Here is a 52,787-nt window from a genome sequence, read left to right as displayed (position 1 = left end):
AGCCACATTGGTTTCCTTTTAGTTGAGTTTCTTTTATTTTTAAAGGGAATGAACTGCTCACATGAGGGGATTAGGATCCTTTTAAACTTTTCCCATTTGTCCTCTGTACCGTCATTTTTGAGGATGTTGTCCCAATTAATGGTACCGATAGTAATTCTGAGCTGATCAAATTTTGCTTTACTAAAGTTTAGTTTCTTTGTCGCTCCTTGATAAGGCTTCTTATTGAATGACAGCTGGAAGTTGATTATATTGTGGTCACTGTTCCCCAAGTGTCCCTCAACCTGCACCCCCTTTATACGTTCCGGTTTGTTAGTTAGTACTAGGTCCAGAATGGCCCTCCCTCTTGTTGGTTCCTGCACAAGTTGGTTCAGGTAATTATCTTTAATTACTCTCAAGAACTCATCATCCCTGTGTGATTTGCAGGTTTCGTTTTCCCATGTTATATCTGGATAATTAAAGTCCCCCATGATAATTACTTCGTTGCGGTTTGACACCTCTTCTATCTGCCTTAATAGTAAGTTATCAGTTTCTTCTGTTGCTTTTGGTGGTCTATAGAAGACCCCTATCAGGATTTTGTTATTTTTTCCTCACTGTATTTCTACCCACAGAGATTCCACCTGTTCTTCTCCTACCCCTATATCCTCCCGTAGCCTCGGCTTCAAGTTCGAATTGACGTACAGACATACCCCTCCCCTTTCTGGTTCCTTCGGTCCCTTCTGAAGAGATTGTACCCCTGCAAATTCACCGCCCAATCGCACTTATCATCAAGCCATGTTTCCGTAATTCCGACTATATCATAATTTTCATCAGTCATTCTCGCTTCAAGCTCACCCACTTTACCAATCAGACTTCTTGCATTCGTGGTCATACAATTTATATCGTTTTTTTTGTTATTTAAATTTGTTTTGTTGCTATTCGTACTAATGGCTGATCTATCACTTCTAACTGTGCTAACCCCACTCCCTGCTCGACCCCCATTACCTTTGCTTGGACCCGGGTCGCTAGTTACACTGGCTACCCCACTATTTCTCTTTTTGCCCTCCCCCCAGTCCCTAGTTTAAACACTCCTCCAGCCTTCTAGCCATTAGGCTCACTCGTTTCTACTTGTAGAGCTAGTTCCCAGTTCAGAGGGAGAGGGCTAGAGACCAGCACCGCAATCTGTTTCTCCTCACCAAGGCGTCATACTTCCTATGTGCCCACCCAACTTCCACTCTTACTCTAGAGGCCATACACCGCAAGCCCTGGCCCTTAAAGTAACATATACCTGATGGTATAAGAGGGCAGAGAAAAACAAATGTAAGAGGGATTGACGGCTCCCTCTTTACATTGTCTCACTGTATCTCATGGGGTAAAATGTTATACTGAATTTCTTTAGGGAGACAATCAGCATAAATGCAATTAAAGGGATGGCCCACCTTCACAAGCAACTTTTTTTAAGTTGTCATTGCGTCTTAAAGGAAAACATAAGCACTATGCAATTTTATTTGAGATGTCTTGCAACAATGACATTTTTTTTGCAAGGCTGAGCCTTTTGTGTAAATATATGCCTGGGACAAATCTTACTTCCTCATGACATCAAAAGGGTTTGTCACTTTTTAGCTATGACATATTTTAAAGCCAGTGGTGCTATAATGATTCCCCAGCTTCTACTAACAGAATACTTCCTTTCTTAATAAATCACTCAATTGATTTTAGCATACTGATATCTGAAAATAGCTACCAAAAACAAAAACCCATTCAAACTTGGGGGTTTTGGGATAGACTGACAAATCTTCATTGAGGGGCAATGTACTGCAAAGTTTCTTCTACAATCAACCAGTGAGCATTTATGTCTACAGAAGGGAAGAGAATAGAGATGAGCGAGCACCAAAATGCTCGGGTGCTCGTTACTCGGGCCGAAAATTTTGCGATGCTCGAGGGTTCGTTTCGAGTAACGAACCCCATTGAAGTCAATGGGCGACTCGAGCATTTTTGTATTTCGCCGATGCTCGCTAAGGTTTCCATTTGTGAAAATCTGGGCAATTCAAGAAAGTGATGGGAACGACACAGCAACGGATAGGGCAGGCGAGGGGCTACATGTTGGGCTGCATCTCAAGTTCCCAGGTCCTACTATTAAGCCACAATAGCGGCAAGAGTGCCCCCCCCCCCTCCCAACAATTTTTACTTCTGAAAAGCCCTCATTAGCAATGCATACCTTAGCTAAGCACCACACTACCTCCAACAAAGCACAATCACTGCCTGCATGACACTCCGCTGCCACTTCTCCTGGGTTACATGCTGCCCAACCCCCCCCCCCCCCTGCACGACCCAGTGTCCACAGCGCACACCAAATTGTCCCTGCGCAGCCTTCAGCTGCCCTCATGCCACACGCTGGCCTCATAGCCACACCACCCTCATGTCTATTTATAAGTGCGTCTGCCATGAGGAGGAACCGCAGGCACACACTGCAGAGGGTTGGCATGGCTAGGCAGCGATCCTCTTTAAAAGGGGCGGGGCGATAGCCCACAATGCTGTACAGAAGCAATGAGAAATCCAATCCTGTGCCACCTCCATCAGGAGCTGCACATGTGGGCATAGCAATGGGGAACCTATGTGCCACACACTATTCATTCTGTCATGGTGTCTGCATGCCCCAGTCAGACCGCGTTTTTTTATAAATAGTCACAGGCAGGTACAACTCCGCAATGGGAATTCCGTGTGCACCCACAGCATGGGTGGCTGCCTGGAACCCACCGGCTGTACATAAATGTATCCCATTGCAGTGCCCTGGACAGCAGAGCTAACGTCAGATTAAATGCAGGTGGGCTTCGGCCCACACTGCATGCCACAACCTGACCGGGGTTTTTAATTCATAGGCACAGGCAGGTACAACTCCCTATTGTGAAGTCCCTGTGGACCGACAGCATGGGTGGGTGCCAGGAAGCCACCAGCGGTACATAAATATATCCCATTGCAGTGCCCAGCACAGTTGAGGTAATGTCATGTTTAATGCAGGTGCGCCTCGGCCCACACTGCATGCCCCAGTCAGACTGGGGTTCTTTAGAAGTGGACACATGTAGTTACAACTCCGTGTGGACCGACAGCATGGGTGGCTCCCTGGAACCCACCGGCGGTACATAAATATATCCCATTGCAGTGCCCAGCACAGCTGAGGTAATGTCATGTTTAATGCAGGTGGGCTTCGGCCCACACTGCATGCCCCAGTCAGACTGGGGTTCTTTAGAAGTGGACACATGCAGTGACAACTCCGTGTGGACCGACAGCATGGGTGGGTGCCAGGAAGCCACCGGCGGTACATAAATATATCCCATTGCATTGCCCTGCACAGCTGAGGTAACGTCAGATAAAATACAGGTGGGCTTTGGCCCACAATGCATGCCCTAGTCAGACTGGGGTTTTTAATACATAGACACAGGCAGGTACAACTCCCTAATGTAAAGTCCGTGTGGACCGATACCATGGGTGGCTCCCTAGAACCCACTGGCGGTACAAAAATATATCCTATTGCAGTGCCCTGGACAGCAGAGCTAACGTCTGATTAAATACAGGTGGGCTTCGGCCCAAACTGCATGCCCCAGTCAGGCTCGAGTTATTTATAAGTATACACAGCCAGGTACATCTCCCTAATGGGAAGTCCATGTGGACCGACAGCATGGGTGGGTGCCAGGAAGCCACCGGCGGTAAATAAATATATCCCATTGCAGTGCCCAGCACAGCTGATGTAACGTCAGCTTTAATGCAGGTGGGCAAAAAATTAATTGGATTACACTGTAGGCGAGGGCCCCAAAAAATTGGTGTACCAACAGTACTAATGTACCTCAGAAAAATTGCCCATGCCCAACCAAGAGCGCAGGTGAAACCCATTAATCGCTTTGGTTAATGTGGCTTAATTTGTAACTACGCCTGGAGGCAGCCCAGTTAAAATAAAAATTGGTTCAAGTGCAAGTTTCAACGCTTTAATGAGCATTGAAACGTATAAAAATTGTTTACAAAAATTATATGACTGAGCCTTGTGGGCCTAAGAAAAATTGCCCGTTCGGCGTGATTACGTGAGGTTTCAGGAGGAGGAGCAGGAGGAGGAGGATGAATATAATACACAGATTGATGAAGCTAAAAGGTCCCCGTTTTTTAGGGTGATAGAGAACGATGCTTCCATCCGCGGGTGCAGCCTACGTATTGTTTAGGTATCGCTGCTGTCCACTGGTGGAGAAGAGAAGTCTGGGGAAATCCAGGCTTTGTTCATCTTTATAAGTGTAAGCCTGTCGGCACTGTCGGTTGACAGGCGGGTACGCTTATCTGTGATGATTCCCCCAGCCGCACTAAACACCCTCTCTGACAAGACGCTAGCCGCAGGACAAGCAAGTACCTCCAGGGCATACAGCGCGAGTTCAGGCCACGTGTCCAGCTTCAACACCCAGTAGTTGTAGGGGGCAGAGGCATCACGGAGGACGGTCGTGCGATCGGCTACGTACTCCCTCACCATCCTTTTACAGTGCTCCCGCCGACTCAGCCTTGACTGGGGAGCGGTGACACAGTCTTGCTGGGGAGCCATAAAGCTGTCAAAGGCCTTAGAAAGTGTTCCCCTGCCTGTGCTGTACAAGCTGCCTGATCTCCGCGCCTCCCCTGCTACCTGGCCCTCGGAACTGCGCCTTCTGCCACTAGCGCTGTTGGATGGGAATTTTACCATCAGTTTGTCCGCCAGGGTCCTGTGGTATAGCATCACTCTCGAACCCCTTTCCTCTTCGGGTATGAGAGTGGAAAGGTTCTCCTTATACCGTGGGTCGAGCAGTGTGTACACCCAGTAATCCGTAGTGGCCAGAATGCGTGTAACGCGAGGGTCACGAGAAAGGCATCCTAACATGAAGTCAGCCATGTGTGCCAGGGTACCTGTACGCAACACATGGCTGTCCGCACTAGGAAGATCACTTTTAGGATCCTCCTCCTCCTCCTCCTCCGGCCATACACGCTGAAAGGATGACAGGCAAGCAGCATGGGTACCCTCAGCAGTGGGCCAAGCTGTCTCTTCCCCCTCCTCCTCATGCTCCTCCACCTCCTCCTCCTCAACGCGCTGAGATATAGACAGGAGGGTGCTCTGACTATCCAGCGACATACTGTCTTCCCCCGCCTCCGTTTCCGAGCGCAAAGCGTCTGCCTTTATGCTTTGCAGGGAACTTCTCAAGAGGCATAGCAAAGGAATGGTGACGCTAATGATTGCAGCATCGCCGCTCACCATCTGGGTAGACTCCTCAAAGTTTCCAAGGACCTGGCAGATGTCTGCCAACCAGGCCCACTCTTCTGTAAAGAATTGAGGAGGCTGACTCCCACTGCGCCGCCCATGTTGGAGTTGGTATTCCACTATAGCTCTACGCTGCTCATAGAGCCGGGCCAACATGTGGAGCGTAGAGTTCCACCGTGTGGGCACGTCGCACAGCAGTCGGTGCACTGGCAGATTAAACGCCGGCGCACCTTTCCCAGCAGGTCTGACAAGCGTGGGTAGCTTTTCAGAAAGCGCTGAACCACCAAATTAAAGACGTGGGCCAGGCATGGCACGTACGTGAGGCTGCCGAGCTGCAGAGCCGCCACCAGGCTACGGCCGTTGTCACACACGACCATGCCCGGTTGGAGGCTCAGCGGCGCAAGCCAGCGATCGGTCTGCTCTGTCAGACCCTGCAGCAGTTCGTGGGCCATGTGCCTCTTCTCTCCTAAGCTGAGTAGTTTCAGAACGGCCTGCTGACGCTTGCCCACCGCTGTGCTGCCACGCCGCGTGACACCGACTGCTGGCGACGTGCTGCTGCTTACACATCTTGATTGCGAGACAGAGGTTGCGTAGGAGGAGGAGGGTGGTTTAGTGGAGGAAGCATACACCGCCGCAGATACCACCACCGAGCTGGGGCCCGCAATTCTGGGGGTGGGTAGTACGTGAGCGGTCCCAGGCTCTGACTCTGTCCCAGCCTCCACTAAATTCACCCAATGTGCCGTCAGGGAGATATAGTGGCCCTGCCCGCCTGTGCTTCTCCACGTGTCCGTTGTTAAGTGGACCTTGGCAGTAACCGCGTTGGTGAGGGCGCGTACAATGTTGCGGGAGACGTGGTCGTGCAGGGCTGGGATGGCAGATCGGGAAAAGTAGTGGCGACTGGGAACCGAGTAGCGCGGGGCCGCCGCCGCCAACATGCTTTTGAAAGCCTCCGTTTCCACAAGCCTATACGGCAGCATCTCCAGGCTGATCAATTTGGCTATGTGGACGTTTAACGCTTGAGCGTGCGGGTGCGTGGCGGCGTAGTTGCGCTTGCGCTCCAACACTTGTGCTAGCGACGGCTGGACGGTGCGCTGAGAGACATTGGTGGATGGGGCCGAGGACAGCGGAGGTGAGGGTGTGGGTGCAGGCCAGGAGATGGTAGTGCCTGTGTCCTGAGAGGGAGGTTGGATCTCAGTGGCAGGTTGGGGCACAGGGGGAGAGGCAGTGGTGCAAACCGGAGGCGGTGAACGGCCTTCGTCCCACCTTGTGGGGTGCTTGGCCATCATATGTCTGCGCATGCTGGTGGTGGTGAGGCTGGTGGTGGTGGCTCCCCGGCTGATCTTGGCGCGACAAAGGTTGCACACCACTGTTCTTCGGTCGTCTGCACTCTCAGTGAAAAACTGCCAGACCTTTGAGCACCTCGGCCTCTGCAGGATGGCATGGTGCGAGGGGGCGCTTTGGGAAACAGTTGGTGGATTATTCGTCTGGCCCTGCCTCTACCCCTGGCCACCGCACTGGCTCTTCCAACCTGTCCTGCTGCTGCACTTGCCTCCCCCTCTGAAGACCTGTCCTCAGTAGGCTTAGCAAACCAGGTGGGGTCAGTCACCTCATCGTCCTGCTGCTCTTCCTCCGAATCCTCTGTGCGCTCCTCCCTCGGACTCACTCCAATTACTACTACCTGAGTGATAGACAACTGTGTCTCATCGTCATCGTCCTCCTCACCCACTGAAAGGTCTTGAGACAGTTGCCGGAAGTCCCCAGCCTCATCCCCCGGACCCCGGGAACTTTCCAAAGGTTGGGCATCGGTCACGACAAACTCCTCCGGTGGGAGAGGAACCATTGCTGCCCATTCTGGGCAGGGGCCCGAGAACAGTTCCTAGGAGTCTGCCTGCTCCTCAGAATGTGTCATTGTAATGGAGTGAGGAGGCTGGGAGGAAGGAGGAGCAGCAGCCAGAGGATTCAGAGTTGCAGCAGTGGACGGCGTAGAAGTCTGGGTGGTCGATAGATTGCTGGATGCACTTTCTGCCATCCACGACAGCACCTGCTCACACTGCTCATTTTCTAATAAAGGTCTACCGCGTGGACCCATTAATTGTGAGATGAATGTGGGGACGCCAGAAACGTGCCTCTCTCCTAATCCCGCAGCAGTCGGCTGCGATACACCTGGATCAGGAGCTCGGCCTGTGCCCACACCCTGACTTGGGCCTCCGCGTCCTCGCCGGCGTCCACGTCCTCTAGGCCTACCCCTACCCCTCAGCATGGTGTATTACCAGTAGTGCAGAAACAGAACGCTGTAATTAAATGTGCCGCTTATTGGCCTGTTGTTGGAGGCTGACTTCGCTTACGGAACGCACAGCAGAGCCAGGAAAGAATTTTGCGCAAGCCTGCTGTAACACTTAGCTGGCTGCGTATTAATTAGGACTACTACCCCCAGCAGAGACGTAGTACACTGAGGACGGTCACAGGCAGCCCAAATAGATATTTTTTCCCAAATTTTTTTGCAAAAGGCCACTGCCTGTATAGACAGTATATCTCTTTCACCTTTCCCACTGTCCCTGCCTCACCACTACTGGCCCTATACTATGTAACATTACTGCAGACTGTTTCACTCTGGACAGGATGACAGCGGTGATGTAACGGGCAACGCAGAGCCAGGAAAGAATTTTGCGCAAGCCTGCTGTAACACTTAGCTGGCTGCGTAATAATTAGGACTACTACCCCCAGCAGAGACGCAGTACACTGAGGACGTTCACAGGCAGCCCAAATAGATTTTTTTTTCCCAAATTTTTTGGAAAAAGCCCACTGGCTATATAGACAGTATATCTCTTTCACCTTTTTCACTGTCCCTGCCTCACCACTACTGGCCCTATACTATGTAAAATTACTGCAGACTGAGGACGCAATGCTCTGCACGGCCAATATACAAAAAAAAAAAAAAGTGCAACACTGCTAAAAGCAGCCTCAACAGTACTGCACACGGTCAGATGTGGCCCTAAGAAGGACCGTTGGGGTTCTCGAAGCCTAAAATCACTCCTAACACTCTCCCTATAGCAGCTCCAGCATCAGCAGCACTTTCCCTGAGCTATGTCAGAATGCATCTGTGGCGAGCCGCGGGAGGGGCCGATTTTTATACTCGGGTGACACCTGATCTCGCCAGCCACTCACTGCAGGGGGGTGGTATAGGGCTTGAACGTCGCAGGGGGAAGTTGTAATGCCTTCCCTGTCTTTCTATTGGCCAGAAAAGCGCGCTAACGTCTCAGAGATTAAAGTGAAAGTAACTCGAACATCGCGTGGTGCTCCGCCCCATGATGTGTGCCGGTTCCAGCCTCCTGATTGGCTGGAATTGGCACGTGATGGGGGCGGAGCTACGCGATGATGCGTACAAGGGGGCGGAGCCAAATCGCCGATGCTGCCGAGCGGAGCCGAAGGGAGAAGACGGATCTGCGCAAGCGCGTCTAAAGAAGCAAGAAGACCCCGAAATTAGACGGAACCATGGCGACGAGGACGCTAGCAACGGAGCAGGTAAGTGAATAACTTCTGTATGGCTCATATTTAATGCACGATGTATATTACAAAGTGCATTAATATGGCCATACAGAAGTGTATAACCCCACTTGCTACCGCGAGACAACCCCTTTAAGAGAACCATGAGGGTGGTGCCTGTCATGGGTTGGAGAACAGTGGGCCCACTCACAGTTTTTGCCCTCTGCTGCTCATGCTGCCTCCTAGAAGGAATTGCAATTGTTTTAGAAGTGTCTGATATAGGGAATGGGCAGATAAGTGGCATAACTATAAGGGACGCAGAGCATGCAGTTGCACCCAGGCCCAGGAGCCGTAGGGGGCCTATAAGGCCTCTTTTCTCCATATAGGGAGCCCAGTACTATGAATAAAGCATTATAGTTGGGAGCCCTGTTACAGAATTTGCATTGGGCCCCAGAAGCTTCAAGTTACGCCTCTGGGGCAGATGCATTTAATGTTTTTTCAGTATGTGACATGAGTTTTGGAAGAGACTGTCCAGATGTAGTGCTAACAGTTACTGGTATTTTAACAGTGAAGCAAATGATAAAAAAATGTTCTCTTTTGCCCATGTTGCGTTGAAGAACAAATGAGAACATAAAGGATGAAACAGCTTCCAGTCAGATAAATTTAGTAGTGCTTACTACTTCATGAAAGGGAAGCTCGCCATTGCCTGTTCAACCTAACAGAAGAGGCCGTTCCAAAAATGATTTGAATGAAACAAGTATGGAAACAATCTATCATAGTGTAAATGGCCCTTCTGGAACATTGGGGTGTTGTGGTGGCTTAGTGTAAAGTCTTATAAACATTATTTCTGCCAGCCTAATGTAAATAAACTTATTCAATAAACTTAGTTTATAGAACTTTTAAGCCTTATTTCCTGGTGATGTGTTCATTGTTTTATGGATGCCACACCTTATATAAAATAGATATGTGACAAAGTAATTCAATCCTACGTATAATTTACGATAGTCAGTGTGTGATGTGTTTATGGCTGGAAGCCATAAGTGATTTGTGGGTTCTGCGTCCAGTGTGCCACACGGTAACGTCTAGCGATGTCTGTTAGATGTGTACAATGCATATATCCAAACATGTCAACCTACTCAGAGGTTATTCAAAAAGCAATTACCACATATCAAGTAATCGATCTATTATATTTTTACTGCTAATAATGGAGATCTACTTTTTTTATTCCTAAGGTACAAGTACCAGCGGGAGTTCTAATTCCTTTTAATGTAATGTAATTCATTCTTAATTTATTTTCTAATTAATTTATATAAATTTATTGCCATTTGGTATATGAATTGCGCAAAATACACGTGCAAGAAAAATTGCAGCTAGAGATGAGCGAGCATACTCGCTGAGAAGGTACAGGTTCATAAAATGTAAGAATCTGTCTCAAAATGGCCGCTAGATACAAAATGGAGCATTATAATATGTGAATAAAGCTTGTGCGTAGTAAAACAGTAAACAAAGCAGAAATAACTTTAGAGCAGAAGGTGCGGTGCAATGTGTAATGATTTGCCTCTGTTCTTTTTCATGAGAACCAAGTCTGGACGCAGTTGTTATCAGAAGAAGCCCTCCCACACCTCCATTCGGAGACTTGGACAAGGGAACTGACTGTACTACAGCCACCTGAATCACAGGGTGAATACGGGGGAGGACCAGGGAGGACCAAGATAACGCTGGGAGAAACAGACATTTGAAGAAAATTAAAGATATATTCTCACTACGCTGATTGCTGAACTATGCATGATTCTTAATGTTTTTTCTAACCCAATGAGATTAACGCCCTGACTAATGACGTATTCCTTTCCTGTATTAGAACTATACCAAGTCAATAAACGCTCAGTGTACGCACGCCTTAAGCAGAGTGAGCTGTATACTTGCCGGGGCTCTCTCTATGTATCTGAGGAGAACTGGAAACCGACTCTTTGTGTGGTTCTTGGCCTCCGTGGTGCACCGGATACGAATTGATTTGGAACCCAAGGCTTGAAAGGTTAATGTGACCGTATAGCGGTCCTTAACACTCGCTAAGGACAATTACTCGATCGACCATTGTCCTTAGCGAGTACCTGCCCGCTTGAAGAAAAGGTTCGGCTGCCGGCGCGGGTGACAGGTGAGTTGCGGCAGTGAGCAGGGGGGAGCGGGGGGAGAGTGAGAGAGAGATCTCCCCTCCGTTCCTCCCCGCTCTCCCCCGCCGCCGGCAGCTGAACCTTTTCTTCCGAGCAGGCAGGTGCTCGCTAACGGCAATGCTCATCTCTAATCGCAGCATGTTCTATCATATTACGCGCACGCATGCATGAGGATTGGTGGCACACAACAAGTATGTAATGTCATTGTGTACTTGCTGTGTGCTGCACGCGTGTCTTTTGCGGGCGGCATGCTGTGAGAATTCGCTAGTGTGAGCTCAGCCTTCTGCAATTAAGGAATCATGAGTGGTATCTTATTGTGATTTTAAAGTGAACTTGTCACATCCCCGCAGTACTATAAACTATGTTATGGTGCTGTTAGGAAATGCGATGGAGCGCCAGTGATTTATTTTTTTTACTCACCCGCTCCCACGATCCAGTGGTGTCCTCCTCTAAAGTCGGCACACCGCATGGAAATCCAACTTTTTTCTGAATCTCATGCACGCACTCTTCCATAGACTTGTATAGGAGAGTGTGCACAGAGGACAAAGAAGTGGATTTTCATGCTGCATGCTGACTTCTGAAGAAGACACTGTTCGTTTGTGTAAGCAGGTAAGTATAAAAAATACATCACTCGGCTACCTGTCATGTCCCTTACAGCACCATAACTTAGTTTATGGTGTTGTGGGGACATAACGGGTTCCATGTTCCCTTTAAAGTTATTGGTATTCAAGGCCGCTCTAAGGCCGCCTGCACACGAGCGGAAATTCCGCTGCGGGAATTTCTGCCGCTGGAAGCCTGCATTGGATTGCGTTAACAAACGCAATCCTATGCAGATGGACGCAGTTTGGCTGCGCGAAATATCGCGCGGCAAACAAATTGCGGCATGCCCCGCACAGAAATGTCACTCACCCGCCGCCGGCTCCGGTCTGCGCATGCGCCGACTGCGCGGCAAGCCGGCACATCAAACAGCCGGAGCTGGTGGGCACGGATGAGTACGCGCTGGTCCCTGCAGGCGCTCGGGTCGGGTCCCACGGCGAGAATCCTCGCCGCCGGATCCGACCCGCCCATCTGCAGGCGGTCTTGCACAGGAGCTTTGTCATTGCGCATCGCGTGCAACACATGATACGAATATACCATTGATTTCTATTGGGCCACTCACACCAGTGTTATTTTTTGTGTTTTTTATTATGCGTGCATACAAGGTGAGATATTGCATGGGGATTGGCAGCACACAGCAAATACACAATGTCATTAGAAGCTCGGCCTTAATGGGATTACAACAGCTCTGCACAAAATTCTGTTATCTCTTTGAATGGGATAGTTGTGACAGATTAAATCATTACAAGAAGAAGGATCGGCCTGGTCGATCATTGATTACAACAGGGCAGAAGAATGTAGTGTATCAGTACCAATCAGAGGCTGCAGCATCACATTCCTAAACTCCTGGCATCATGGCGCTCAGGATGTGAGTGCCGATCCCTAGAGAACAAGCAGTGAAACTGCAGCCTGTGATTGGCTGCAGCAGTCACCTGGCTTCCATTGATGTCAGCTGTTTCAACAAATGCCGGGACCACAGTGGGGCTGCAGTGATGGATCCTGATGGAGTGGTAAGTATAACCCTGTTTGTTATTTTACTACAGGGATGTTGACTGGTACCAGACAATCACTTCAAACTCAGTGTTCTTTCCTTTTTTCCTTTGTAACTTCCAAACAAGAATTAATCTCGCATTTTCAATGTCTTTTTTTATGTTCACCATCTAAAAATTATGTAAGATTAGTTAAACATGTCTCTGTTACAAAACCTGTGTTGAGCAGTGTAATCTTTATATAGCGCCAACGTAATACACAGTGCACTACAAATCATAAAACACTATATAAATACAGTTTTATTGTAACCATACTAACTCAAAGTTATGGAAATTGATGGCCTATTCTCATGGTAGGCAATCAATATTTGATATGTGCTTCCCTCCCCTCAGATCCCCATCGATTAGCTGATCAAAGAAGTTCCAGAACTTATCCGAGTATGATCCTGTTTGTACTCAGACTGCCATACTTTTCATAGTGGCCATTCTGAGTACTGTAGGCTTATCCCATTAAGTGAATGGGACCAGTCTGCAGTACTCAAAACAACAGCTATGAAAAACGTTGAAGTGGCTGCAGTGTTCGGACAAGCACTGTCACCCTTTCAATCAATTGATTGGCATTGTCCTAGGCAGGGTACTCCCTCCCCCATGATTAGAAATTCATGGTCTAACGTAAAGCTAGGCCATCAATTTCTACAACCCTGATAAACCCTTTAGCATGGTAGTCCTAGTCCCTAAATGTTGCTCTGATTGTCTATTTTAATAAGTGAGACCCAGAGTCTTTTTCGAAAAACACCTGTGTATTTTTGATACAGCTAAAACCAGAAGTGGATCTAACAGGAAGAAGAAGTATAAGTCCTTCCTTTACACTCCATGTCCCCTTTGATTCCACTTTTGTCTTTGGCTCAAAAGACCACATGAAAAACTGCCACAAAAACTGCAGTGTTTGTGAAACCAAATGTAAGATTTAGTTCCTGAGTACTGGCCAGCTACAATAGACATTTATATTGTGTTTGATCGACTGTTTTAGTTTGCTGGGCTGCGGTGCTGCTGCAGACTTCCGTGTCCTCATGTACGCTGAAAGAGCAGTTTTTCCTGGTAGCGGGGCTTGAATACGCCACCTCCAGCAAGCTAATGCTCTGATTGGTTAATCAAGCACCACGTCAGCCAATGACATCACAGACATTCAATGATGTCATTCAATGAATGGCTGTGACTGGCTACGTGAGTGCCGGTTCTCATTGGCTAACGTGGCGCTCGATTAATCCGGTGGTGCTGTCATTTGCCTCAGCCAGCCCATCAGAACCAACACAAACAAGAGATGTTGTCACTTCAATGTCCAGCACCAAATGGCAATGTGTGTGAGCCGTCAGATGCATCTCATGGTCTGGCACTTGTGTCACGTAGGTACCCTGGAAACAAATGGCACCAGCGCTGTGACAACAGCCCTAACTACAAAGGAATATCAGCCCTAATAGAGTGACAGTTGTGTTACAACTCACAGCCGCCTTGTCTTTCATAGCTTTCGATCATGGTGCACACTCTCCCCATGTCTGCAGCAGATATCTGGCTCCAGCTTCCTGCCTGTCCCTATCTGCTGTCCGAAGGGGATGTGTGTATCGTACTTTACTACATTCTCCACTCCTAACCTCTGCTTGTTGTATTGACCATTCACCTGTCTCCTGGCTCAGGTACCACATCCTGGTCTATTGTAGTATCAACAGCCACATAACTGGGACCACTTCCAGTGTAACAACCTGGGGATCCTAAAGTGAAGTCCAGATTATGACTGGTGGGTTGAAACGGTGAAGACAGGGGTTCCTCAGGTGTCACCCATGGATTTGGACAAAAGTCAAACCAGTGTGTGTCATTCGCTGATCCTGAAGGGTTGTGCTAGGTCTAGTTAGACCAACTAGCTTCTTCATATCACCAGGAAGCCAGCAATTGCATTATTGAGCAACTTATGTGTAAAATTAGAGAGAATAGACATAGTGCTAAATTGCTTGCTTAGTATCCTCCTGTGCAGCCTTCTTAAAGCTGTGGTGTTCCTTTATATGCAAATCTATTTTCTTCAGTAAATATAGCATAAATAACAGCAGAAATAATGCACCAAGATGTTAAGTCAGTTTTTTCCATCTCTTAGTGTTGTCCCTGCCCTATTAGCATTTTCATTGTTGTCATTGTATTTCACACCCTAATTATTCAGTCTGGTTCTGTCCTTTCCTGGTATCCTCATTTTCCCTTATTCCATGTAGGAATGGGCAGGGAAGGCCCACAGGTGCCTTTGGCAGGGTTGCCCTTGTCAGGGCGGATGCTCTGCCTTTTGGCAGGTTTCACCTTTGTAAGGTTGCCCTTGTCAGGGCGGATGCTCTGCCTTTTGGCAGGTTTCACCTTTGTAAGATCAGGGAAAGGTCCTTTCCCCCCAATACCTGCTGCCTCATGTATTGTGATATGATAGCTGTTCTGCCAGGATAATGTATCCTGAAGGTCTTTTTTGATCTTTTGAGGGAAACACACTTTAAAAGGTTTTTTGGAAGGAAAAATAGCACAATTTGCAGCGTTATTTTTTCATCCCAGAAAAATGAAAACCGGATGGAATGGAAGGAAATGGACGCCTTTCTGTTTACTTTCCGTATTTTTGAAACCCCCATTGAAATCAATGGGGGAAAAAACAGATTAGGTTTTTTTCGCCTTATATCAGTTTCTCTCCTCTAAAAATGGAGCAGAGAGGCGGAAACCCTAAAGTGAGTCCTAACACAGGTGTGAAAGTAGCCTTAGTAATTTGAAGAAAGTTGTTAACACTTAACCAGACACTTCTGAAATAATACAATGACTAATAAAAGACTCCCTTCTTCCTGCTAATAGGTTAGTCAGCACATTCAAACAGTGCTGTGTACAGCATCTTACCGGGTTTGTGAAAGCAGCGTTCTATGTCACCGTGAGGGAAAGTGAAAGTGGTGCAGTAGTAATAATGCTGCGCTTACAAATGTAGCATTCTTACTAATGCCTGTGTGATGGTGGCGCCAGTTGTAACCTTCTCACCTCTATCACTACAACCAGCCTTATGCGTATATAGATTATGTGACCTCTTCAATCTCAAGGGGTACTGAGTTGATGAAAGGGCTGCCACCGATAGGCAAGGCTACCATGAATAGTAATTATATAGCAGCTATATTTGGACAGTACAACACTATTATTACAGAAGATTACTTTAAGTATGGAGTTATTTTGTCACTGTATGTTGGGAATATTTGAGCAATACATGAAGTAAGGAATATTGTAATTCAGTATAACTTGTATTTTATTCATTTAAGGAGGTTGTACCGAAATCAAACGTTAACTCCTATCCACATCTTCAGATTTTGATAGAACCTACAGATAGTCCCCTACTTGCGAACAATCAACTTACGAATTTATGCTATGGCATTACATCATACTGTGCAGGGACCGGGCAGGCTTCTATCAAGCCTGATAGAAGCCTGTCCGGTCAGATCGCGGGACACTGTGCGGTTGCTAGGCAGCTGGGGGCCTTCTGAAAGGCCCTAGGGCTGTCTATGCAGATCGCCTATCAAGCCGTGCGCTTGATGGGCACTCTGCATAGGCAGCCCTGGGGCCTTTCAGGAGGTCCCCGACTGCCTAGCAACCACACAGCGTCCCCCAATCTCATCGTGGGACGCTGTACGGGCCCCCTGAACATCGGGTGCCGGATGTTTCTTACAGCGGGCACCCGGCGGCCGCAGTTCAGACGAGCCGCGCCGATCGTCAGAACTGTTAACACTTTAAATACCGCTGTCAGAGCGGTATTTAAAGTGTTAACAGTTCCGACAAGCGGCACGGCTCGTCGGGACTGCTGCCGCCGGGTGCCCGCTGTAAGAACAGCCGGCACCCGACGTTGTATGGAACAGGATCCACCCGCGATCCCGCTCCATACAACCATTTGTTCGACTTGCGAACAAATCGACTTGCGAACAGGCTCCTGGAACGGAACCTGTTCGCAAGTAGGGGAGTAACTGTATTTAAATACCTGCTCAATGTTAGCTTAGAGGTGCAATGGGCAGTCCCATCAGTGATTGACAGCTATCTGACTGTGTATAGAGAGGGAGGAGTTAATCACTGATAGCTCCGCCCATTGGACTGTTCAGCTTAGAATGAATAGAGGTATAAATGAATGAAACACAAGTTATACTAAATCTTTTCCCATAAAACTAGATATCAGTCCTCTCATTTCTTTCTGCTATATAACATGCCGCCTGCAGATTGGGCTGCATTTACAGTGTGATAGGTTGCCTTTAACATAAAGCCAATCCTTTATGTGTCTGCATACATAGATTATCATGTTGCAAATAATTGCAGAAAGCTGATTGTGCAGGCTTCCAGTAATCACTTAGAAAAGATGACTAAAGTTTTATTTTCAATTTATATGTAACATTAAGTAAGGTTTCTTATGTTAGCAAATGCAGGAAAAAAACAAGCATTGACAGAAGAATTGAATACTAATCTATATTGAGTTAACAGAGGTATATACATAACTAAGCAACTTATTTAGGCTTAAGGCAGGGGAGACTGGGGAATACAAAGAAAAATAAAGTTGTTGCCAATCTGGTCACTGCTTTGATTATCTAAGGGTTCTCTGAAAAATGAGAGGTGGAATATGATTGGCTAATATGGACAACTACTCAGTATTTCCTTTGCACTCGTTTAGATAGACAGCATTGCACCATATACAGCTCTTGGAGAACTAATCTGTTCTGGTTCTGCTTTGCTAAGTAGTCTTCAATTCTGAGATGGTAACTGTTATCTGTAAGAGAAAAAGCCCAAATTAGTGTATTCTAATTAATACAAATATATTTCTATATGTGATCAAAAAAGCTAAAACTCAAAAATACCGCTGGATTTTTTAACGGTCTTTAATATCTTTCTCCAAACTTAGGATCTACAAAGGTTTGACGATGGGTAGGATTATTGCAATTAATGTTTTCCACGGGCAAAGATTCTGTTTGCTGCCATAGTCTTGTATCTAAGACTATCAAGACTATATCTTGTCAAAGCAGAGTTTATTGTTGCAGCCTCCCCACCTTTACATGGCACATGCCACCCCAGCTACATTCCTGTTTCCAACAGATAGTTACTAGTATTTTGTTGATGGAGTCACAGGTCATATGTGGAGTGCCATCATTTAATGTATGTAAGAATCTTACTCCTAGCGCTGAATACTGGGCATCCACCAATGCTGGATTCATAGGACAGCGATAGCCCTGCTCTACTATCAGATTGATCCAGAATGTAAAAAGAATGATTTTGTTAAAACATGCATGATCGGGAGCTTTATTTGCAATTCTCTTACATTCTTAAAGATACATTTGCCCAAAATCAAATCTTGACTTGGAATGATATACAGTATAGTCATAATAATATTTAAACATATTACAGTGAAACCCCATTAAGATGACCACCTAAAGTTGCATTGAAAATGGTGTTCTAGAGATTCAGTCCTCCCAAAGAAGATGGTTAATGTGTATATATATATATATATATATATATATACGGTGGAACTGAAAATCTGTCATAGGAAATCTGCACTATATAAAGAGTTGGTCTTCTCCAAGAAATTTCACTATATTCATTCTCCATTCCCCATTTTTTGTTTTGATGGTTATCTTGACTAGGTTTCAGGTTCCAGATAAAAATTTCTGTTAACATTGACAATATTTTTTGTCTCTCAGGGAACTATCTAGTGATACCTGTAAACTGTTAGCTAAACTCACCATTTTCATCTTAAGTTTCTCTCCATGGTCTTAGATCCAGGGCTGGAATATTGGAACATCTTAAAAAGTCCCGAGGATACTGATTGCCCAAAAAGACATTTCGAGGAACCTCAGTAATCCTAGTGTTGTCACAGATGACACGCGCAAATGTCGATCTCTCAATCGCATTCCTCTGAGCTGTGGTGAACACTCCAGAGTTCTCATAATAAAACCTACATGGAGAGATAATTGATGAGTCTATGAAATATAGCACTTCAGTTATTTTAATAGAAACTCATTTTCCACATATTTGGCTGTTCAGGATTTAAAAAAACATGGCTGCTTTCTTCTGGGAAACAGTGTCATACCTGTCCATCGGGTTTGTCTGGTTTTGCAGATCAGCTCCATTGAACTGAATAGTTTCATATACAATACCACACATAATATATGGACAGCTGTGGTACTGTTCCTAGAATAAAGCAGCCATGTTTTTCTAATCCTGGACAACCTTTGTAATGGGGGCCCTAGTGGACATATAGGCCACTTAAATATGCTCAACTTCAATCTATTGGAAGATTGTGCTCTGATGATCTACAGGGTCACATAAGACAACAGAATCTTTATAAAGATGCAGTGCGAAGGTGTGATGACACATCATGGTAACTGTACAATGACGTAATAATGTAGACAGGGTTACCATACTTGAAATAAATACCTTTTTTGTGTATAGATACTACACATTGTAAAGGCATTACACATTATCATGTGACTATTTTGGCTGGGATGTAGTAAAGATTGGAAACCAGAAGCTTCAAGCTAAATCTCTAGGAATATGACTAAAGTTCAAACAAAATCTGAGCTATTAGAAAAAAACAGAACTTTGTTAGAAAGGTTTCCTTATAAATTATAATATATTATTAGGCCTCATTCAGGCATTTTTATATCAAAAGAAGTAACTCACCATGGCACACGAAAAAGGGGAAACATTCCATAAAGAAATACCATCCAATCCTCGTTTTGAGCATTTTGCAACTCATTGAAATACTTTAGACTATTGTAAATGTACTTACCGGTCTCCATCTCGAGCCCTACTTAGCTGGTTGCCAATTAGGCATGTAAGCAATTGTCCAATTCTGCCATTGCGAACTAAAGGTTCAGCGACTCCTCCGACCCAGATGTCAATATTTTCAGGTGTTCCGTACAGATTAATGAACTTTTGGGCCAACTCCCTGTTATTTAGCACAGTAGCTAACTCATTCAGATTGCGTGGTGCAGAAAATCCACAAAACCTTCTCCAATCATTGTATCCTATACAAATAAAATACAATATTCAGTGAAATATAAGAATTGTCATAGCTGCATCATAACCACAACTCAGGACACTAGTTTGAATAGAACCCTAAGGTGGTCATGCACATTAAATGTATATTAGAGATGAGCGAACCTACTCGGCCACGCCCCTTTTTCACCCGAGCGCTGCGATTTTCGAGTACTTCCGTACTCGGGCGAAAAGATTCAGGGGGCGCCGTGGGTGAGTGAGGGGTTGCAGCGGGGAGTGGGGGGGAGAGGGAGAGAGAGCTTCCCCCTGTTCCTCGCTGCTACCCCCCACTCCGCCACTCCTCCCCCCGCCCCCCGGCACCCCCCGAATCTTTTCACCCGAGTACAGAAGTACTCGAAAATCGCGGTGCTCGATCGAGTAATTACTCGAAACGAGTATATTCGCTCATCTCTAATGTATATCAGTCAAACCCTCCGATTTGAGTGAGTTGTCTGGCAGTGGCTTTCTCCCCACTCTACCTTTAGAACACATGCCGAGCCAAGCGTGCATATGTATGGGGGTGTTAGGCAAGATAGCTGTTGGCCCACTGAGCATTCATCAAATAGCTATCTAATGTATATGGCCACCCTTACTTGTTGGACTTCCTTACATAGACATATTTTTAAGTTCAGGCTCTAGTTTTTGTTAGCTGGTGTATGGGATTTCATGATAACTATTATCAGCCTTTGCAGTTATCTTCCAACCACACCAAAACAATAATAGAAAACTAGATTAGAAAGATCTGAGAAGATTATTCTCAACGGAATAAGCTTTAATGATGTTAGCCACTGAAACTTTCGAAGTGGAAGAAGTCTCTGCCTTCCCTCTGGTCTCCACCGAAGTGAACTCTGTTCCAAAGATAAGCAAAAAGAACTCAAATATTGGAGACTGGATCATTCAAAGCATGAACAAACAGATGCTCGATCCCTGCCAGCTGTCAGTTTCTAATTGCAAGCCTGATATAGCTTCAACTGACCTCTAATTTTAACACCCATTATGTTTTTTATGTACTTCCGGCATCCATATTCCATGGGAACTGAGGGGGACGTTGCACTGCTTTCCTCACTAGGGTTAGTACCCCCATTACTACAAGCATTAGTTTGCTCATGCCTTGCTGTGAATGGTCTGCTCTGCAATTTTCTTGGCTTAACCACATCAAAAGGGATTAGTGAAAGAATCAAGATGTCATACATTTGGACAGTCTCTAGTCTAATAGATGAGGAGCCAAAGAATATTTACCCTAAAAATGTCATAAAATATTCAAATACTGATAAATCAGAAATTTGGTAAAATGTCTCAGGTTTACTGGACTTTATTAGATCTCAATCTTAACCCTTTCCAATCCACTGTCTGATGTCTGAAGACATTCTGATTGAAGGCTGAAAAGCTTCGATGTTGGAAGACGTCCGGCAGGGTATTCCCACTGTATATTACTGGCCGCTCTGTTGTCGGGGGCCTCTCCAGCATGTCCCATACCGCAGTACTGGCTCTAGCCAGGAGATGGTGCCATTGTATAATGGCAAAAAGAGATAGCCCCCTAGGAAACCCTGAATCTAAAATTGGATTGCAAAGGGTTAAACACAAGGCAATAGCTCATGGCAGTATTATAATATCTATTTCAAGTCTTCGTATTACATATCATTCTAGGCCATCTGGAGATCGAATTTACTCTTTGTGATTTTAGGTAGTTGAAATTCATCAACTAAAAATATAAAATGCTCAAATTATTTTGCTGGTTATTAAATGTATTAGAAATGTTCTTGATGTTTTTTATTAAATGCTAAGACAAATCTTTTGATGAAGCCAAATCAAACAGGTTTGTATGGAGGGTAACCATGTTCTGACATAGTTCGGTGCACAGATTGTTGCCAGGATTACAGATGCTAATCTTAATGAATTCCACTTTGAAGCCTGGGTGTACAGAACAACCTCCAGTCTACATCATTAGATCTTTACCTTACATATTAAGCAATCGGTATGGGCAATTCTACACTCAAGTGGCCATTTTTATACCATATTATCAAATAATAATACAGATCATGTATTGTCTATTTCATTTTGAACATATGAGCTGAATATTTTATTAATATGTCATCAAACACTTTTGCAATATATGTAAAAGATATTTAGGTCTATTGCAAAGACTTGTATTTAAAGACCTTCAATAGGGCTGCCTGTATTCAAATAATAAATTGATCTATACTAAAGGTCCATTTACATGCAAAGAAAATATTTCAAACGATTAAAAGATTTTACGTTTTAGCGATAATTTTGCATAAAGTGGTAATGGACACTAATGTCTATTAACACTTTATCATCATAGAATGGTAGAGTTGGAAGGGACACCCAGGGTCATCTGGTCCAACCCCCTGCTCAGTGCAGAATTCACTAAATCACATAAATCATCTTCTTTTGCATGTAAAAGGGCCTCTGGGAACTGTTTGCAGAGCTCAGGATATGGGCTGGGCACTGCACACAACTGCATTGTCCTTGTCGGGACTGCTGGCAGAATACAATGTAATCTTCTGACTCCCGCTGAGAACAAAGCACGTGGTCTGCTGAGAGGTAGATACTTTATCTCTCTGCTGCTGAACTATGGATTTTAAGTTCACCTTAAAACTGTCCTTCAAACGAAAAGTGCATGATGGTAGCATTTACATGCAACAATTATCGCTTATTTGCAGTCATTTGAACAAATTTTGAGTGATAACTGTTGCATGTAAATGAGCCTTTCCCCCCTGCTACCATTAGGATCCAGCACTGCAGCCCAACTGTGGTCCCGATAGTTGTTAGGATAGTTGTTGTCACCAGAAGTCAGATGACCACTGCAGCCAATCAGAGATTGCAGTGTCACATTCCTAAACTTCTGGCATCATGGCATGCAGGATGTAAGCGCCAATGCCAGGAGAATGAGTGGTGACTGGGACCCCAGTTGGGCTGCAGCGCTGCATCCCAATGGTGGCAGAGGGCTAAGTATAATTCAGTTTAGTATTTTAATACAGGCATCCCTATCGATTGATCCAGTAACCAGACAACCCCTTTAAGCTTTTGAGAATTCTGTTGTGCATATTATACCAACACAGATCAAAATCTATTATAATCACCCGGTATGCCATGCTCACGGCCCCGTTGCAAATTAAGGGCCGGTAAGTCAAGCCCAGTCCGTTTAAAGAGCAGGAATAGACGCTCCCTTAACTCATCCACCACCAGTTGATTCTGACGATTTAGTTTTGCTCGATTTGCCATCAGTCCTCGGAGAAGAGTATCAATTCCACCTGTGTAGAACACATAAGATAGTTGTATAGAATGCATCTACCTGTTCAAGTCCATATTGTTTTTCACAAAGATTAGAATTAGTGCAACAAATGTAGTTTGTCAGCTGAAAGGCCTTGAAAATTGACAATTACTTTACTGAGCCAGAAATGTATTTAGTACAAGTGAGTGTTTACTTTTTAACACCATATGGGGTTTTGGTCGCACATTTCATGCTAATTCATTTCTTATTATATCTTTATAGCAGTCAGATCTCAGCTCTGTATCTATTCCTCTAATTAGAATTAGCCTTTGGATGAAGTAAGCCAGAACCTTATCATTTAACTCTATATGTATACAGTCAACTTGTTGCCGGGGATCCAAAAATGGAACTTTAAGTGCTATAAAGATGGATCCGCATAGAAATGTAGAGCAATGAGCACTAGAGATGAGCGAGTATACTCGCTAAGGCACATTACTCGAGCGAGTAGTGCCTTAGCCGAGTATCTCCCCGCTCGTCTCTTAAGATTCGGGGGCCGGCGCAGCTGACAGGTGAGTTGCGGACCCTCTTGTTCCTCCCCGCTCTCCCCCGCCACTCCCCGCCCCCCGCCGGCCCCCGAATCTTTAGAGACGAGCGGGGAGATACTTGACTAAGTCACTACTCGCTCGAGTAATGTGCCTTAGCGAGTATACTCGCTCATCTCTAATGAGCACCTCTAATGGTGAGAAATAAAGGTCTACATCCATATACTTTAGTCCATATTGGCCATTACAGTTTTTATACCTGGACATACTATACATATTCAGTAACGAGTGAAGAATGAAGGACCTTTCATGGATGTATTGTGCGTAAACTAAAGATCTTTCATCTACATGTTGGACAAAAAATTTTCAAATGCGGTTGACTTATTTCCAGCTAATGACATGTGTTATTGGTCAACTAAAATGTTCGTTTATTGCTAATTTTCACTCAACAAGTAGCCGTTTTCATTGCAATTGCCTATTTTTGTTAAGTTTTAGTCTGATGTTTATTGGTGCCTTTATACCAAGGAATCATTAACTTTTTATGTACTGTGTAAATCTTAAAGCTGCTCGCGCTCACCATCCTTCTACATCTGTTCAGGAATTGGACCATGTCTTCTATGCACACTGATGGGGTCTCGGCCAGGATACTGATCTCTACTGGCATGCTTTGTTAGTGTGCTGTGGTCCACTATGGTGATATAATAGTTAATGCTTCATTGTCTTTGATTTCTGTTAGCACAGAGGTTCCTAGTTAAAGGGAACCAGTCACCAGGTTCATGCTGCCCAAAGCAAGGGCAGCATGAACCTGGGACAAATAGGCACAGTGCTCCCATCTAAGGCCTCATGTCCACGGGCAAAATATGATTTAAAATCCGCAGCGGATCACCCGCATGCGGATCCGCATCACATAGGGATTCATTGACCACCCGCGGGTAGATAAATACCCGCGGATGGTCAATAAAAGCGAATTTAAAAAAATATGGAGCATGAAAAAAAATGGACATGCTCCATTTAGGTGCGGGTCTCCTGCGCGGACGGCTCCCGCAGGCTTCTATTGAAGCCTATGGAAGCCGTCCGGATCCGCGGGAGACCTAAAATAAGAATATACTCACCTGCTCCGGATCTTCCCTTCTTCGCGGCTTCATCTTCTCTCCGTCGCGGCCGGATCTTTTTTCTTCGGGCCGGCGCATGCGCGCAGCACACAACCGGCATGCCGTGCACATCCGCCGGGCCGAAGAAAGAAGATCCGTCCGCGATGGAGAGAAGATCAAGCCGCGAAGAAGTGAGGATCCGGAGCGTGCGGAGAGGTGAGTAATTGCTATTTTCATCCCTCATGTCCGCAGGGCAGGAGGGACCCACTACGGATTCTCCATGGAGAATCTGTAGCGGGCCTGAATTTCCCCGTGGACATGAGGCCTAACAGTTACTCCAAAACACTGTGGCATTTCAGAATGAGCACACTTTACAGTTTGACTTGGAATGAAGAACTCAAATCAAAAAGGCAGGCCGTTCTGGCCTTTCCCTGCCTGCAGCACATAGATTGACAGCTTTCTCCCTGCTTGAGTATAGGGAGAGAACTGTCAGTCAACACGTGCTATGAGTGGGGAGAGGCCACCTCTGAGAGCTCTGATCCGAGTCAAATTATAAAGTGTATTCACTCTGAAACGCTGCATCTTTGCAGAATAACACTTAGATGGAAGCAATGAGCATATCTGTCCCGTGTTCATGCTGCTCTATGGCCACTGAAGCGTGTGAGTGGGTAAGCAGTCATGTCCACAATCAACGGCATGTGACCCCACCGCCACTTCCTCCAGGTTCTGGGAAGCAGGCACCAAGGCTGCAGTGCTGGATGGGGAGCCACTGGGAAAAGTGAGTATTCAAGCCTTCTTCATTTTAAGCCCTCTTAACTCATTTTAAATGTCCTGCAAAATCCCTTAAAAAGGGTCCACCATTAACAGCGACGGTAGGTGTCATTATATGACTTCCATTCTCATATTTAAGATCTTATTCCCAATAGCACATAAACATGATCTGACCATTTGGGAACTGTCCCCATTAGTGAAATTAACCTTTTGTGTTAAACTTTTTGCATTTACATGAAAATATTACCTTGTCTGACCACTCTCCAGCTATTGAAGAAAGTCATGTGAAGAGGGGTCTGTGGCTCTGGAGCATAGGGGCGATAGCCATCTGCAAGGCGGTATATGAATGGCTGTATGAGAGTATGGCCCATGCGGAACACCACAGTGAATACATTGGCCACTCTTGGATCCACAGACTCGTTATAGCCTCTGTATGTAGGGAGCACCCTGGGTGTCTCTGATCCCAACAGTAAAGGCAGCCAATCTTTGTATGTGATTTTCTGTCAAACGGGAAAAAAGCAAATGATAGAGAACATAAAAATGTAATTTTAAAAAAAATGGAAAAAAGAGTAATGAAAAAAAAAACAATATAGCACAATTAGCATGCATGCATATAGCATGGGGTGCATCAAAAGACATCTAGGGGTACATGAGGAGAACACTGTTCTTCCTCTTTACAAGTCACTGGTCAGACCACACATGGAATATTGTGGACAGTTTTGGGCATCGGTACTTAAGAAGGACATATCAGAGCTTGAGCGGGTACAAAGGCAGGCAACTAAAGTGATAAATGGGATGGGTGGACTACAACACCAGGAGAGGTTATCAAAGCTGGGGTTATTTGGTTTTGAAAAAAGATGGCCAAGGGACGATCTAATAACTATGTATTAATATATCAGAGATCTTTCCCAATCAACTAGGGGACATCATCTACGTCTAGAAGAAAGAAAGTTTCTACATCAACATAGAAGGGGGTTCTTTACTGTAAGAGCAGTGAGACTATGGAACTCTCTGCCTGAGGAGGTGGTGATGGTGAACTCACTAAAATAGTTCAAGAGGGGTCTGGACGCCTTTCTAGAGTGATACAATATTACATGTTGTTGTCACTAATTACTTCAGAAGGATCGTTGATCCGGGGATTATTCTAGTTGCCAGAATTTTTTGCCTTCCTCTGGATCAACATTGCAGGATAATAGGCTGAACTGGATGGACATCTGTAATTTCTCAGCCTTACATAATATGTTTTAATGTTACCTGTAAGATTCCTCCTACAACCTTCCTTGCTTCTTGATACAAGGTCTCACCAGACCATCTTGGATTCATCCTCCGCAGCTCAGTTGCTATACGATTGTGTTCACGTACAAAGAGTGTGTGAAAGGCAGTGAGGCCAGGTTGCTCACTGACACGGGGGTCTCCTACATGGAATAAAAACAGACAATATAGTTTAGTAGGATCTTATAGTCTAATGTATAAAATATTCACTGAAGATGGAGAGAACAATAAGAACTGTAAAATGAACTATAACAATAAAAACTCGGATTAGTCACTTCATCCGAAACTGTTCATCAGTTGAAACTTATTATATTAGATTCAGTTATTACAGGCAGAGACTGGACAAGATTATGTTGCAGCCACAACAGAACCCTGAAGCCTAAGGGACCTTTCATACTGGCCGGAATATTCTACAACAGCTTCACGGAATATGCCGTGCCTGAATTCCGCACCAAAATCCGCACTGTTAACTGCAGATTTTGATGCAGAATTGCCATCAGAATTCTGATATCTTCAATTCCGCATCAAAATCCAAACGTTAGGATATGGTGCCGAATATTCCACAGGAGGGCATATCCTGCAACACTGCTACAGAATATTCCGTCCCGTGTGAAGGTCGCAAATGAGCAAAAAGAAGTCCCTGTTCCCCATATGAGGAGACCAGTACTATAAATGATGGCTGATTGTGGCCATCCAATGGCATTATAAATGAGCAGATATCTGCTAACATATTTGCGTGACATATCTGCCATTAGAGATTAAGCAAGAACCAGAATTATTTATAAAACAAAAATCTGATCATCTATTAACCCTTTCCAATCCACTGTCTGACGTCTTCCTACATTCTGATTGAAGCTTGTACAGCTCCAATGTCAGAAGACGTCCGACAGGGCATTCTTACCGTCTATTGCCAGCCAATCCACTGTTGGAGCCTCTCTGGCGCACACACTGGCTTTAGCCAGCAGATGGCACTGTTGTATAACAGCAAAAAGAGAAATTATTATAGGAAACTCTGAATCCAAATTTGGATTGGAAAGTGTTAAAGGGGTTAGCTGGATCTTTGAGCATTTTTTAATATTGATACCCTGTTCTCAGGATAGGTCATCAATAGATGATTAGTGGTTTTGTTTCGTCTCGTTATGCGGATGTGATTATGCCGGTCGCATCATGGGACTAAATAACGCCCGTCTGTTTAAGCCCTGATTGTAAACAACAAATGCTTCCACTCACTGACAGTAAACGGAGATCTTGAAAGTAACAATCTCTGTACAATCTACTGCTGACTGTTTTTCAATATTTAGCCTGATTTGTTTTTTATTTATAAGCATTCATCTTTTTTTTAACCCATGCTAGTTTATGTAAGTATGTCAGATTTGTACCTCCCAAGAAACAGGGGAGTCCAGATTTATTAGTCAGGACGCAGAAGTCTTCTTGCGCTGTTTCAAATGGAAGAAATGCAAGTCCGTTGTCTGTGAAGTTCTGGTTAATGGCCATAAGTCCAAACTGATTTGTATTATTACGTAGTTGGAACGACAGTGGCAGATCACTGCCGTACACTTGGCTCCCGTCAACGAACGAGGTGAGAATATTTATCTGCTCCCGGATGGGAGATCCTGGGGTGCATACAGGAGAGGAGCGGAAGAGAGGGATACAGTCACTACGATTTCGAAACCGAGGATCATTTGCTGGAATCTGCAAGCAGGAAAAGGCAACAGTTTATGTTATAAATAAAACTAGAGCGCCAAATACTGATAGTCACAAGATAAAATGTATCAATATTCATGTTATGTGTCCCCAAAATGTTAAATGCGTCATCTTATTTATAACGAAAGTTGTCTCTTTCTTCAGGGCAAATGCCTAAGGCCGGGTCAGATTCCGACTGCCAAATCTCGCAGTGGAATCAGACCTGGCGTCCCACAGAGACCCCATACTCATCTCTCCAGATCCGCACACCGCCGGAAGAAAGAACACGACCGGCTCCATTGCCGGTCATGTGTTCTTTCTTCCGGCGGTTCGGAGAGTCATCCGTACCTGCAGTGCGGCCGTCTTCTTCGTGCAGTAACAGGGGCGCATCGGCGCCCGGATGCACCCGTGTAACTGAACCCTTCGAAGCATCCATATTCCAGGCATTTACTATTGATGACCTTAATGGAAGCAAAGCCATCTATTACACTTCCAACCCTGACCACCAATGCAGACCTCCGGCCTCACTTCACTGACAGCAGACAGGAGGATCAGCTGATCAGCGGGGACCCCAGGTGACAGAACCTTGCCAATCAACTATTGATAAGCTATCCTGAAGATAGGTCATCAGTAATGAATGCCTGGAATACCCTATTAAGGATGAATTGATAAGCTATAAATAGTGGAGAAATCCTGCACCACGTGTTCAATTCTTTTGCAGCACCCCACAGGAGAATAATTCAGTATATACTTTCACTTTTTTATACTTTTTTTTGCCTTAATCACAAATGTAAAAAAAAGCATTGCTTTTTTTAAATTGGTAAATGTGGTTTTTACTGGTGTTTAGGTGTGGCCTTTTTTTAATTCACACATTTCTAACATGCATTATTTTTATGGCATTTGTCATGTCCCATAAAGAAGGCTATACAAAAACGCAAGGAAAAAATGTACAATCTGCTGTAGCTGCAAAGAAAAGGCCAGTGGTTTACATGATCCAGCATCCTGATCTTGGACTCCATATCCATCATGGTCTGCATGCAAATGGGAGATGTTACAATACCTCAGCAGCATCACCTACTAGAAGGTAGCTGCCCTACAAGTCAGTGTCAAGCCTTGTAACATGGCTCGGAATATAACTCCAAACCAGAGAAAATATTTTATATATGTAAAACAGTCTCATTATAAGCCAAAACCAGAGTCCTCTCCAGTTGGAAAAGACATCCTTGTACAGACAGATGTTTGGGGGCTTTTCTCCCTTGTATAGTCCAGTAGGTTTCTGGCTGGCTGGGTGAGAGACCTGTAATGTGGGTCAGGATGAGTACAGTTTCTCCTAGTAGGCTGGAGGAGACTTATAAGGTCATGAAATCGCCACCTATCAGAAGGCATTCCTACAAGTCAATGTCCAACTTTCTAACAGGCCTTGTAACAATGACTGGGAATATAAGCCAAAACCAGTCTTGGAGAAAATATTTTATGTACGTGAAACAGACTCGCTTTCATGAGAGTTCTAAAGACAATTTATAAAGCAAATTTGGTGTTAAAAAAATTAAAATTTTGGTGCAAGCCCTTCTTGGGCAAACAATTTGCAACTTATAAGCCAGTTTAAGGCACTTTAAAAAAAAGTTGGCATGGCCCCCTCAGCCCGAAAGATTTATGTAGAATTTAAATCAGAAATTGGCTTCAATTATTCCAGACACTTACTCCAGCTCACGCCCAGCTTAGATTTCTGTATATGCACACAGACGACCCGATATGCACCTAATGTATGAAATGGCCTCTTCATACGATTATAGTACAGGTGGTCCCCGACTTGCAAACAGGTTCCGTTCCGGGAGCCCGTTCGCAAGTCCGTTTTGTTCGCAAGTCGAACAAATGGTATGGAGCGGGTGGATCCCGCTCCATACAACGTCGGTTGCCGGCTGTTCTTACAGCGGGCACCCGGCGGCAGCAGTTCCGACGAGCCGCGCCGCTTGTCAGAACTGTTAACACTTTAAATACCGCTCTGACAGCGGTATTTAGAGTGTTAACAGTTCCGCCGAGCGGCGCAGCTCGTCGGAACTGCTGCCGCCGGGTGCCCGCTGCACCCGACGTTCAGGGGGCCCGTACAGCGTCCCACGATAAGATCGCGGGACGCTGTGCGGTTGCTAGGCAGCCGGGGACCTCCTGAAAGGCCCCAGGGCTGTCTATGCAGAGTGCCCATCAAGCGCACGGCTTGATAGGCGCTCTGCATAGACAGCCCTAGGGCCTTTCAGAAGGCCCCCGGCTGCCTAGCAACCGCGATCTGACCGGACAGGCTTCTATCAGGCTTGATAGAAGCTTGTCCGGTCCCTGCACAGTATGATGTAATGCCATAGCATTACATCATACTGTGCAGAAGAGATAGTTCGTATCTTGCGAAATTCGTAAGTCAAATGTTCGCAAGTCGGGGACTATCTGCATTGTGCAAGGATTTTATGGTTCTTAATAGTGTTATATACCATTTTTAGTGATTTTGGTGAACTTCCGGTTCGGTTCAAACTAATTCGAACCGGCCGAACCAAACTCTTCCATCACTAGTCCCATGGTACATACCAAAGCAGAGAGATATTATGCAATCAAAAATGGCATTGTATAGGGGTTAAGTTTAGAGATGAGCAAGTATACTCGCTAAGGCACATTACTCGAGCGAGTAGTGCCTTAGCTGAGTATCTCCCCGCTTGTCTCTAAAGATTCGGGGGCGGGGGGGGGGGCGGGGAGCGGCGGGGGAGAGCGGGGAGGAACGGCCGCTCCCCACTGCAACTCACCTGTCACCCACGCCAGTCCCCGAATCTTTAGACATGAGTGGGGAGACACTCGGCTAATGCACTACTCGCTCGAGTACTGTGCCTTAGCGAGTATACTCGCTCATCTCTAGTTAAGATATAACTGCAATATTCAGTTGGGCCAAGCATGTCATTGGTTGGGGACAACTGACTTAGGATAAAAGGAAAGCGAAAATCTGGCACAGAAAAATCTGCTCTACATCCGAGCTGGTACACTGTACTACTACTAGATTATTTAGCTTGTCGAAATGTGTTGGTTACCTGTAGTGGAAAGCAGGGGGGTGCTTTTTCACAGCTTTGATCACAATCCACACCTTCAAGGAAAGTTGACCTTGCAGGAGTCTCAGGGGAGAGATCAAGGTCATGGTCTGTCCATTGTCCCCATTGCATAAAGATAAGTGCTCGACCATTATCTAGGGTGATATTTTCAGTGGGGAATCTGACGATTTCATTGGACACTTGACGAGCCTAATTAAAAATATAAATGTGAGCATCAAGCTTTCAGATTGGCATATTGCTGCAAGTTTTGGATGACTGATGTGTTCCCATTAACTCTGGGAGCACCGTACCAGAGGAAAAGCAGTATTAAATATCATCAGTTTTTTCTTACCAAAGGGAGACGGAATCCATTAATTCTACGATTTTCAGTCCAGCCACGAGGAACGGACATCCCATCCTCATACTGAGCAGGCAGTAAACGTAAAAACCCAGTGTTGGAAGCACCAAGAGTGGGATTTCTCCTGGAAACATACAATGAGACAAAAATTTGTTTACTTTTGGCAACTTCTAATAGAAGGCTGTTAAGTCTGATCCTAATTCATAAGTCCTTCACTATTTATTGGAGACCTTACTGATAACGTCTCACCTGTTATTGCACTGTCCAGTAATGGTGCGGTATTTAGTGCTCTCGCAAACTTTTGGAAGGTGTTGATTTGCACAGCCGGAAATCCTAGAAATAGTTTCCATCTGGTTCTTCGTTAGTAGATCTGAAATACAAGCATTGCTAATAGCTGAAACAGCTCCTTTTCTGTCCATTGACTCTGTCTAATAATGCAGCTAAGCACCATTTAAATGGTGTTTCCAGATTTACAATTTATCACCTCTCTATAGGTTTGGTGATAAGTGTAAGGTCACCGGGGGGAGGAGGGGGGTTGGACCTCTGGGACGCGAACCAATTCTAAGAACAGGGGTCCTAGTCCTCCATTTAAATGGAGCAGTGGTCATGTCACTGTATCCAAACTCTACAGCATTGATGGAGATAGATGAGCATTACATCAATTTAAGCAAGAAGCAGGAAAAATATGGTACAAAAATAAAAGCTAAACCCTCAGTTGCTTGTGTTGCCCGGTAAAAGAGGACTTGGGACTAGAGTACCTGAAATATTGTAAGGACGATCATAAAAGTATTTGACTTTTCCTTCCAGAAGTTGGAGAGTAGTGCCCATGTAATCAGCAGCTCGTATGACATTTCTGCTTCCCGCAACAGGCTGCTTGAAGTAAGCCATGAGATCGCGAGCATCTACCGTCTTCTTCCTTAAACGTTCTTTCAAACTGGGTAATAGAGCAACATATTAGCTTCTCCAACTGGTTTTGTACATGAAGTGCATGTCCATTCTTGAATATTATTTTTATTACCTAAATCCATAATTCTGTGCTTATTCCTCTCTTTATCCTTTGTACAAATATACTTGGATGGAGATGCAACTACTGATGTGTAGTACTGAAAGTGATCAGTTCCAACCAGGGTCAACCTAGGAGGCGTGCAACCTGTGCAAGCATATGGAGTGCATTGCATCCTCTGTTACTGACCCTGATATCCGGGGCACTTGTAGCTTACATGCTGGATCACATGCTTGAGGCACAAACCTATGGAAAGACATCTTGCACAGAGTGTGCCTACATTCCCTAGTTTATTGATTGGACAGTGTTTAGGCATCTGTGTTGTTTGGTGCCTTACGGAAGAAGTATTATGGACTGTATGACTATTGTTTGTCATTATAAGGTGGAATATAAAGGGGCAGCATAAAAAGTAGTTACTATACAGGGCACTAACCAACACTTATCTTTTATGCTTCCATTAGTCTTAGAAAAGTTGTGCTTTGAAAGCTATCCTCTATCCGCCACTGCCCACACTTCAGGGTGTGCTGGAGCCCTTGTTCTCGGGAGCAGTAGGGGTCCAAGCAGTTGGACCCCACCAATCTGAAAGTTACTCCCAATCCTGAGGATAGGGGATAACTTTCAGTTATGGTACAACCCCTTTAAACACTATGTTTAACTATAATATAAGAACAACCCATGTGGTGCAATGTAAATGCATGATATTACCTACAATATGAATTTTTAAAAAAATAGGAAAACCCTATAAAGTGGGAAAATAAGTGCTCTCCTTCTGAGAAAAATACATTGTGGGAGATTTACTAATCCTAGAGTAGGTTGTTCATCTGGCACATGGTGGTGCTGCCAGATGAAATAAAAGTCTTAAGAAGCTTGGGTCACTGTTAGATTGGTGCACCCTGTACTCAGACCGGCGTATGAAGAGCTAGTCGAAGTAAACATGCCCATGTAAATGTAGACCAGGCAGTCTACAAATATGCCAAATATATCACTGTGGCTCATGCTGTATGATACATTTGGTGCATCTTTAGACAATTTTGTCAAAGATTACACCACTTATTAGTTGGCATAGTTTACAGCAAAGTTTTGCAGCAATTTTTGCACATGGTATTGCATCTAAGTTACACCTCCTTTAGGCCACTTTCACACGGGCAAGAGAATCATGCAAGATTCTTTTGAATGGAGTCATATACATGAGTATATGCCGTGATGAGCACCGCATCACGGCATGTTCTAACTTTTTGTGTTCCTGGGAACGCTTTGCCTATTGTTTTCAATGGGACTGTAAAACACACCGCAGGGCATGCAATGTACATGCGAGTGCGATACAAGGTTTCCCATTGAAAACAATGGGAAACACTTGACAATCCTGAAAGCCACGCTGGAGGGTCACAACTTCACAGCAGTGATTGGAGGAGTTTTTGACAGGGTACCTCACATGCTCACGAGCATGATATCGGGCTGAGTTTCCCGCCTGATATTGCGCTTGGCCGTGTGTATGGAGCCTTCTTGCTAAACCACTCCTTTTTCAGATAAACCATGACTTATCAAGTATGGCACCCAACGGGGGGAATTTATCATATTCGGTATATTCAAAGTGAATTTTGTTGGAGGCAACGCTGCCATTATTTGTAACAAATGCATCAAATTTCGCTTGATGTTAAGACATTTGCCAGATCTTGAAATATGCGTAGTGATATCTGTACAGTATTTACAACACCCAACTACTGGAGTAGCTTTGGTCCAAATATTTTAGTCTTCTTTAAAAAATCGAAAACAACTTTTTTTAATCATTTGAGAATTTTTAGAAGTCTTGTCGAAATTTGAAATTTGTCTAAAAACCTCCCGCCACTGAAAGCGCAATTTCTTTTTAGACACTTTTGAAAATTGTCCAGTGACACTAAGCATCTGTTCTCTTTGGCACAAATTACTAGTAAGGCTGCTTTCACATCTGCATCGGGGTTTCCTGCTCTGTTATAGAAGCAGGAATGAGAAATCCCCATGGTCGAACAGATCCATCTTATCACGGAACCGAACAGCACCAAACGGACCCCATGACTAGAATGGGGTTCATTTTGTTTCCGCTCTGCTGTCTGATAGTTTAACGGACAAAAAAGCATTTTTTTCTTTCGGTATATTGTGCGGTATTCGCAATGGAACCTCCAAATGGAGGTTCCAGCGCAGATGTGATAGCGGCCTTAATTTATCTAAGTTTTGTGTCAAAAAGAAGGCGCAGCTTACACCTGAATTGTGTAAAACACTCATAGTGAATGTATCCCAAGTGTCTTAAACTCATAGCATATGTAGTACAAGGCATGCAACTTAGTAAATTTCCCCCTTGTTTACATCTATGGCCACTTTCACCCAAAGTCTTTACTATCTTTACTAAACTAACCCCATTCATGGCATATCTAGTGCAACATCTACAGTAAATTCTTATCACTCAGCATTGTGTCACAGTTTCTACAATGTGATGATGTCATTTATAACTAAAGTACCATATACGGTATTGTATCATTTCTCGTAAAACCCCAACCTGCATCACCCACAGCATCACTGTATTCCTACTTACATCTGACGGGTGTTTTTATAGGCTGTATCTACCAGGTGTTTGGCTTCCTTGGCACAACTTTCTATAAAGTCATTATTCAGTTCCTCAATTCCATCTGCAAAGCAAATATTTAAAAAGTTACTAGCATAGATGAACGCGGACATATCACGAAAGACTTTATAGGTGTAGTATCGTTACCTAAAGTAGTTCAATGCATTAGTGCAGTCCACAGGCATAGAAATATCATGTAGACGTCAGACTTACTGTTACAGACCTCTTACCAGAGGGGTAAGCTGGACTCAGGTTCGGCTTTTAGCAAAAACAAAAATCTAGGGCTACACAAAGACTTTTGCCGATGACGGGAGTCATGTGACAAAAAGATTGTTGTGTAGTCCTTCAACCTCGTATCAATGCGGTCATGGTGTGAACACATTATGTCTCCACCATGACCAGCAGATCCAAAAAATCCAACTTCAGTGAATTTTCTGCAACCTATGGGTCATAGCCACCTGAGACTTGCAACGTGACCTCAATGAGCCATTCAAGCCTGCACCACATCTGTAGCCAGTGATTGGCTGAGTGGTCACATGTACAATAAACCTCACAGCATTGCTGCAGCCTCTTCATGGACCACAGTGGTTGGAACCAGAACTACTGCACTGGATAGGGAGACATCTAATTGATAAGTATTGATTTTTTAAATTATTATTTTAGCCCATTCTCTGCCCAATTTAAATTTTTTTTTAATTGTCAGAAAACCCCTTTAAGAGCATCATCTACAACGAAGTACCATACCCAGGCACTGGTAACTGAAGATGGGCCTAAATAGGGTTTCTGGACCTACTTACAGGCATGATACCGAGTGAACAAGGATACAATTCTAGGGTACGATTACATTGAGTGGAAAAAAATTATATATATATATATATATATATATATATATATATATATATATATATATAATGGTATATATCACATGATATTGAACATCTTTATTAATGGGAACCTGTCAGTTCCCCTAAGCTAAAAGCAGCAGGGTATAGTGACTGACACACTGATGACAGCAGTCTGTCATTTATACAGATCAGTAGAGGTGGTTTTACAAACCTTACTTTTGAAACTTTGCAGGGCGGGACTGGAGATAAGTCCAATGAAGCTCATGTATATTCATATATTTTCCCCAGCCACCCAACCCCACCCCCGGCCACCCTCCAGTCTCTGATTGACAGGTTTCCCCATATGCACAGTAACACAGAAGGACCTATTAATCAGCATCTAGTAGGTGCAACAGGGTTTGGGGGAAGTGCGCATATCTGAATATACATGAGATTCATTGGAGTCACCTCCAGTCCAACTCTACAAAGTTTCAAAAGTAAGATTTGCAAAACCACTTAACCAATCAGTATTAGTGACAGACCACTTAATTCAGCATCTCCATGTATGTCACTATACCTTACAGGAACTGACAGATTCTCTTTAAAGAGCAAACCAGTAAGATTAAGTAAAAGTAGTATTTAGAATTTACCATAGTAAGAGGATGAAGTTGTATGTATAAGTCCCCATACCAGCAGCAACCAAACACCAGGGTGCAGAGGAGTCATGCTGTAGAAAAAAAAAGACAAAAATAAAGAATAAGCGCGGTTTCACAAACAGCAGAAATAATGCAGAATTTGCTGCAGCAGCATTTACAGTACAAGCCGTATGGAGGCGATATCTAAAATCTCCTTCACAGGGTGGAAAACTTCTGCAAAGCATGCCAATTTATGCTGCGGATTTAAACCCCTGCAATACAAAGGTTAAAATCTCTCGCAGATCTGCTAAAAAAATCCGCAACCAAATCCGGAAACATTTAGGTGCAGATTTGGCCACTGCGGATTACTGCCAGCATATTTGCGGTGGGCTTGCCGCTGCCGGGAAAGACAGTGAATTAACATGGGAAAGACAATGAGAGTAATAGCAAGAGCCCTGAACATGACTCACGCGACGGGTCCTCTGCGCTGTCACCCAGCTCTCTGATGGAGATTTATAGTGTTGTAATGGTGAAGAGAGAACACCCACAGGGACGGCCTGGCTATTAGGAATAGGGACGATTGGGACACAGCGATTGGGACACAGGAAATATCTGGTCATTTGCTTCACAAGGGCTTCTAAAGGCAAAACTAATGTAATCTTTAGAGCCAGATGTCTGAAATCTATTTATGACAAAATGAAATAGTATTATATAATAGTGTATTCTGAACATATGTCATATTCGGGCGTCGTCACACTGGCGAGAAAATAGCGCAATTTTCACACGATGCGAGTAAAAACGCAGAATTATGAAACCAATGATTTTCAATGGTTTTACTCGTGCGATGTTGCAAGAATAAAAAAAAGGTGGCATACCCTTTCTTTTTGCGATGTGCAATATTTTTCTTATCTCCCATGTTTCCCTCAAGGAGCCTCTTTTTTTATCGCTTTGCAAAGCACAAACTTGCAAATTTTGTGCGATGCGTTTTTAACATCAGGAAGTCCTATTGAGTTTTGCGCTAAAAAATCACGACAAAATCACGCAATCAAAACACGCAAGAAAATTGCAAGCGGCAGTGATGTTTTATTGCGAAAAAGCAGCGCTAATGCTCAAAAATTGGGGGGGGGGGAAGTTGCGATTTTGCTGTTATTTTCTTGCGGTGATATCGCGATCCCCAGTGTAAAGGAGCCCTTATTTGATAGCTGGAATATTGCTGCTATCTCGATGCATCTAGCAGAAAGTTATGACGTACTGTGTGTTCTCACACCTTCCTATCATAGCCCGCATAAGCCTGGGTTCCCACACAGCGGAATCCCAGCGGAAATCTCGCGGTTTGGCTGCAGCGAAAAACCGCGAGATTTCTGCTCGGAGAAGCGCTGCTTCAAAACTCGCGGCACTTAGCCGCTCGCTTTTCCGCTGCGGTCGTCACTCCCACAAAGGAGAGCGCGGCCGCAGCGGAGGAAGAAAAGAATGAGCATGCTGCGGCCGGCTAATCCGCGCTGCAGTGCCGGCTTTACCGTGGTGAATTTGCCATCCCGTGTGGACGAGATTTCTCAGAAATCTCGTCCACATGGCTGGCTAAACCCGGGATTAGCGGCCGCAGGCAGATTTGCCGCGGCGAAATTCCGGACGGAATTTCCGCGGCAAATCCGACCCATGCGAACCCAGCCGTAATGTTTTCAGCAATTTGCACTACAGTAGTTCTTCTGAGGGATCAGATCAGGTGGATGTCCATGATCACGTCGTCACTTCACTCACCATTCATTGGCCCATTATATGATACTATAACAATGATTAGATAACAACTATGCAAGCAACCCCAAGACTTCAGCATATCTTAAGGGGCATTTAGACTGAAAGATGATCGCTTGAAAATCGCTCAAACTACTGTTTAAGTGACAATTTTGAATGATCATCTTTGCATAACTCTTAAAGGGGTTGTCTCGCGCCAAAACGTATTTTTTTTTTTCCATAGGCCCCCCGTTTGGCGCAGGACAACCCCAAGGGATGTGTTAAAAAAAAAAAACATATTACTTACCCGAATCCCCGCTCTGCGACGTCTTCCTTCTTCCTTCTTCTTCCTTCACCAAGATGGCCGCCGGGATCTTCACCCACGATGCACCGCGGGTCCTTTCCCATGGTGCACCGTGGGCTCTGTGAGGTCCATTGCGGATTCCAGCCTCCTGATTGGCTGGAGTCGGCACGCGTGACGGGGCGGAGCTACGCGATGACACGTAGAAGGGGGCAGAGCCAGAACGCCACTCGTGCCTGGACCTAGGAGAAGGGGAGAAGACCGCACAGCACAAGCGCGTCTAAAAAAGCAAGAAGACATCAGAATTAGACGGATCCATGGAGACGGGGACGCCAGCAACGGAGCAGGTAAGTCAATAACTTCTGTATGGCTCATATTTAATGCACGATGTATATTACAAAGTGCATTAATATGGCCATACAGAAGTGTATAACCCCACTTGCTGCCGCGAGACAACCCCTTTAAGTAGCTAATTAGCTACTTAAGTGTCCATTTAGACGAGACGAATATCAGGCAAACGATACCCCACCCTTGTTCCTGTGTGTCCTTGCTCCTGTGCTCCTGCGCGGGAGCTAGTAGAGCTGGCTCGCTCACAGAGTGGCCAGCAGGGGGGCGGGGTGGCTGCAGAAGATTTCTCTCCTCATGCTCCCCTGCCCCCCCCCCCCTCCATTCACTTAACATAGCGTTTATGCTGCATAAACGATGGACGATCAGCCGATCGCTCATCATTCAGTGTAAATGGCGGTCGTTCAGTATTGAACGGCCGCTATGTTATGTCAATGGACAGGGACGAGGGAGAGCGAGGAGAGAAATTTCCTGCAGCCTCCCCACTGAGAGCGAACAATATTAGCTTCCATGCAGCAGCACGGGAGCTAGTATGTGTTGGGACGAGTGTCAGGCATCGTTTGCCCGACATTTGTCCCGTCTAAAAGGGTCATAAAGAGTTGTGCACGCTGAGCGGGACAACACTGTTAACTCGGGGAACAAAGCAGCTGTTTTGTATATGCAAACAGCTGCTTTGTTCTCACAGTGTCCTGCTTCACTGATAGCTCTGAGAAATAGCAGGAGCGCTGACAGCTCTTTGATTCTTGGAGCTTTCAGCTGGTATCCCCTGGGAACTCCCAGCGGGATGCCAGCTGAAAGAATGCTATCAGTGCCGCCTGCTGAGAAAAGCAGCGTGCGGCACTGATAAGGCTCATTGTAGATTTCTAGCTTGCTAGCTTGCTAGAAATCAACGATGAACGAATAGTACATGAACAGTGCATGATGGCAGTGCATTTAGACAGAACAATTATAGCTTGGAAATCCCAGGAAATTCTTTTTGAAAACCATAAGGTCTTACTCTTCCAAGATATTGCTTCAAGCATACTTGCCGAAAGGCGCATTCTGAAACCCCTGACAGACGCTCTACGTACAAGGAGACTGCCTGTGAAAAGGCTCTTCCCTTTTGGCCTGGCTACATTTAATGGTCAACAAATCTCTATCAGATCACCAGAAGACCTGAAAAATACATGGAAGTGACTTAGTATCCCTACTCTTGACATCCCCTCATGGATGCCAGTCCAAATCCAAAATCAGATTCAACAACTGGAAAAATGGAGAATTGGAAGCTCAACACCAAGACCAAGACTCCAAAACACAAATAGACTTGTAATTAACAGTTCTGTTTCCTTTCTAGCTTCTGGCTCGTTTCCTTTCGGCTGGGACCTTTTCCCTGATTTCTCTCACCCATAGGTTCTGGAGTCAGCCACAAACCTCTCTGGAGATATCCATATGAAACCGAAAAAGGATGAGATCTCAGCTGACACAACAACGTTTAGGTCTGGAAATTAGAAAGCTTACCTGCAGGGTAGCCCTGCTCTGTCATGCTGGGTTGGCAATTGGCAGCTACAGGTTGTTTGGGCAGCCTGGACTCCCGCCAACACAGTGACACTTCCAGAACCCATAATTTTATGATGTTGCCCTGGGGCAGCATAAGTGGCGCAATGCAGCCTAGCCTCCAAAGCCACACTCTGGTCCGCAACATTGATTTAACCTGTTTGTATTGCAGGTTATCTTATCGAAGATTTGGTAAAATAACATGTCTGTTAGAAACTGTTTAATGAGTTGCTTAGAACACACACAACTTGTCACACTTAAACACATCAGGAGCCTCAGGGGGCTTGTCTACTCAAGATGATGCGCAAACACCCCACCCCACCCCACACATACACACACACACACGGGTGGGAGATTCACCCCGATTCTGGTCTCGCATGGGACAGGCATCTGGGGAGCTTCCCCGGTTTGTCTGGCCTCTTACCTAGGTATTTTCAATTTTCTGACTCCTTCACAAAATGTGGCGTATTTTGTACATAAGATTTTCACTATGAGATAAACTACTTAGACCTTGAGATGACACTAATGGATATCATACTAAAAAACATATCAAATCCTCTACACCATTGCTAACATTAAATTTACATCATCTAATATCAGAAGGATGAACAGCCTTAAAAAAAGAGCCACATCTTTTCATCACTGAGGAAGTTTAATGCAGAGGTGGTGTTCCTTCAAGAACATAATCACATAACCAAGCTCCCTATATTCAACCATAACCAATGGTTCCATAACACATATTCCTCAGCCTTAAGAGGAGTTTCAATAGCAGTAGGGAAAAATATCCCTTTCACCCCCACGCTTACAGAAATAGCCCCCTATGGCACTTCTACTTTCCTGAGGAACTGGATCAGCCACAACAAAGTCTCCTTTGCCGAATATATGCCCCAAACCAAAGCCAGATACCTTGGTTACTTCGTACTCTAACTAAATTCCCAGACCTTGCAGAGGGCCTGGTGGTAGTTGGGTTGGATTTCAATTTGACAATTGATTCCTCATGAGACACCACCTCAAATACCCCCTTGATCCCCCCAAAACAAATACGTAGACTCAAAAGCATCTTAACTGAGTTAAAGCTTCAAGTTACATGGAGGATCCTGAACCCAGAATCGAGAGAATACACCTACTTCTCGCATATCCACTACACTTTCCACAGGATTGATTACTTATTAATCTCAGGGAAATACATACAAAACATCACCACAGCGGATATCAGATCAATTACAATCTCAGATCCCACCCCAACATCTATGACTGTAGCTGTAAACAATTGCCCTGTGTGAGAATGGACATGGCGTCTAAATTGCACATTAATAGAAAATGATAACCACTGCTCACTACTCCCAGAGAAGCTCACAGAATTCTTCAATCTTAATGACACTCCAGATGTCTCTACACCAATACTGTGAGAGACACTTAAAGCCTTCAATAGAGGCAAATTAATAGCTCTAAGCTCCAGAGTCAAGAGGCAAAGAGACAAAGAAATTAATTCCCTACTAGCTCAGATTTCCAGTTCAGAAAACCTACTTAAAAATACATTAAGCAGTGAAACCCAGGTGGACCTGAAAACTCTGAGACAAACTTAAAAAACACCCTAATATTAAAGCAGCAAAAACTCTTTTCACATCCAAATATAAAATGTATATGTATGGAGACAAAGGATTCAAAATAATGTAAAAACGTATTAAAAAAGAAAAACCCTTTATCTATAAGACCCATCAGGAAAAATGACCATATCTATTGCAGACATTTATAAAAATCTATACAACTTATCTGATAATAGCCCGTCAATTCCCACAACACTACTCATAAAGCCTCATTAGCATTCCTAAAGACCCTTAAACTCCCGCAAGTGTCTGAGGAGGATGTATCCATTTTATTGTGCCCATTCTCCACCCCTGATGTTGCTGCAGTTCTCAGCTCCATCTCCAATGGGAAGAGCCTCGGCCCAGATGGCATACTTCAAGAAATTCTCTTAGATACTCCTCTCAGTCTTGAGAGAGCTCTGCAATTCTCTCTTAATGGAGGCACATCTTCCTAAACAAACCTTAGAAGCCTTTATAGCCCTAATACCAAAGGAGGGCAAGGATCCTGAATTATGCAAGAATTATCGCCCCAACTCTCTGTTGAACACGGACCTCAAATTATGGGCAAAACTTATTTTCCAACGCATTTTACCCCTATTCACTGAACCTATACACCCGGATCAAGTAGTTTTCGTACCAAACAGGGAGTGCAAACTTAACACGTCCCACATAATTAATGCTATCCACTATGCTAAAACAAACACAATACTGCTTGTACTTCTCAGGACGGATGCTGAAAAAGCTTTCGACAGAGTGAACTGGAAATACATTGGTACCTCAATGTATACACTGTCTGTAGAGGAGAAAGACTGGCATGGATGATCTAAACATAGGCACTTTGTTTATGGCGTTATGGAGGGAGAATATGGGGTAATGAATTGGAAGAAGGTGGTATGGTAAATTGAGGAAGAAGGTAAACATGACAAATAGGGGGAAGTTGGTAGGACACATAGACAAAATAAGCAACCCTAGATAGGCTACAGATATAAAGTTACAGCCAGTCACGTGTGATTGTTATCCATTCTTGGTGATCCTGGCTTGACAATAGCTCCTCTAGTAAACATGAAGTACATCAGAAATAGGTGAATGTTTGTTATGACATGGGGTAGTGGTAGTCTCATCCATTTCTTCTCTTTATTTTTCAGTGTGTCTCTTTTTGTTGTCTCATTTTGAATGTTAAACAATAAACAAATTCATAATCAAAACCACCATAGGTCCTTTAAAAAGTTCTCTCACTTGCCAAAACCCACCTTACAGTAGGAAAGATAACTCATTCAACAGTTTTCTAGATTGTCTATATAAGTATACTAGTAATTATTAGGAAATTATAGTATCAGTGTTTCTGGTGGCACAATGCACCACACAGCTGTGATACATGCTACATACATTATAATCCCTACACATCACACACACAGCTCTGCTACATCCATCTTGATTCCCACACAAGACAAACACAGCTTGGCTCCTCCTACAGCAGTGATTTCACCGCAGGCCCTTTAGCTCACTGTATCTCTGTGGTGGTGGTAGTAGGTCGGTGTCTTCTGTCAGGACTGCTGAGTTGTGTCTGAGATAATAACGTCTTCGATGTATTCTCATTTTGTTATTTTTGTCCTCCCCTTTTCATGAGCCCTAACTGTGTTGTTCTTCTATCGGTCAGGCTCTGTGTTTTATAAATCCTATAGGACCTGTGATGACATCACCAGAGGGCGGAGCATGAGAAGAACCCACATACAGTACTTTCTACCTAACTGCAGAATGGCTCCTCCCACAGCAGTGATTTCACCGCAGGCCCTTTAGCTCACTGTATCTCTGTGGTGGTAGTAGTAGGTCAGTGTCTTCTGTCAGGACTGCTGAGTTGTGTCTGAGATAATAACAACTTAGTTGTATTCTGATTTTGTCCCTTTTCAAGAGTTCTAACTTTATTGTTCTTCTGTTGGTCAGGCTCTGTGTTTTATATATGTTGTAGGACCTTTGATGATGTCACCAGGGGCGGAGCAATGATGTCACCAGGGGGTGGAGCATGATAAGCACTCACATACATACTCACTGAAAAGTTTTCGTTAGTAGTTTGAGGATTGCAAAGAAGCAGAGACAAAATGTATCTGGACTTTTCCCACTTACTACATTGATGAAAAGACTTTTGTGGTATAAATACAGTACATACTGTCAGGTACAAATTAGGTGTAGCATAGGCTGTGGGAAGATTGTGGCCCCCTCTTCCAGTCTAAAGTTGTAAACCGATATGATGTTTACTGCATAGATACAGCAATGAAGCGCAGTGAAAAGTTTAAATAACTATATGGAGAAAAAAATGCAATGATTTTGAAATCTTAAATAACCACATTTTAGGCACAATAGAACACATATCAGAAGCTAAAAGTGAGAAATTTTTAATTTAATTTAAAAAAATGAACTTATTTAGAAATTGATGGAAAAGTAAGTGGTACTAATGAAAAACAGCTGGAGTATCAATTGTCTATTAAGCCATATGACTGTGTATAAAAAGAACATGTTAGAGAGTCTCTCAGAAGCAGAGATGGTCAAAGGTTCACCATCTTTGAAAAATTGTTCTGTGGTTAGATGACTCAAAATTTGAAATCTTTTTGGAAACCGTGGACGTCATGTCCTGCGGACTCAAAAGGAGAGTGACCATCCAACTTGTTAGCAACACACAGTTCAAAAGCCTTAATCTCTGATGGTATAGGCTTGCATTAGTGCCAATGGAATGGGCAGCATATACATCTTAAATGGCACTATCAAAGCTAAGGAGGATACAAGCACCATGGACCCCTAGGAGTTTCGAGCCCTATTCAGTCACCCAAGCCACCTGTATCATAACCCAACACTGCATACTGTACATATTACTCCCTTTGTTCTATGATCAGGAAGTGATACTCGCCCATAGGAGTATGTAGTAACTCACTTGTGTGCAGAATTTTCTCATTGGACCCTAACACTATTGAAGTTGTGAAATTTGGTCACCTTGGTATTGGAATTATAACAAACGCATAATTTCTTCCGACTCACAACCAGTAAAATGGATATGAAAAGTGGCACAGCCAAGACTACTTACTCAAGTCTTGTCCTACTTGCTTTTTCTGCCACAGTACAAACCCACATTCAAATATTTAATTAATTTAACTAAAACTTGACTTAGGCTCCGTATGGACATATGCATTTTAAATGCAGGAATAAAAAAGACTTCGACAGCATCCAGGGTGCAAATTGATATCCAAAGTTTTATTCCCCCATCACAGAAAAACAGGCAATTTAAATGCTTTTCTGGTACCAGTGCCTTTTACACTAGAAACCACTCTTATTTTTGGCACACCAATTGAACATTGGCAAAACACAATGACAACACCTAATATACCCTTAACTGGAGAAAGAATATTTCCTTTAGATATCCTTTAGACATCAACAGCATTACTTTCCATAACATACTGTTATTATTAGAGATGAGCGAGCACCCAAACTTGGGTCCACGTTATTCGAGTCAAGCTTTTCATAAAATTTGAGAGCTCTACTCGAGTAACGAACCCCATTGACTACAATGGGAGATTCAAGCATTTTTGTCTGTGGGACGCCGGGTCCCGAGCTTTTTTTTTTATTTTCCTCTCTCTCTCGTCACAGCGGGAAGGAGCCAAAAAACTGGGGCGGGGTCGAACACGGCTTGATGCTCGTTTGAGTAATGAGCACCATCTAGTACGCTAATACTCTAACGAGCATCAAGCTCGGCAGACTATGTTCGCTCAACTCCAGTTATTATCATTTTTGTTCTCTGCTTTCTGCTTAATCTTAAAATGGGTAATCTTTTTGAACAACTCCTTTCTATAGACCCTTATCATTTATATTGGTAGTTCCCCACAACTGGATTTCTACTAGCCGATGTGGAGAGCTACTCAATAAAAACAAATCTCAATCGGGAAGACCCAGCATATTGGAAGAGCTTCCAGCAAGGTGACCTCATAATAAGTTGTATCTCACAGGGACATGAAAAGCCTTGTCTAAAATTAACGACTGTTGATTATTGTGATGAAGAAATGGAACAGGGACCCCTAGGGTGATATCAATGGATTTAATGTTGATAACAGAAAACATGTGACAACAAGCTTCAGAGCATAAGAATTGGTAGAAGGTACGGGATTGGTATTTGGTTAGGGATGCTGGGGTAAGGGGCAGATGGATGCACCTCCGTCTTACAATGGGCTTAATAGAAGTAGCTGATGGCTGGCATTTGTCTTCGCCAAAGCAGAGCTTGCACTCGGGAGGATCATAAATGTGTGCCCAGCAGTGGTCTTTTTGACTAAGCAGGGAACATGTAGGTTTTCCCAGTGTTCACACGGTCTGATTTCCAGCGGAATGTCCGCAGTGGACATTCTGCTGCAGATCAGCCGCGGAATGCCAGCCCCCAAAACCTCACCATTTCGTGTGGGTTTTGAAGCGGGTTTCATCTCAAATTCCTGTGCGGAATTCACCCCTCACGGGTTTTGTCCAGGGCTTTTCTGCAGGTTGTGAATGATATTTTCAAAATCTTATCCACTTTGCTGCTACCACAAATGAAACGGAATTTCTGTGTGAAGGGTCCACACAGAAATTCCGCTCCATGTGAACCCAGCCTACGTGAAAGCAACTTTTTAATTAATTTAGGTTTTTTATTATTAACAAACAATTTTTGTAACACTGTTGCACTTATCACTGTCTATCATGAAGAAGTGTAAAAATTGTTCATTCACTTTGCATTTTGTTAATTGACAAAAATCAACACTTAGCGCTTCTATTTCTGCAAGCATTCTTAATTGGCAGCATTTTTTCCACACCTGCCTATTACTTTTGCACAGTACTGTAGATGAAAACTATTGTTTTTATGGATGACATTGGTATTTTCATTCATCTGACATCACCAAACGTCATTATAGAGCAACAAGGTTCTATCTGCACACATGAAATAGTCAAGGCCTCAGAAAAAAGGTTCTATCTGATAAGAAAAAAACAAGTGCCGGAGACAGAAAACATACAGTCAAGGATATGACTATGCAAAAGAACACATCCGAAAACAAATTGTTGTATTGTAGTAATGTAGAAAGTATATAAAATACTATTCATCAAAGCTTGAGATCGTCTTTTGTAAATTTTTGCTCTGGCAGGTAGAACCTTGTTCTAGGTATGGCAACAATAACCCAGAACTAGAAACATGGATTTTAAAGTAGTGTAAAAACATTTTCTAGGGGGTTAACATGTTTCACCACAGATGTCAAGTACTGGCTTGCAACATTGGTTAGGTCACTGTATAGAAGAGTGAGAAGTCCCTTCCATCACACACTGAAAGGGATTTTCTGAGCAAATACTATTGACAACCTGTCCTCAGGATGGGTCATCAATTGTTGATTGGCTGGGTTCCGCTTTCTGGGAACCCCACCGATCAGCTGTTCTGGCACCTGTTGTGACCGGCAAAGTACACAGGGTACGGAGCGGAAGCTGATGCTCCAATCCCTTGTGTGGTGGCTGGCACTAGTAACTGCTGGTGCAGCTCCCATTAAAATTAGTGAGAGCTGCACCTGCAATTACCAGCAGCGGCCACCAGAGCTTTATGGGCTACAGGAATAAAAATGTATATTATTGATAAAATTAAACATATATTTATTTTATTGGCACTTCCAACAAAATCGGTGCTGAAACATTAAAACCATGCTGTGCAGCAACAACTAATCAACATGATTAAAGGGTTATTCACCTGGAAATATATATTATATGGGGATGCGGCAGGCATGGGACAATGTTGTGAAAATCCAGGGGCATGAGCAAGTTAGTAACTGGTGACCTAGACCGGAGACTGGAAGTCTCTAGGGTCCATTTTCCTCTTGCACTGTAGACGTCTCTTTGTTCATAGTGCCAGACTACCTTACACTAGAAAGTAACAGGACAATGTACTACGCTTCACAAGATAATCCACACATCCATTCGGCGGTGTTAAGTTGTGCTGCTGGGACCTGTTGTTCTACGGGTTTTCAGGAGTTTCTCCAGCCAGCCAATCTCCACTGGTCTGCTGCATATACCCTGTTTCCCCGAAGATAAGATCTACCCTGAAAATAAGCACTACCCTGATTTTTTGGGCTTTTCGGGGAGGCTTGAAATATAAGCCCTACCCCAAAAATAAGCTCTAACTGTATTACATGAAAAAAAGGAATACATTACCTAGCAGGTTCGGTTCAGGCCCCTGCTGCTGCTCTCCAGAGCTCCGACGTGCTTCTTGCAGTCCTTGGCCGCCCAAAGAAGATCACTTCCTGGTTATGGTATTCATAAATCCCACCTCCAGGAAGTGATTGGCTCTGATTGGTTCATTGAGCACTGCATTGATTGGCTGAGCAGTGGTCGAAAAACCGATCACAGCCATGGCGTTGTGGAGACAGGATTAATAAATTGGCCAATCAATGCTGCAGCCCAGAGTGTCAGAACCTCAGAGATCAACAGGAGGGACCTGGACCCAGCCTGCTAGGTAAGTATAATAAGACATCCCCCAAAAATAAGACCTTTGGGGCAAAAATTAATATAGGGTCTTATTTTTTGGGAAACATGGTATATACCTGTCCCTCTGCAAGAGGATGCTGGTTTCCCTTCACTCTAGGATTTGGGTTTCTTGAATGACTGTTATATGCTGTGTGTATAGGTGTAAATGATGTTATGTTCAGTGTCTGTGCAGGTGGCGGGACATCAGATGTGAACAGGCATGATCAGTATATATGTGTGTGAACAGTGATGTGGCCTGTAGGTCTGCACAGATGGCCAGACATTAGATATGAACAGTCCTGTTCTGTGTTGCATGCTATCCCTAATGTGTTGGTGTGAACTACGTACTCTCCTGCTTTGGTTCATTTTCCGCCCTGGGCAGTTAGGTCCATAGGTTCCAGCACGGGTCCGTCCTTATCGGGACGATCACCCTGCTTGCAAGCAGGTTTGTTATGGATGTTGTCTTGTTAGAGTAAGGACCTGTCAGACAACGAGTACCTGTGACATGGGATCGAGGGGTTAAGTGTCTTGGCCAAGTTCACAAACTAATGCCTCGTAAATTCTACAGTTATTTTAGCTGGCTATGTGTGCAGGTATGCTTGGTTCATGTTTGGAGCATTTGTCAGTGTTTGGTTTATGTTTGTCAGTGAGTCCTGTTTGCAGTTCTGCAGTTCACCTATGAAGGAGACGTGACAGGTGGGAAATCTCATTTTTTACTATGGAAATTATGGATAATGTACAATAGGAATTATGGGTAAATTGAAAATGACAAAATTAAAGTCTTCACACATGGTATAGACAGATTGGAGCCAAGGTCATATCCCACTGCTATTCTTCAACAGTTTTTCCTACTTCCTTGGCTTGCTCTGTATCCGGGGAACACAGTCACTAGTAGTTGTTCGAATAATATTATGGAGAGCATTTATATAGCGTAAGAAACTTGTGGTTGAACGATTTAGAAACAGCCAGAAGCCCATAAGAGGACTAGAATAGTGGAGTCGGTTGATCACAAGTTTCAAAATCAATATTGACACATATGTCTAAGGAAACTGTACTAGTAAAATATTACATGAAAGTTCCTGTACAAAGAAGACAGTTAACTCTATGTACTCTGTCACAACCCAACATTGTTTTCTCAAGGCTTCAGCAAAAAGAATAGTGCTGCAAATATATTTATATAGATATATAACAAAAAAAATTAAAAATTTTGATTTTGAAAATTGGAAATGAAAAAAGTCTTTGCAGGATAGTGAAAGAGCTCTGTTATATGAGAAACATCCCATACAATAGCATCTGACCTTTGGTTTTAATACACGAAAGATCATGCCTTAAACATATAATATTATAATAAATCCATCCAAGTCTAAATAGCCTTACGATGCCGTCCTTGCAGAATACGCAAAAAAAATTTAATTTCCGCAAGTGGAAATCGCAATCGTTACACAGTATGCTGGCACCAGTAGTGATCCATGGTCCGGAGAGCTGATAAGTCTTAATGCACAAAAGATTTCATGTATTACAATATAGCTGGGAGGTAATGTTGCAATAAAAGTCACCCTAGCATTCCCTGTTGGCTGTCTAGCCTTGAAGTGTAATGCAGAGTAACCGTCCTGAAAAGGGCAACCTTGTACGAGGTCTGGGCCTAAAATAAAGGCTCTAGCAGATGCTAACAAAATACAAACAAAACAGGCTATATCTCCTTCCCAATGCAGTGTTTTACCGGAGAACAACGGGAACATCAGGGGATGGTCAATTGGGATAACAATAGTGTGCCAGTGGGCACCAAATAGAGGGTATAAAACAATGAGAAAAATAGACCCCAGAATAGTAAATGATTTAAAATAAATTATGAAGCAATAAGTGTGATGAAGTGTCTGATGATTTTGTATGTACAACTATACATTTCAATGGTAACATACAACTAACAAATCCAGCCTAGCCTGTGAGGTCTGGATTCTTGCACCTCCAGCAAACTACTGATTTTTCTGTGGGAAACTATGGCCAGCCAGGCATTTTCCCCAGCATCAGGCATTGCAGTGGAAAATGCAGTAGTAACATTGTGTCCATTCAGATGAGTAACTCTCCATTTAATACATGGATGACTCAAGTACAGCAGAGTTGGTAAAAGGGGCATATGAAGTTTGATGTTCTATCCTAGTTTTTATCCTGCATCCTTAGTATGGGGACAGAAAACTAGATCACAAAAACAAGTTTCTGTCAATAACTAAATTCCCTTTTCAGGCTTGTGCAGAACTCAACTAGAGTGACAGCCATTTTTTATTTAATATTAACTAACCTGACTGAATCATAAGGGTGCAGGTTGGGGGCACCTGGAAAATAGTGACCAAAATTATATAAATAGTAAAAAGATTAAAACTGAGAGTGTTGGTCTCTTAAAAAATAATGAGGAAAAAATATTTTTCCCCCCGGTGTATTCATTCAGGAATATGAAATGTTAAGTGAAATGCAAAGTGATAAAGTAAACTCTCCATTAAATGTCACATAACTCAGAAAGAAATGCAGAGCTGCTTTAAAAAGTTTAATCCCTAAAAGCTGCACAGGACGTGTATGTACATCCTAGGTGTGCAAGGTTGTATGGAACGGTATCAGGAACCACATCCATTCCATGCACAGCCGGTGTCCATAATCTTTGACAGCTGACACCTGGCCACAACAGCATTCACAACTGTTAACCCTTTAAATACCACTGCAATTCTCTCAGAATGTTAACATTAAGGTGACATTAACATGGCAACCCAGGGTCTTCTGAAGGTTCACAGGCTGCCATGTATTTCTGCCTATTAAATGGGTTGTCTGAGTTGTAGGTTTTCACTACAACTCCTTCCTCATGCAATAAAATAACTAATCGACATATACTTACCTCTTCTGCTTCTGCTGTGTCCCATGCCACTGTCTCCTCTTTGGCGTCACATTGACAGGCTGCCCTAGCCTGTTTACAAGACATTACAGGCCCTGCAGCCAATGACAGAACTCAGTGGTCGATCGCTAAAACCCACACCCTAGAAGGAGTTGTCAGAATCAAATGAAACTTTCTCTGTGTGGTGGCAACGGATTTATAAGTTTACAATATCAGAGCTAAAGGATCATTTATTGCGGAAAACTGAACACTTGAAGGGAGGATCAAGTACCCTGTTGTACCGCCTCTAGCTTGGATACAAGATATGATACAGGCAGGCATGGAGGCTCTAGTACCCTGTTGTACCGCCCTTTAGCTTGGATGCAAGATGTGATATGGGTGGGCATGGAGGCTCTAGTACCCTGTTGTACTACCTTCAGCTTGGATGCAAGATATGAGATGGGCGGGCATGGAGGCATACAGGTTCCATATGGTATACTGCAGCATGTCAGTCCACATTTGCTGTAACTAAACATCTAGATCATGCAAACCCATAGGTTGTTGAAGTTGACATTCAAGATGGTCCCATACATGTTCTACTGGTGATAAATCTGGTGACCAGGCAGCCATAGAAGTGTGACAATGTTGTGGGGACCCCCATGTGTGTGTGACTGAGCATTATCCTGCTGGGTGCCTCTTGGAAGCCGCCATGAGAGGAACACATAAGGCTGCAGGATGTGCTGAACATTTCGCTGAGCTGTCATTGTCCCTTGCACCACTAGGGGTGACCGACTGTTGCATGCGATGGCCCCCCAGACCATCACACCAGCAGTGGGGGCAGTGTGCCGCTCCATAGCAAAGGCAGGATTGAAGCGCTCACCCCAAGGTCTCCAGGCACGAAGACCATTCTCCTCAGTGTCCAAACTGAACTTGAATTCATTATCGAAGTCAACCCGGTTCCACTCCAAAGAAGTCTAGCTTCATCATTCACAACACCACTGCAAACGGAGGTGGGTGTTAAAGACAGTACTCATAATAGGCGCCATGCTCATACTTGTCGGACAATGAGACAAGCCTGTCTACTGGTGGTCGGTTGAGGGTGTCCTGAGCTCGATCACCTTGTCCACTTGCTCACACATCCACTTGTCCCAATACCTCCTAACAGTCTGGTAAGAACAGCTCAGGTGGTGCGCTATTTGTCAATACGACCATCCAACTTCTTGGATGGAACTGCATGCCGAGTTTTGCAGCAAAACAACATCTCCTTCTAAGGGTGGACACCCACTGGCGATATTTTCTTTCTTGCGCTGCGAGAGCTCGAGA

The 52,787-nt window shown here is 44.1% G+C and overlaps 1 protein-coding gene across 1 annotated transcript; it reads right to left on the bottom strand.

The window, feature by feature from the left end:
- Window positions 1-16,853: 16,853 nt before the first annotated feature.
- On the bottom strand, window positions 16,854-36,722 carry LOC136625436 (myeloperoxidase-like). Its single transcript, XM_066599611.1, has 13 exons — window positions 36,620-36,722; window positions 35,116-35,209; window positions 32,305-32,480; window positions 31,796-31,916; window positions 31,541-31,670; window positions 31,192-31,398; window positions 27,826-28,138; window positions 26,429-26,589; window positions 25,422-25,674; window positions 22,640-22,810; window positions 19,288-19,525; window positions 18,239-18,450; window positions 16,854-17,271 (listed from the first exon to the last, which is right to left on the bottom strand). The coding sequence occupies exons 1-12, from the start codon at window positions 36,693-36,695 to the stop codon at window positions 18,249-18,251; spliced, it is 2,142 nt and encodes a 713-aa protein (XP_066455708.1). The 5' UTR covers window positions 36,696-36,722; the 3' UTR covers window positions 16,854-17,271; window positions 18,239-18,248.
- Window positions 36,723-52,787: the final 16,065 nt, after the last annotated feature.

The sequence above is a fragment of the Eleutherodactylus coqui genome, chromosome 4 (assembly GCF_035609145.1).
Source record: "Eleutherodactylus coqui strain aEleCoq1 chromosome 4, aEleCoq1.hap1, whole genome shotgun sequence".
In the NCBI taxonomy this organism is placed as follows: domain Eukaryota; kingdom Metazoa; phylum Chordata; class Amphibia; order Anura; family Eleutherodactylidae; genus Eleutherodactylus; species Eleutherodactylus coqui.
The sequence above is the reverse complement of the archived record's forward strand: the minus strand, read 5'-3'. Positions and strand labels throughout refer to the sequence as shown.

What these genes read in the sequence shown, in the direction of transcription:
- LOC136625436 (XM_066599611.1), bottom strand. Translation starts at nt 36,695, where the DNA reads ATGACTCCTCTGCACCCTGGTGTTTGGTTGCTGCTGGTATGGGGACTT. An exon ending in AACTTCATCCTCTTACTATG is followed by an intron (nt 35,210 to 36,619) that starts GTAAATTCTAAA and finishes TTTGCTTTGCAG; the next exon opens with ATGGAATTGAGGAACTGAAT. An exon ending in ACTGGACAGTGCAATAACAG is followed by an intron (nt 31,671 to 31,795) that starts GTGAGACGTTAT and finishes GTATGTTTCCAG; the next exon opens with GAGAAATCCCACTCTTGGTG.